General features: G+C 36.1%; 3 protein-coding genes and 1 long non-coding RNA gene across 20 annotated transcripts in view; 2 read left to right on the top strand and 2 right to left on the bottom strand.

The window, feature by feature from the left end:
- The window catches only part of LOC145956207 (uncharacterized), a 2,939-nt gene extending 1,899 nt beyond the window's left edge, over window positions 1–1,040 (top strand). The window contains exons 3-4 of the mRNA XM_083071772.1: window positions 1–98; window positions 995–1,040. The exon at window positions 1–98 is cut by the window's left edge and continues 6 nt beyond it. Of these exons, the coding sequence (XP_082927898.1) occupies window positions 1–98; window positions 995–1,040 (144 nt within the window). The remainder of the gene's footprint in view (window positions 99–994) is intronic.
- Window positions 1,041–5,904: 4,864 nt separating this feature from the next.
- Window positions 5,905–10,882, bottom strand: LOC109815519 (uncharacterized). Its single transcript, XR_002241186.3, has 4 exons — window positions 10,206–10,882; window positions 10,065–10,110; window positions 6,732–6,800; window positions 5,905–6,096 (listed from the first exon to the last, which is right to left on the bottom strand). It is a non-coding gene; the product is annotated as an uncharacterized LOC109815519 (long non-coding RNA).
- Window positions 10,883–30,569: 19,687 nt separating this feature from the next.
- LOC109815500 (methyl jasmonate esterase 1) lies at window positions 30,570–32,803 on the top strand. The gene is made up of 3 exons (XM_020380241.3): window positions 30,570–31,028; window positions 32,047–32,178; window positions 32,348–32,803. Exons 1-3 carry the CDS (start codon window positions 30,603–30,605, stop codon window positions 32,660–32,662), a joined length of 873 nt encoding a protein of 290 aa, XP_020235830.3. The 5' UTR covers window positions 30,570–30,602; the 3' UTR covers window positions 32,663–32,803.
- Window positions 32,804–36,146: 3,343 nt separating this feature from the next.
- Window positions 36,147–47,571, bottom strand: LOC109792066 (uncharacterized). Of its 17 annotated transcripts, none has more exons than XM_083070785.1 (10): window positions 47,285–47,570; window positions 47,033–47,158; window positions 46,548–46,629; window positions 45,596–45,651; window positions 45,267–45,364; window positions 43,693–43,734; window positions 43,175–43,255; window positions 38,780–42,463; window positions 38,034–38,544; window positions 36,147–37,943 (listed from the first exon to the last, which is right to left on the bottom strand). In XM_083070785.1, exon 8 carries the CDS (start codon window positions 42,458–42,460, stop codon window positions 41,294–41,296), a length of 1,167 nt encoding a protein of 388 aa, XP_082926911.1. In that variant the 5' UTR covers window positions 42,461–42,463; window positions 43,175–43,255; window positions 43,693–43,734; window positions 45,267–45,364; window positions 45,596–45,651; window positions 46,548–46,629; window positions 47,033–47,158; window positions 47,285–47,570; the 3' UTR covers window positions 36,147–37,943; window positions 38,034–38,544; window positions 38,780–41,293. The 17 variants fall into 17 exon arrangements, 10 of the variants coding, with proteins under 10 accessions (XP_082926911.1, XP_082926910.1, XP_082926908.1 ...); XM_083070784.1 differs by having other exon boundaries at window positions 47,038–47,158; window positions 47,285–47,569; XM_083070782.1 differs by lacking the exon at window positions 45,596–45,651 and having other exon boundaries at window positions 38,780–40,141; window positions 40,226–42,463; window positions 47,038–47,158; window positions 47,285–47,567.
- Window positions 47,572–72,089: the final 24,518 nt, after the last annotated feature.

The following is a 72,089-nucleotide window of genomic DNA, read 5'->3' as shown; positions in this document are numbered from 1 at the left end:
CTGAAGCAGTTGCAAGATGTTGAGCTGGTGAAACTTCTTGGTTTGTTGGGTACTGAGAAGGCTATGGGTTTTGAGCTGGGCGGAGATGGGATCTTGAGGTTCAAGGGCAGAATTTGCCTACCTCATGATGCTGAGCTGAAGAGAGCTGTGTTAGAGGAAGGCCACAAGAGCAGACTTAGCATACATCCTAGTATGACTAAGATGTACCAAGACCTAAAGAAGACTTTCTGGTGGTCTGGTATCAAGAGGGAGATAGCTGAATATGTGGCGGCCTGTCTGACGTGTCAGAAGGTGAAGGTGGAGCATTAGAAGCCGAGTGGTTTGATGCAGCAGATGGAGATTCCGGAATGGAAGTGGGATAGTATCACTATGAATTTTGTTGTGGGGTTGCCTAGGTCAGCTAGGAATAGTGATGCTATCTGGGTGATTGTTGATCGATGGACCAAGTGTGCACATTTCTTGCCTGTCAACATCAAGTGGTCCTTGGAGAAGCTGACGCAGTTGTATGTGAGGGAACTAGTACGGTTGCACGAGGTGCCTTCTAGTATTATTTCAGACAGATATCCGAGGTTCACTTCCAGATTTTGGCAGAGTCTACATCAAGCCTTAGGCACGAAGCTGAAGCTGAGTTCTGCTTATCATCCGTAGACGGATGGTCAGTCAGAGAAGACAATCTAGTCCTTGGAGGATCTGCTGAGGGCTTGTGAGTTAGACCACTTGGGAAGCTGGGAGGAGGTCCTACCGCTGGTTGTGTTCACTTACAATAATAGCTTTCATGCTAGTATTGGAATGGCGCCGTTTGAAGCCTTGTATGGCAGGAGATGTAGGACTCCTCTGTGCTAGTATCAAGATGGTGAGTCAGTGGTTGTGAGACCGGAGCTGATCCTACAGACTACTGAGAAGGTGAAGCTGATTCAGGAGAGGATGAAGACTGCTTAGAGTAGGCAGAAATCTTATGCTGATAAAAGTTGAAAGCCTTTGGAATTTTCTGAAGGGGAGCATGTGTTTCTGAAGGTGACCCTGACTTCTGGTATGGGTAGAGCGTTGAAGGCAAGAAAGTTGACACCGAGGTTTATTGGTCCCTATCAGATAATACAACGTGTGGGTCCGGTTGCTTATCGGTTGGCTTTGCCACCGTCTCTTTCAAACCTACACGATGTATTTCATGTATCCCAGCTGAGGAAGTATGTTCATGACCCTGGTCATGTGGTGGAGCTGGATGATGTGCGGGTGAAGGAGAATCTAACATTTGAAAAGTTGCCGGTAGCTGTGGTTGATCATAAGCTGAAGGAGTTGAGGGGCAATCGAGCGGTATCCATTTCTTTTCCCAAGTAAGTCTATTTTTGGGGACAAAAATTCATGTTGTTGGGGAGGTTGTGAGACCCTATTCCCTTTCGTTCCCTTTTCTCTCCCTCACTTTCACTTATACTCTTCTTCTTTCCCATTTCAGTCTCACTCACTCAAAACTCTCTCATTCACTCTCTTTGCTGGTGGATTCTCTCAAGCCCTTAACCTTGTTGCAAATTTCTTTCTCTATAGCTGAAGTCGTGAGTGATCTTGGAGGTCCTTTCTCGCAATCTTAAAGTCGTTCGGAGCTAGCCGTGTGCGAAATTCTCTTCTTCTTCTCGTTCATCCTCTTCCCGGAGGTCTAATTTTCGTACCGAGGTAAGGGAAACTAGGATTCTTGCTAGCTGTACACAACTGAGTTTAGAACTCATTGATGGTTGGATGATTTGATGATTGTTGGCTGCTTTTGAGGAAAATGGGTTTCAGGGTTTTGATAAAAATTTTGGGGTTTTCATTGATTTGAGGTTGCATGCTAGAAATGAGGTGTTTTTATTGATACTTGCTAAGAATGTGAACTTTTGGAGGGTTTGCATGTGGATTTTCTAGTTGTTTTCGCAGGTTTTGAAGAAGTTTTTGAAAGTTTGAGGGATGCTGTTGGGTATCCCGCCGGGCGCTGTTCTTCGCGCCGAGCCCGTGACCATTAGGGGGCTCCATTTAGGCAAGCCCGCCGCGCGCAAAGGTGTGTGCGCTGGGCGAGCTTGAGAATGTGAGCCTCTAGATAGCCCATGTCGGGCGTGACTTGGACCGCGCCGGGCACGTTATCAGTATTGACATGTTTTGGGTTTTCTGGTGCTGCGCTGGGCGTGACCTTGTCTCGCCTGGCATGGAGACTCCTTGGGAGTCTCTACCAAGGGGGCGTTGGGCGCAATTGGAATTGCGTCGGGCGCGAGACCTTGGGGAGGTCTCTACCTTCCCTGTGCCGGGCGCGGGTTTGGGCACGCCGGGCGCGTGAGACTCCTCAAAGTCTCTGCCTGGGTTCGCGTTGGGCGCAATTGGTATTGCATCAGGCGCGTTTGAGCCTTGGGCTCTCTGGCTGGTGCGCTAGGCGCGAGTACTCTTGTGTCGGGCGAGCTGGCCCCTGGTGCTCTCTAGTTGTGTTGCGCCTGGCGCGACCATGAGTGCGCCGGGCGCGGAGGTGATGTTTAGCTATATGCTGTTAGATGTTGTGAAATGCTGATAAATGTTGTTTTATGCTGAGTTGAGTTGTTATTGATGAATATTGGGAGCTGAACGATAATATTACTGTGTTGTGAATTATTAATGCTGAATTATGATGTATGAGCTGTGTTGTATGCTGTTAATGTTGTAAGTTGTGTTGTGTTGCATGCTGGTATAAGTTGTTGTAGGCCGTTAGGCTGAGCTGTTGTAGGAGATCTCCGAGCTGATATGCGTGACGACGCATTGTGTGTTTACTGCGGCTTATGCTGTATAGTCGATGAGTTGTATGCTGATGATATGTTGTTAGCTGTAGCTGTTTTCCATTCATGTATTCATATATATATGTATGTTTATTCTTTTCACTAGCTTACCCTTTGTTGTTTCTATGTGGTTGGACTGCGATGATCATACTTGTATGGGAGCAGAGCAGGGTTAGGTTGGTGAGTTGAGGCAGGTCTGCAGCTGGCAGATGGAGTTTTATTCTGTTGATGCTTTGATGTTTTGGCCACTAGTTTAGCTACTTTGGGCTATATTTGTTTACTCTGTTTCAGCTCCAGATTGGATCTTGTGTATATATTCTAGTTGTTTATATATATATATATATACTTGTTCTTTATGTGTGGTGCTATGGTGTTGAACAGTGTGTAGTGACCAGTTGGGTCGTTAGACCTTGAAATCCCATATAAATAAGTTGGCAATCTAAAAGCAAAATCTCCCCCGCATACATCCATTAGAAGACCCTCCTTTCCTCTCAAAGGATTGCAAGACAATGTTAAAATCGCCAATTACACACCAAGCCCCATTAATGTTAGGAGCCAGCTGACAAAAGTCTCGCCAAAGCTCAATGCGAAATTGAGGGTGACGATTAGCATAAATTATAGTCAGATTCCACATCTTCATATCACTTGAAACAAAGAAATGAATTTATTATTTTGAATAAGATAACACTTCCAGCTTCCATATTGCTGAATTCCTTAGGCACCAAATCCCACCAGCATGACCTTGAGCATCAACCAAATAATGACTATCCATATTGGTACGTTTTATTTTATTTTGTGCAGAAGACTCACTTAAATGAGTTTCCAACAAAAACAAGATACCACATCATGTTGTATAGAGTCATTAATAAGAGAACAAAGCCTTTATGACTAACTCCTCTTCAATTCCAGCTCATTATATTCATAGAAACACGAATTAAGAGTCGGGTTTCAAAACCCCATTCACAGTTGGGCTATCTTCAGCCCTCTTCATCACTTCTGCAATATTAATTATTGAAGCATCTCCCGCTTCAAAGTATTGGTGTAGCATGCTAGCAACAGCTAAAGTTTGACCATCTGGTAAAGTTACACGAGATGACATATCAGCACTTATTGATCCGCCATTAAGTGATGAAGCCACTCGTTTAATACCAGACAACACTAAATCAGAGTTACATTGTTCACGTATAGCATGATTCTTTTTCGTACATGCAAGTGTATAATTTGTATTCATTGGGCCAGGGTGGGGTCCATTTATTATCCTTTTGTTTTTGGAAGAGAAATCACTCGTGCTCTTTTTATTCGAAATTGGGGGTTTTGCAATAATTTTCTTACGTTGGTTATGGGGATTTTTACCACTTGTAGAATTACGAATTGTTAAATTATGATGCAAAATCTAGAAAAGAAAAGAGTATTCTAGAAACATAAGATAAGATGTATAAGAAAGAAATGAAAATTCTAGAAACATAAGAAAAGTTGTATAAGTCTCTAGAAAAATCTAAAAGAGTGTAAAGACTTGAAAAATTTAGAAAATTCTATATATTTCCGCCATCATCTAGAAATGGAGCATCATGCCTATAAATAAGAAAATTGGGACTTCATTGTAACAATAACAACATCAACAACAATTACCACAACTACTACTACTCTCTAAATACAAATAAGTTTTTATTATTCCTCCAACTATTCCGATGACAACTATCATATACTAACAGTGGTATCAGAGCTACGTTCGGTCATCTACTGGGCGTAGAAAAATCACCCAACTACTTCTACAATTCCCTTTTATACTTCTAAACATTTTTCTTTGATCTATGGCCTCCAATACCGTTAATTTTTCATCTTTCCCTTTACCAGTTTTTACTGGTGAAAATTTTGATCTATGGAAGCTCAAACTAAAGACATACTTTATCTCACAAAAACTGTGGGATATCGTTCAATCTGGTTATACAAAACCAGATAATACTATCACTCTGTCTAAGGAGGAGCAGAAGAAGTTAGAAGATTGTGAACAAAAGGATGCACAAGCACTGTTTGTTCTTCAACAAGTTGTGGGAGAAACTATCGCTAGAAGGATCATGGACGCCGATACTGCAAAAAAGGCATGGGATATTTTGGAAGAAGAATTTGAAGGCAATGAAAAAGTTCGCTCCGTCAAGCTACACTATCTAAGAAGAGAATTTGAGACCATTAAAATGAAGGAATCCAAGACCATTGATACTATGGAAGAATAAAAGAAATAGTTAATAAAATGAAATTATATAGAAAAAATTCTTATCACTCTCACGAAAAATATGATTCCATTGTAGCTTCCATAGAAACTTCCTCGGATCCATCTTCTCTATTGGTGAATAAATTAATTGGTCTCCTCGGAGTGCACGAAGCAAGATTAAATAGCCGTGTCGATACAAATTCAGTTGAAAATGCATTTCAATCAAAGCTTAAATTGCAGTCTAGAAATAAAGAAGATGGAGGAAAGAAAAATGTTGGAGAATATTCTAGAAACAAAGATTCTAGAAATTTCTCTGGAAACAAAAAAGATAAATACCCTTTATGTGGTATTTGCAATAAGCCGGGACATGCAGAAAATGATTGTTGGCATCGTTGTAAGCCAATATGTCACTATTGCAATAAACCCGGTCACGTGGAGAAGTACTGCCATAACAAAAATAAACATCAAGAAAATTTTGTCGAAGAGCATAATCAAGAGCAACGTCTGTTCTATGCTAACCAAGAATCTTGTGACAACGGAGATGGAAGCTGGTACTTGGATACACTACAAGAAATTTGTCATTTTGCGGCGGTTTTTTTTTTCATATTGCGGGGGTTTTCGCCCCCCTCAAAATAAGTAATGGCGTTTTATAAAAACGCCGCAGTTACGTTCGCCACTAGCATTATACGGTGATTTTTACCAACCTCCGCTACCTTTTCCATTCTGCGGCGTTTTGTTTAGCGGGGATTTTTGACCTCCTCAATTTGAATGATTTTTTTTTATTTCACAATATATTTTATTTTTTTAATCTACCTTTTCCATTCTGCGACGTTTTGTTTAGCGGGGTTTTTGACCTCCTCAATTTGAATAATATTTTTTTTTATTTCACAATATATTTTATTTTTTTAATCTAAATTACATTTAACCTGTATAAAATTGTATATCTGGAAAAAAAAATATACAATCAAGTGTGAAAGTGATAATAATCAGATAACATAAATACTATAGTTTATGGAATACATAACAATGGAAGAATACATGATCCCACTTGTTCCTCCCATAGCTCGTCCAATTCACGATCCAATTTCACCAACAGTCTCTACAGCATCATTCAGAGGATAACTATGAACAAAAAATAGGAAGTTCATATCAGATCACAATGACTACTTAAATTGACAATGATATTTTGCAGCAGTCATCTGCTGTTTTGAAGTTTCTCAAGGAAAGATAAAAGGCCTAAAACAACATATATCAAATACTCCTATAATTCCTATGTATACTTATTTATTAAAATTTATTTTGATCGCAACTTTTCAAATTTTTAAAGACGTGCATAATCAGAAACTTTAGAAGTGGTTATACTTTGTTGTTTAGATATAATTAATCATCCCTTTCAATACCATCTCTTTTGTAATTAATTTTAATAAAGTTTAAAACAAACAGCTGCACACCAAAGTTAATCTGTGTAGAATACGATTTGATATCTTGTTGATGTGAAATTGATTATAAATTACTTTAACTAACTTATAAATAAAAGTAATAATAACTTATCAAAATTAATACAATTTCTTTCTACATAACAATCCATAATTAAACACCAATCTAGAAACTTTTACACAATCAACACATTTCAAATAAATTCTAAAAAGATACCCTTTAATTTTTTTTATTATTTTTCTTCAAATTCCATTCTTCAAATTCCTCTAAAACATTATTGTTACTCTAAAAACATTATGTCAAAATGACTGTGTACTTACTTGTTTGTTACTCTAGCAATGCTATGGTGCCGATATGGGTGCAGCCATTTTGCACATGCCCAAATCCCGCTACAGCGTGAGGAATATATGTATCAGTATCACATTTCTGATAAATCATACTCCTAAGTCCTAACCAGATCACATTACCATAATATATTTACATTATATCATAATATTACATGAATACAATAAGTCCACGTCTTTTGAGTTTTGACAGAGACAAGGATATAAAACAAACAAGTGGGTATGTATGTATACCCACTACAAGAAAAATGCTGATTTCAGACGAAAATTTTTGACGAAAATAGGTAAATTTCCGACGGATTTTGCTTTTTTCGACGGATTTCCGACGGATTTCAATCCGTCGAAAAAAGTGGCGTCGGAAAAAAAATTTCGTCAAAAATAATTTTTCTGACGAAATTTTCTGACAGAAAATTCCATCAGAAATTTCTGACGGAAAAATCCATCAGAAATTTCTGACAGAAAAATCCGTGGAAATTGCTGTCAAAATTTTCGACGGAAAAATCCATCGAAAATTGCTGTCAAATTTTCCGACAGAAAAATCCGTCGGAAATTATAATTTTTTTTTAATTTTAATAAATTTATTAATGTAACAACTCTCATATTTGGCCTCTCAAGGGTTCTATTTCACAATATTTCACTGTTTAGCGTGTTTTATTCTTACTTATGCAATTTCTGGGAGACTTCCCAGAAGGTCACCCATCCCAGTACTACTCCAGGTCAAGCACGCTTAACTGTGAAGTTCTGATGAGTAAGCTATCGAAATGTCTATGTATGTTGTCAGTATAACTTGTACAAATTAATTCATTTAAGTCATCCTCAAATATACAATCTCATATTTGTACTATAATAATAATATATAATAATTTTATATTACGAATAATAATAATAATAATAATAATAATAATATATTTATCTTAAATCAAACATATAAAATTCAAATAATGTATTTATCCATGTTTTATTTTTTAATTATCAACCATTAATAAAATACTAACTTAAAATCTTATCTAATTATATCATAATATTTTCATATCAAATTTAAAACCAGTTCTTACATTTTCGACAAATATAAATTTGTCTGAAATATTCTATCAATAATATAACTTTTCTTACAAAAATTTTCTCATCAAAAATATAAATTTTTCGACAGATTTAATTTTGTTTTATAAAAAATCATCTTCGATTAATATAACATTTTGTATATATGATTTAAGAGTAAAAGATTTTCAATTTAACGGTTGAATTTACAAAATTCACATTTAATATAAAGTTATTGAGCGGTGTAACACTTAGTAAAATTTATACCATTGTAATTATAGCTCCCCTCATGTATATATATATATATATGTGTGTGTGTGTGTGTGTGTGTGTGTGTCTATATATATATATATGATTTAAGAGTAAAAAATTTTCAATTTAACGGTTGAATTTACAAAATTCACATTTAATATAAAGTTATTAAGCGGTGTAACACTTAGTAAAATTTATACCATTGTAATTATAACCCCCCTCATATATATATATATATATATATATATATATATATATATATATATATATATATTAAATGCGACTTTTACAATGTATTACATCGCTCAATAACTTTATATTAAATGTGAATTTGATAAATCCAACTGTTAGATTGAAAGTTCATATCTCTTATAGATTACATATACAAAACTTTATATTAATCCAAGATGATTTGATACTTCATTTTTATAAAACAAAATTGATGTAATATATTCATTTCAAAATACACTAAAATATGAACACTTGGATTATCTTCCAGTTGTTGTTCAATTTTAACAAAATTTGATATACACGTATAAAGTGATATGAACTTTCAATTTAACGGTTGGATTTACAAAATTCACATTTAATATAAAGTTATAGAGCGGCATAATACTTAGTAAAAGTTACACGGGTATAATTATAACCCCTTATATTATATATATATATATATATATATATATATATATATATATATACACACATACATATATATACAGCGACAGCTGCACGTTTGGAATAGTGAGGCACTTGCCCTCACTACTATTTGACATATACATAATTTTTTATCTAAAAAAATAATATATTTTAAAAAATAAAAACTATATTCTAATAAAATAAATATATAGATTCAGAAAAAATGTTTATTTATTTGATATCTGTCCAATTTTTTAAGGAAATTAATTCTCATGTGATAAAAAAAATTTCTTAATAATGAATTAATTTTTAAAAAAAGTTTAATTATAATATATATATGTATATATATATATATATGTCTTAATATTCACATATATAATGTAATATATTAAAACAAATAATTTTTTGATAAAATAAAATTTGTAGCATGCATGTTTTTCTTTTCTGTCGGAAATTTCTGACGAATTTATATTTCTGTCAGAAATTTCTGACAGAAAATTTTCGACGGAAAATTCTGTCAAAAATTTTCGACAAAAATATAAATCCGTCGGAAATTTCTGACGGATCCATATCCGTCGGAAATTTTCCGTCAGAAATTTACATTTTTCTTGTAGTGACCGTGTAATTCTTTTTTAAAGAAATTATAGGAAGTAGTTCTTGAACTCATCAGGAAACAAACCCCGCTCACTCTTAAACAGGTTGCGTGTAAAACGGGGTTCTTGGTCAATGATATATAATAAAAAACCATTTTCAAGAACCATATGCTCAAATACAATTTATTAAAATAATAAATCATATAAAGTATATAGTCTGGATGCTTCTGAATACATGCAGTGCATAAATAAAACTATATAATGAGACAAAATTAGGCTTCTCATAATAAAAATTATAGTCGCATTATGTGTTGACTGCATTTTCATCAACATCATATATAGTGATGACAAAAAGAAACATCAAAAGAGGTATAAGGACTAGATGAAGGAATATTAAAAATCAAAAGCATTCACATCCACATTCAAAAGTTGCTTTCTTCCCCTCTTTCTTAATAAATATAGTGTGGAGATGCCACTAGCAAAAGAAAAATAATGTTAGATAAGTTCAACACATTCACCAAGCAAAGTTTATATAATTAATCAACTAATCATATCCATGAAGCCAAACACAACCGAATCCTTCAGCAGCTAACACATAATTTCCAGAAGATGTCAAAGTTGTATGATACAAATTGAAACTACATGCCCTTTGAGAAGGGTATAGATAGAACCTAAATCTACATACTCGAAATTAAGGACTAAGCTTCATTGTTTATAAGTTTAGATTAATTCACACACACCAACTAACAAAACCAAAACCACAGAAATTTTAAGAATAAAAAAGTCATACCTAGCTAGCAATCAGAGTACGTAGAGCAGCTGATGAACTTCAGGCCCTTCAAGAAGAACGCAAAGTACTATTAGTTTTTGCTCTATATCATTGTTTGATGTATGCGTTTCTCTTTAAATAATTTAATGTTATGCTTTTTACCTTCTAGAAAGTGACTCCAGAGACAGCTGAAGCAATTGATCAGTTCTTGGTGAAACTGCGAGCTTGTGCAACAGGGGAATCAGCCTTCACGTTTATCTTGATGATCTTGCTAGAAACAGCTTCATTAAAAACCCATAAGGGATTACATATCTTGTTGAAGTTTTTTATAAAATGAATTAAAGTGGTTTTTATTAGAGACAAGATCATAAAGTAGAGGCCAATATATCCTCATATAAGTAAGATGACCTCATAAAGTAAAGAACAATAAACATTCAAGGATAAAATCTTCATCTCAATTTAAGCATATCCATTTGGATGTCAGGTGGTGTTGTCAACGAACAACAGTAGTGTATGTGGTTGAAAGGAATCATCATCATACTTATATTTAAGAGAGTGGACAATACAAGTGATTTTAATAGTACATGACATGAGAAAAACACGGTGGGAGATACTATATTCCAAAAGTCTTTTTTTTTTTTTAAATCCTCCAAATGCTATTTGGAGATAAGTACAAAACAAGTCATATGTGAGTTCAACAGAGATATTTAAAAATGAAGATGCACCTCCAAAAATATATAAATAACAATCTGTCAACAATATACAACTGTATACATAATAGCATATCAAAACTTTGTCTCGAAAAGAACAAATCAAAATGCAAATGCTACACGGTACATAGTTTCCGCTAGTTTTCTATTATTTCTACATATCAATACCGTCAACCTAGAATACTTCTTTTAATGACCAAGAATCAAGGAAATTTGTATAACTTATTCCAAATAAGAACAAAGTTAAACAAGCATTGTAAATGATTGTAGCCTCAATTCTCTTATATACTTTGGTACCATTTTCTAATTGCACCAATCATTTACAATAAGATTAATCATTCATAATAAGATTGCTTAACCTCATTTTTTGCTTAAAATAAGTTAAAAACCCCTTATAAATTATATATACACTCAAAATTCAAGGGCTCATTTCAAAAGGAGGGTAAAATTAAAAAGAAAACTGTATGCTTTGTACTGTAGAGTGAAAGTGAATCTAAAAAAAATGAACAGAAAGGGAAAAATGTAATGCTTTCATCTCCCTGTGACCATTGTGACTGTCAAATTATTTGACACATCAAGGCCTTTGCTATGAGATTCTCCATCATCATATTTCCTCATGGAAGTAAGCAAAGGTTGCTTAGGCAAAGGGACACAGTTTAAAAATCGAATAAAGTGCACATACTTATTAAAAGGCCTTTCGCTATGAGATTTATTTCCATTCTAAGTAATTACCAACATCAAAGACACTTACTTGTGCACATTAAAAGGTTTTTTCTCACCTAATTAATTTGACTAAGCTTCTCCAGCACGCATATATTTTATGCGTACATCCTAGAAAGTAGAAAACGTGAATTGTACTACAGTAATAAAGTGCATTTTTTAAGTTGTGCGTGTAAAAGGGGGTAACCAAAAAGTTTTCATCTGTGAGGTAAGTATCGCAATGGCTTTAACCAAAGCTGAGAAGATGCTACATAGCCTATTGAAATGAGGCCCAAACTGAGAAGATGCTACGCCCTAATGTCGTCGTCTAGGGAGGAGAACGTGGGAGGAGCAACGCACGGATGAGCGATGCTGCACGCGCGAATGAACGGAGCAGCACGGCTAAGCGGAGTGGTGGAAGTGGATGAGCCAGGCAACGCGCGCGGAGCAATACACGGATGAATGAAGCAGTGCCCTTGGATGGAGGAGCGAAGTCAGTAAAAGGTAAAGGTGGTGAAAATTGGAGGGATTAATTGGGTGAAAATAAATTGCGGGAGAAAATGGTGAAAAATTTTAAGGGAAAATTGCCTCTGAATTTAGGAGGGCATAGACCTCCTCAAAAAATAATAAAAACCGCCACTATTTTTTCAATTTTGGGCGTTCCTCCATAACGCCGCAACTCATGTTAATTTGAGGGGGTTTTTAAAACCTCCGTAAAATAACCCCCACTAAATAGCATTTTTTTTGTAGTGATAGTGGATGTAGCAATCACATGGCCAAGGACAAAAGCATCTTCAAAGACATTGATAACTCTGTCAAAGTCAAAGTTCGACTGGGAAACAGCATCATGGTGGAGTCTCAAGGCAAAGGCACTGTCGTGGTGGAGACAAAGAAAGGTACGAGACTCATCAAAGACATGTTACTTGTTCCAAATCTTAAAGAAAATCTTTTAAGCATTGGCCAAATGATGGAAAATGGGTATTCTCTTCATTTTGAAAGAGATATATGCAAAATTTACGATAGTAAAAAGGTAGAGATTGACCAAGTAAAAATGGAGAAGAGAAATAGAAGCTTTCCTTTAAGCTTCAACTATGGCACTAATCTTTCCATGAAGGTAGAAGTTGATGACTCATGGCTCTGGCATCGGAGATTTGGCCATTTCAATATCCATGCCTTAAAGCTTCTACATCAGAAATGTATGATGAGGGATCTACCCAACCTAAAGGAAAATAATGAAGCTTGTGAAGGATGTCTTCTCAGAAAGCAACACCGATTGTCGTTCTCAACAAGCAAAGCATGGAGAGCCAAGGACTTGTTGGAGCTAATTCATACAAATGTTTGTGGACCGATGAGGACACCATCACACACTAACAACAAGTATTTCATCCTCTTCATTGATGATTTTTCTAGAATGACATGGGTCTATTTTCTGAAGACAAAGTCATAAGTCTTTAGAATATTTAAGAAATTCAAGGCCCTTGTCGAAAAGCAAAGTGGAAAACAAATAAAAGTACTTAGAAGTGATCGTGGCAAGGAGTATACATCTCGCGAGTTTAACAAATTTTGCGAAGATGAAGGCATAGAGCGACAACTTACAGTCGCATATACTCCACAACAAAATGGTGTGTCAGATAGGAAGAATCGCACAGTCATGGAGATGGCGAGATCGATGTTGAAGGAGAAAGGACTGCCAAATACATTCTGGGCTGAAGCAGTCTACACTACAGTCTACCTACTTAATAGATGTCCTACTAAGACAGTTCGGGACAAGACTCCAATAGAAGCTTGGAGCGAGAAGAAGCCATCAGCTAAGCACCTAAGGGTCTTTGGATCTATCTGCTACATTCATGTCCTAGATGAAAAAGGCATAAAGTTAGAAGACAAGACCGTACGAGGCATATTCTTGGGATACAGTTCACAGACAAAAGGCTACCGAGTCTACAATCTTGAAACAAAGAAGTTAACAATTAGTAGAGATATTGAAGTAAATGAAAATGCTACTTGGAACTGGGAAGAAAAACGAATTGAGAAGAAGATTATATACATGCCCATCAATCAACCAACTACATCAAGTCTGGAAGACAACAATCAAGACATTGTTATCTCTCCAGAATCTCCAAGAATAGTTCCACAACAAGAAGAATCATCACCTGAGTCTACTCCGAGACGAGTTAGATCACTAGTAGATATATATGAAACCTGCAACTTGGCCATGCTTGAACCAGGAAGCTTTGAAGAGGCAGTAGACCAAGAAGTATGGGTCAAGTCTGTGGAAGAAGAGATTAAAATGATTGAGAAGAATAATACATGGGAGCTCGTAGATTGCCCTCATGGAAAAGATATTATTGGAGTAAAATGGGTATATAAAACAAAGCTTAATCCTGATGGAACTATACAAAAACACAAAGCAAGATTGGTTGCTAAAGGCTACTCACAACAGCCAGGAGTGAACTATAATGAGACATTTGCTCCAGTCGCACGCCTAGACACAATAAGAGCTCTAATAGCTCTTGCGACACAAAAGGGATGGAACATCTACCAATTAGATGTCAAGTCTGCATTCCTCAATGGCGTACTTGAAGAAGATATCTATGTGGAGCAACCACCAAGATTCGTGATTAAAGGCCATGAAGGCAAAGTGTTGAGATTGAAGAAAGCTTTATATTGCCTGAAGCAAGCTCCTCGAGCATGGTATAGCAAGATCGACCAGTACTTCACTGACCATGGATTCAGGAGGAGTAAGAGTGAGCCTACACTGTATATCAAGACTCAAGGTCAGCATACTCTCTTACTCTCTCTGTATGTAGATGATCTTATTTATACTGGAACCAATACAAATATGATGATGGAGTTTAACGTGTATCATTAAAAATAAGCTATAATATATTTATTGAAAAGTTAAAATTTTATAAATTAATTGATTAAATTTAAAGGATTAATTTAATAAGATTAGTTGATAAATTAATTGATTAATATAAAATAACATATTTATTTGATAATGATAGAATAAGATGTATGTGAGATGGTTTCTAAATTAAAAAGAGTAAAAAAGATTTCAAAAATTTCATGTACCCATTAACTTTTAATCATTTTTATAATTACTATATCTATTTAAACTTAATTTTGATTTATGAATAATTGAAAAAAGTTAACATAGTTATTTAATGATTTGTTCATGCAATAATTAATCAGGACAATACATGAGTGTGTACCATAATTAGGTTACGAACTTTTTATATATATATATATATATATAAGTAAACAAAAGTGATAAAACAAGATAAGGAAAAAAAAATAAAATGACCTCCCATTGTAATACTAGTTGTGATACCTTTTATTTCAATCATAAATATATAGTAAGTTGTTGAGATGCAAAGAAAGTTACACATCATTCAAATAAGAGGATAGACATGGGTTTATATATACACAGTTGTCTCTATTGGTAAAAAGGTCTTTTGAGTAATGTCCAAAAATAAAATCGTGAGGGCTTGGGCCCAAAACGGACAATATCTTACCAATATGGAGACATGTGGATGTGTGTGGTAACCCCCGGTGCACAACAAGTGGTATCAAAGTCGATGGTCTGATTAGGTGATCGGCTCGACGAGTATGATGGCTGACAGGTGGATCCAAGTTTGGGATCCTTTGTGTCGAAAGTCTTCCTAAATGGTGGAGGGTTAGGAGGCGTGTCCCCGGTGCTCAATAAGTGGTATCAGAGCCGATGGTCTGATCAGGTGACCGGCTCGACGAGTATGATGGCTGGCAGGTGAATCTGAGTTTGGGATCCCTTGTGTCGAAAGTCTTCCTAAATAGTGGAGGGTTAGGAGGCCTGTCCCGCTGTCATGAGGTCATGATGGGAGCAACGGTGCAAGCACTCAGAGTGTGAGTGAGCTCTATGGGCCACCATCGGATAATACTCATAGTTTTCGCTATAGGGCAGAGAGTAAACCGTGGTCCTTTATTTGAGGGGAGGATTGTTGTGATGCAAGCAAAGTCCCACATCATTCAAACAAGAGGATGGACATGGGTTTATATACACACAATTGTCTCTTTTGGTAGAGAGGCCTTTTGAGTGATGTCCAAAAGCAAAATCGTGAGGGCTTGGGCCCAAAGCGAACAATATCTTACCAATGTGGAGACATGTGTATGTGTGTACCCCCCGGTGCTCAACGTAAATATGATACATAATTTTTCAAGCAAGTAAAAACTTTCATAATTAAGACAATTGTTCTCATAACATAGGAATAAAGGATTCACATTCATAAGCATAATTCATAGTTCAAATGTGGAATTTACAAAGGAAATAAAACTAAGGTTTTCCAAAATGAAATAATAAAATGAAGTCCTAAGCTAGTCTTATTTATGCCCCAATGTCACATGTTCTATCAGAGGACACCTAATACCGAAGTCTAAGCTTCATCACCAACATCCTCATGTTAATGATCACTTGCAACACAATTGCAAACATACACAAAACAAACAGGGGAGTGAAAAACATCTCACTCGGGTTCAAGTGCAAAAAAAACTCACTCGGGTTCAAGTGCAAAAAAAACTCACTCGGGTTCAAGTGCAAAAACAACTGTCAGATAACACACACAAAGCAATCACAATCAAGACACACACATAGGCCATACATAAAACAATAACACATGTACTCAACTTATAAATGCATGCATGTGGCGCCAGTCACATATCTTATCACATATCATGTCGGATGTTGCTAAAGCGACACACTTGATGTATTCTAGGAGAACATGCAGGCTTAGCCGTGCACTCTCAACTAGAAGGATGTACTGCTATAGCGTCCTGTTGGGATAGCGAAGCTGCAAAAGATACGTCACATGCACACAAACGGTCAAAACTAGGCCTTTCAAACCGCGTTATCTACTAGGACTCCTCCAAGATGTTTCACACCTGGAGGGCCTTCCCTAACGATGTACTCCATATTGTATCCCGTCACATAAATGCATATGATGCATGTCACACATTCACAATGCTAAGGAATCTTCACTTTACTTGTCATAGAATTTCATGTATTATCTCAAATCATCACGTTTCACATTCTCATAGTCATAGTCATATGGTCGCACACATTAGTTTTCACATTCATAGTATTCACAATAGCACGTAATTCACATTAGTTTTACATCACACAGTCAATTAACCATTTATAAGCATATAAAACATGAACCGGGGTCGCACCCAGCGAATTAAATGTCGCACCAAAAGCAAAGCAGCACGCCTGACGCACCCCAACGCGAACCTACAAACCGAGACTTCGCAATCACGTGATTTTTCACATATAAACACATATTTACAAAATTTATTCAGTAACACCCAAAACATGAATCCATACTCAATTTCGTATAAAATACCTCAATTCTTGTCGTAAGATCACATTCCTAATTCTTTCTCATAGGGTTTTCCACATGAACCCATATAGCACTCGAAATCATATCAAAACTTATCTATTTTTGAAATTTAACACAAAATCATACGCAACATTCAACAAGGAACACAATAGAAATAACAATCATCCAAACAAAAAACTTTTACATTTAGCTTGTTCCTAGAATTATGCATCAAGCAAGGGATTGAGAGTCAATCCTGTTACCTAACAATTATTTCCATACCCTCGAGTGGGGTTTCTCACTCTCCCTTACCTTGATGAGCAGAAAATGAGGCATGAGCAAAATCTGGTTATTCCTCTTCTCTAGATTTTCCTTGTTCTTTAGAAAGCGTAAGAAGGAAATGAGTAGAAAACTAAATACGTGAAAAATGACTCTATGACTTCTGATAACTTCCCTTAACTCCCTTTTCTCAATTAATAAAATAAATAATAATAATAAAAATTAGCAAAAGACTACTACGTCCTCCCTTCCCTTCTCATAAAATAATATAATTAAAACACTTTTCCTCCTTTTTAATAAAGAACATGAGCATAATCTTTCATAAATACATTTCATAAAAATACATTCTATATCACTAATAAAAATAATAATTACAAATCATGCTTTATAATAAAATAGTACTCATATCAATAATTAAATGATACCAAAAATCCCTTAATAAATTCATTAAAATATCAAAATAATTTCTAAAATATTATTAGTGTAAAGTATGAAAAATGGGGTGTTACACTAGTGATGGTTGTTTGAAGTTCTTTTTGGATACATACATACATACATATATATATATATATATATATATATATATATATATATATATATATATATGAGAATGGTTCAAACGATGTCAGTGTAACTTTTATTAAGTATTACATCGCTTAATAATTTTATATTAAATTTGAATTTTATAAATCTAACCGTTAGGTTGAAAGTTCTTTGCTCTTAGATCATATATACAAATTTTTTATATTAATTAAAGATGATTTGATACTTCATTCTTAAAAATAAAATTGACATAATATATACATTTCAAAATATAATAAAATATGAACACTTTGATTACCTTCAAGTTGTTGTTCAACTTTAACAAAATTTGATATAAACATATAAAGTAATATGAAGTTATAATTCAACGGTTGGATTTACAAAATTCACATTTAATATAAAGTTATTAAATAGTGTAATACTTAGTAAAAGTTATATCAATGTCGTTTGAACCCTCCTTTTATATATATATATATATATATATATATATATATATATATATATATTCATAAATAAGGGCAATTATAATAAGTCAATAACACAATTACACATTAAAAATCAAGAGAGACAACAAACACACATTGCAATTACAAACAAGATTTGGATTTAATCCCTCCCACATACAAATACAATCAATGGGATTGGTGACTAATCTTGTTACCAGACCGATAACTCACACCCAAAGTAGGATTCTTGCTCTCCCTTTATTTTGATAGATGCTAAACTCTTGGTTTCGATATTAAGGTCTGACCGATAACTCACACCCAAAGTAGGATTCTTGCTCTCCCTTTATTTTGATAGATGCTAAACTCTTGGTTTCGATATTAAGGTCTTTTTCTATTGTCTCTGGCTCTCCTTCCTCTTAAAATCACGAGATGCACACATTAATAAAGTGAGAGAACTTTAACTTTACTAACGTATTCATAGAAACATCAACTCTGTTGGTCCCTACGGTTAGAATCTAGAAGGGGGGGTTGAATAGATTCTTTGTTATTTTTCCTTTTCTTCTTTGCTTTCTAAATCTTTACCAAACAAATCTTGATTTAAAACAAACCTTTAAACATAAAAGGTAATTCAGAGTTATAAATGCACAGCTTATCCAACAAGATTTGAATAACAAGATATGTAAAGATTGAATTTATCAATTACCAAGAATCTTTAAAGTTCAGTTTCTGCAGATAATGTTTTTCTTCATCAACATTAATCAAGAAACTTATACAGAATGTAAAGAGTGTAAGGGTTAAGAAAATCATGCACCAAGATATATACTGGTTCAGCCATCCAAAGGCCTACATCCAGTTTCAGATTTAGATACACCTCTAAATCCAGTCAAATCCACTATTGATATTCTTTACAAGCACCCTGCACAAGCAATATCCAATCAATGAATTTAACAAGCAAATCTTGACACCCACAAGATTAACAAACCATTTCTTGACTCCACAAGAAACATATAACCCAAGAATATTGATCCCACAATATCCTACTTGAGAAAAACCTATCTCAAGATTTCTCTTTACACAACTCTTCCAGAGATTCTCTAATCTCAAGAGTTAAAACCATCCAAACAATAAAAGATCAGAAACGAGTACACCTGTTCGTGTAGATATGATCTTCAACAACGTAAACCAGTTTAGAATGAATTTTCTATATGAACTTCATCTTCTTGAATTGATCTTGCACACTTCTTTTTCCAAAAGTTGATTTTCAGCAGATACGATCTTTCTTTCTTTTTCAGAAAAAAATTTTCTCTTTTGCAGTAATGTGTATTCAAAAAAAAACTTCTTTTCGTGTGTGAAAATTCTCTCTTTTCTCTTCTTTTTTCTTGTTAAAAAAACTTCAGTTTTAATCTTATTTAAAGACAATTTTCATGTGCAAGGAAACAGTTATTTCAGTTATATTCATAACAGAGATAATCTATTACCTGTGATGGTAATCTATTACCACGAGTTAGAATAACTGAACTAATTGTTTCAGCTCCTGTTTTAATCTATTACCTAACATGGTAATCGATTAACACGATGCCAAAATAACACAAGACTCACATTTGGAACAGAGGTAATCGATTACTTTAAAGAGATAATCGATTAACACGATCCTTTTTCCTCTTGAAATCATCAGAATCAGTTTGGTAATCTATTACCACACATGGTAATCGATTAATCCAGTATCAATCAGTTTTTCAATATGAGTCAGGTAATCTATTACCAGTTCAGGTAATCTATTCCTTAACTCAGAAAATTTCTGATGTTTTCAAGTTTTCATTTAAAGTCTCAAACACTCAGTAAATTAATACTTCATGTTCTCAACAATGAATGAAATAAGAAAAATGAGTATTATGATATTTTCACCTTCATGTTAATTACTAATTTTTAACACATAACAAACAAACACATACAAGCCTAATCTTTTAAACAATCAATACATTATCCTTTTGACATAGGCTTAAAATAAAAAGCAACATGAACAAAACAACAAAACTAAAACTTCTAGGGAACATCTTCCAGATGTAGATTCTTCAATCTTCAACAATCTCCCCCTTTTTGGTTTTGATGAGCCAAACTCTTCATGTTGACTTTCACAATCATCATGTTGTTTTGTTTCACTTGTTTGTTTGAAATTTGAACTTGAATTTGAACCTGCATATGTCTAGAACAAAAAACTTCCATACAAAGCATTATGCAGTTCTATTTCCATTTATTTCTTATACAATACATAAACAACCATATAAACATTTAATCAGTTTCTCATGAATTTCTCCCCCTGTTTGGCTTAACCAAACCAAAAAAAACAGAGTAAACAGAGAAATAACATGATACTTATGCAACAAAAACAACAAGCACTTAATAAGACTTTCATCATATAAGCATTAAAAATGTTCAGAAGCATACAAATACTACAACTATTACAAACTTTAAGTCTGAAATATAAATCAAAGTATTTATGCAGAACAAATTAAAATGCAGTGCCTAAAATGTAATGCATAACTAAAGTTCTTCAGGGTAGGGTATGTTCATCGCATCCAGTCGTTCAGATATAGATTCAAAACAAGCCTTCAGCTCTTGATAATCTCTTCTCTGAGTTTCTCTGATGTCATCTAGCTTTGCCAGAACAGATAGCTCAAAAGTAGAAAGAGGCTTGGGCTCTTCAGCACCTTCCTCTTCTTCAATTTGAACTTCAGGTTGAGACGGCTCTGTAGTCTCAGCAGTAGGAACATCTTCCTTTGCTATCCAACCAGCATCTGTTTTCACTAGCTTCATCATTTTCAGAGCTCTATCCTTGATATCATGAACATCTCTGGTGGCCTCTTTTGCTTCACCAGTTAAGGGAACTTTATAGAACACCAATACCTTGCTTATGAACACAGCATATGGACACTTGCAGTCCATTAACCGCCTTGTCTTTAGCATTATGTCTTCTACCACATATACCCAATCAACTTGAATGTTGTTCTTAAAAGCTGCGAGCAGTGCCATATCTTCTTCACTGATTTGTGCGTGATTGCTCCCCCTTGCTGCCAGAATCCAGACAATTACATAATGTAGGAGTCTATCTTCCATTCGTAGACCTCCAGCATTATATGTAATTTTCCTCTTTTCTTTTCTTTTGTATTCTTTATTAGCCTCCCAGGCTGAAACATCCCTCAGCATACTCATAAAAAACGTATCTTTATCTATTAAGAAATTTTTCATCTTTAATTCATTGAAGGTAGGTTTAATACCATTTCTGGTTAATCCACCAATCTTCAAAAATACATCAGCAGATAGAGTAACTTTTATTCCTTTAACTTCTGAAACCAAAGCACCATTTTCATCTTTTCCCAAATTTGAGTAAAAGACCCTAACAAGATCAGGGTAGTACAGTCCATTTAACCCAACAAATTTGCTAACTCCTTGACTAGATAGCAGAGTAGGAAATGTAAAACCTTGCTCTATAAGCCAAGACGAGTAGAGTACCTTTGGAGCCACAATGTCTTTGCAAGCAAAAGACTCATTGAAAGTTTCCTCTTGAGACTTCCTTGTGAACCACGAATGAGAATATTCTTCTTCAGGTTCTGGACGAGAGGACTCTTGTTTCTTCTTTTTAGATGTACCTTGACCTTGAGTAGTAGGACGAGGGTAATCTCTGTTGGCTATGTGCTTTACACGCTTTCCTTTGCCAAGACTTTCCATGAATGGGGCTTAGGGTTAGGTTTTGAAATAGATTTTGAGATAGAAAAGGGAACCAGGGGTTTCGTTCGTTTTAGTTTGAAGTAAAAATGGAGAGAGTTTTGAATTAATTTGAATTCGAAACAGATTTAAAGAGGGTTTTTGAGTACTTAAAAAAAAACAGGGGTTCGCGTCAGGTAATCGATTAACCCAGTTGGTAATCGATTATCTCGCAACTGAAACAGGGTAATTATGCAAGTGAGTGAGTGGTAATCGATTAACCCGCATGGTAATCGATTATCACAGTGGGTATGCATCAGAAATTGCATCAAAGTAGCAGAGGTAGTCGATTACTGAAAATTGATAATCGATTACTGCTGTTGATTTTTCAGCAATTTCTTCATTTCTTCCAATGGTAATCGATTAACCCGATAGGTAATCGATTATCACAGAGAAATGTGTGCAGATACAGGGCATACTGTGTTTTGTGTGATTTCCTATTATGAGTGCACATACATCAAGTTTAAACCTATAAGTGCTTAGCAATTTCATGCATATTCACACAATCATACTTTAATTATGAGATTTAGGATAGATTGGACTCACTAATGATACCAAGATTGGTTCTTAGCTTGAAAAATCTTTCCTTTGGTAGAGGCTTTGTAAAGATGTCAGCAAGTTGATCTTCTGACATTATGAATTTGATGTCACAGTCTCCTTTCTCTACATGATCTCTGATAAAGTGATGTCTAACTTCAATGTGCTTAGTTCTTGAGTGTAGAATAGGATTCCTTGAAATGTTAATTGCACTTGTGTTGTCACACTTCAGTGGTATGTGATCAATCTTCAAACCAAAGTCTTGAAGTTGATGTTTAAACCAAATTGACTGAGCACAGCAGCTTCCAGCAGCTATATACTCAGCTTCAGCAGTTGAGAGTGCTACACAAGCTTGTTTCTTGCTCTGCCACGATATGAGACATTCTCCAAACGTGTGGCACGTTCCACTTGTACTTTTCCTATCCAATTTACAACCAGCAAAATCGGAGTCAGATTAACCAGTTAAAGATGGAGAAGTACCTTTAGGATACCACAATCCAACATTGATTGTGCCTTTCAAATACTTCAGTATTTTCTTTACAGCCTTCAGATGTGATTCCTTTGGTTTTGATTGGAATCTAGCACATACACATACACTGTACATGATGTCAGGTCTGCTAGCTGTTAGATACAGAAGAGATCCAATGATCCCTCTATACATTGATTCTTCAACATCTTTTCCTGCAATATCACTATCTAGATAACAATTAGTAGACATAGGAGTATTTGATATCTTACAATTCTCCATATCAAATTTCTTTAACAGTTCTTTGCTATATTTAGTTTGATGTAGAAAAATTCCATTTTCCATTTGTTTGACTTGTAGTCCTAGGAAGAAGCTTAATTCTCCCATCATAGACATATCAAACTCCTTCTGCATATTGGAAACAAATTCTTCACAAAGAGATTGGTTAGTTGATCCAAATATTATATCATCAACATAAATCTGAATCAGCAGAATATCTTTTGATTTTCTCTTTATGAAAAGAGTTTTATCAACATTACCTCTTTGAAAGTCATGAGTTAGTAGAAACTTACTTAGCCTTTCATACCATTTCCTTGGAGCTTGTTTCAGTCCATACAAAGCTTTCTTGAGCTTGTAAACATGCTTAGGTAATTTGCAGTCAACAAAACCAGGTGGTTGATCTACATAAACTTCTTCATCAATTAAACCATTTAAAAATGCACTTTTCACATCCATTTGATATAGTTTGAAATCAAACACACAAGCAAATGCAAGTAAAAGCCTAACAGCTTCTAATCTAGCAACTGGAGCATATGTTTCACCAAAGTCTATACCTTCCTGTTGATTGTATCCTTTGGCTACTAATCTAGCTTTATTTTTAACTATAACACCTTCTTCATTTAGTTTGTTTCTGAAAACCCATTTTGTACCAATGACATTCATATTCTTATTGAAAGGAACTAAAATCCAAACATCATTTCTTTTGAATTGATTCAGTTCATCATGCATGGCCATTATCCAGAATTCATCTTTTAATGCATGTTCCACACATAATGGTTCAATTTGAGAAACAAATGCCATATCATCACTTAGAAGATTAAAAGAGTGTCTAGTAGAAACTCCCTTATTTATATCTCCAAGAATGTTATCCAGAGATAGATCTTTGGGTTTCCTCCATTCTTTGGGTAGTGATGTGTCTTCAGATGGTGTTTTCTGCTGTAGTTCCAGTTTTTCTTCTTCTTGTGTAATACTGTCACCTGTCTCATCTTCATCATTAAGAGATTTTCCTTTTTCAAGGATGTTAGTTTCATCAAAAGTAACATGTATAGATTCTTCAACAGATAAGGTACTTTTGTTAAAGACTCTATATGCTTTGCTAATTGCAGAATATCCAATAAAAACTCCTTCATCAGCCTTAGCATCAAATTTTCCAAGAGTGTCTTTTCCATTATTCAGAACAAAACACTTACAGCCAAACACTTTAAAATGTGAAATGTCAGGCTTTCTTCCTTTGTAAAGCTCATATGGTGTTTTCTTTAAAATAGGTCTAATCAAGATTCTATTTAGAACATAGCATGCAGTGTTTACTGCATCAGCCCAAAAGTATTTTGGTAAACCATTTTCATTTAACATGGCTCTTGCTAGCTCTATTAGAGATCTATTTTTCCTCTCTACAACTCCATTTTGTTGAGGAGTTCTAGGGACAGAAAAATTGTGATTAATACCATTTTCTTCACAAAAAGTTTGAAAAGATTCATTTTGAAATTCACCACCATGATCACTTCGCAAAGATTTAATTTTCAAGTCCTTTTCATTCTGAATTCTTTTTGAAATGATTCTAAAGGCTTTAAAAGCATTGTCTTTATGGGATATAAATGCAACCCATGTGAATCTGGAGTAGTCATCAATGAGAACTAAAGCATAAGTGTTTCCACCTAGACTTTTGGTTCTTGATGGTCCAAAGAGATCCATGTGCAAAAGTTCCAGCGATCTAGAGGTTGACATAACTTTCTTTGATTTAAAAGAAGCTCTAGTCTGCTTTCCCTTTTGACATGCATCACAAAGTCCTTGTTTAGAGAACTTGATCTTTGGAAGACCACTAACAAGATCTTTAGATGCAAGTCTATTTAACTGATCTGCATTTATATGTGCAATGCGTCTATGCCATAACCATGTTACATTATCATGTGATGTGAGACAAGAATTGGATGATGAATGCTCTAAGTCTAAGATGTATATGTTATTGACTCTTTTTCCTATAAGCAGGACTTCATTTGATTCCTTATCACAAACCATACAACATTGATTATTAAAAGAGATATTGTAATTTTTGTCACAAAGCTGGCTAATACTAAGCAGGTTATATTTGAGACCTTCTACATACAGGACATTTTCAATGAGAGTATTGGAATTGTTACCAACACTGCCTGAGCCTAGTATTCTGCCTTTGTTGTTATCTCCATATGTTACAGATCCTCCTTCTTTTTCCTGTAATGAGATAAATTTACTTTTATCTCCTGTCATGTGTCTTGAGCAGCCGCTGTCTAAGTACCACATTGATTGCTTTGCTCTCAAGCACACCTCATAATCTGAATTATGTTTGGTCATGAGACAGAGATTTGCTTCCTGATCCTCATCACTATCACTTGAAGTTGTTGAGGCATTCTCTTCCCATGCTATGTATGCTTTCTTTTTCTTTGATCTGAACTTTTGTTTCGTCTCCTCATTCTTTTTCAGGCTTGGACAGTCAGCTCTCATGTGTCCAGCTTTTCCACATTCAAAACATTTGAACTTTGGAGATGAGTTTTCATTCTTCTTGAAGGATTTCTTCTGACTGGAGAATCTCTTATTGTTGTTCTTCTTTCTCATGAATTTTCTGAAATTCTTCACCATTAGATTTAATTCTTCTTGTTCAGAACTTTCATTGCTGCTATCCTCTTCATCACTTGAGGATTCTTTTACCTTTAAGGCCAGACCTTTTGCCTTTTTATCTTTTTGTTCTTCATCAGCAATCCTTGACAGATCCATCTCATATTCTCTTAGCTTTCCAAATAACTCAGCACTTGTCATCTGAGCTAAGTTCTTTGACTCTGTAATTGCTGTGACAGTTGGTTGCCATCTTCTGTTTAGTGACTTCAGGATTTTGACATTTACTTCTTCTTCCACGAAGTCTTTCCCTAATCCTTTTAGGTGATTTATTATGTGAATGAACCTCTTTTGCATATCCATGACAGTTTCACCTTGATTCATTCTGAAGGTTTCATATTCCTGAATGAGTGTGTTCTTTCTAGCTCTTCTCACTTCTGGAGTTCCTTCATGTGTTACTTGAATTAAATCCCAAGCTTCCTTTGCTGTAGAACAAGCTGAAATTCTAAAAAATTCATCAGAATTTAGTGCAGAATGTATGATATTTAAAGCTTTTGCATCATTCTCTGCTCTTCTAATTTCACTTTGATCCCAGCTATCATATGGTTTCTCAATTTCTTTTCCTCCCTCTATCTTAGTGGGTATTTTGTAATCTGTGATTACAGCCTGCCAAATATTTCTATGAACAGATTCCATGAAAATTTTCATTCTAACTTTCCAAAAGGGATAGTTATCTCCACAAAACAATGGGGGTCTGTTTATAGAAGCACCTTCAGCAAACGGTAATTGATTACCAGCCATCTAACCTTTCTAAAGATCTAGTCTTGAATGTTTTACAAGATACAGCTCTGGTACCAATTGTTGGTCCCTACGGTTAGAATCTAGAAGGGGGGGTTGAATAGATTCTTTGTTATTTTTCCTTTTCTTCTTTGCTTTCTAAATCTTTACCAAACAAATCTTGATTTAAAACAAACCTTTAAACATAAAAGGTAATTCAGAGTTATAAATGCACAGCTTATCCAACAAGATTTGAATAACAAGATATGTAAAGATTGAATTTATCAATTACCAAGAATCTTTAAAGTTCAGTTTCTGCAGATAATGTTTTTCTTCATCAACATTAATCAAGAAACTTATACAGAATGTAAAGAGTGTAAGGGTTAAGAAAATCATGCACCAAGATATATACTGGTTCAGCCATCCAAAGGCCTACATCCAGTTTCAGATTTAGATACACCTCTAAATCCAGTCAAATCCACTATTGATATTCTTTACAAGCACCCTGCACAAGCAATATCCAATCAATGAATTTAACAAGCAAATCTTGACACCCACAAGATTAACAAACCATTTCTTGACTCCACAAGAAACATATAACCCAAGAATATTGATCCCACAATATCCTACTTGAGAAAAACCTATCTCAAGATTTCTCTTTACACAACTCTTCCAGAGATTCTCTAATCTCAAGAGTTAAAACCATCCAAACAATAAAAGATCAGAAACGAGTACACCTGTTCGTGTAGATATGATCTTCAACAACGTAAACCAGTTTAGAATGAATTTTCTATATGAACTTCATCTTCTTGAATTGATCTTGCACACTTCTTTTTCCAAAAGTTGATTTTCAGCAGATACGATCTTTCTTTCTTTTTCAGAAAAAAATTTTCTCTTTTGCAGTAATGTGTATTCAAAAAAAAACTTCTTTTCGTGTGTGAAAATTCTCTCTTTTCTCTTCTTTTTTCTTGTTAAAAAAACTTCAGTTTTAATCTTATTTAAAGACAATTTTCATGTGCAAGGAAACAGTTATTTCAGTTATATTCATAACAGAGATAATCTATTACCTGTGATGGTAATCTATTACCACGAGTTAGAATAACTGAACTAATTGTTTCAGCTCCTGTTTTAATCTATTACCTAACATGGTAATCGATTAACACGATGCCAAAATAACACAAGACTCACATTTGGAACAGAGGTAATCGATTACTTTAAAGAGATAATCGATTAACACGATCCTTTTTCCTCTTGAAATCATCAGAATCAGTTTGGTAATCTATTACCACACATGGTAATCGATTAATCCAGTATCAATCAGTTTTTCAATATGAGTCAGGTAATCTATTACCAGTTCAGGTAATCTATTCCTTAACTCAGAAAATTTCTGATGTTTTCAAGTTTTCATTTAAAGTCTCAAACACTCAGTAAATTAATACTTCATGTTCTCAACAATGAATGAAATAAGAAAAATGAGTATTATGATATTTTCACCTTCATGTTAATTACTAATTTTTAACACATAACAAACAAACACATACAAGCCTAATCTTTTAAACAATCAATACATTATCCTTTTGACATAGGCTTAAAATAAAAAGCAACATGAACAAAACAACAAAACTAAAACTTCTAGGGAACATCTTCCAGATGTAGATTCTTCAATCTTCAACAAACTCTTCTCCATATGTGAGTTTTCAGCAAAACCTTATTAAATTATTGTCACTATTTTAAAATAAGGAGTCCAAGTACATAATAATTACTTATAATTTTGATAAAATACTACTCAACTTATAATTATAACCCCTATTAATTAATTAATTAAAATATTTCATTTATTCATTTATGAAAAGTGGGATGTTACAAGGCCTCTTAATATTTATTTTTTAAAAATTTAAAAAAATGTGGAGTGGATAGTTATTAAAAGAGAATGACACTTACTTAAAAAAATTATTGATTTTTACATTGCTTTTAATAATAGAAGGGTAAGTTGGTTTACCAAAATTTAAGATCAAAGATGGTTGTAAAAAGAGATATTCTTTTCATATATTAATTTTTTTTTAATAATAAAAAAATATAATGGTCTACCATATATGGAGAACAAAAGGGATTACTAAAATAAATATATTTTTTAATATATTAGTGTATATTATCATCTTATAAAAAAGTATTACTAAATTCTTAATATAAATGCAAAATAGTTATAAAAAAAAAAACTTACTTTTAAGAAAATATTATAAGTCAAATTGAGTTAAATAATTCAAAATGTAACCCAAATCACTCTAAAAATGCATTGGATCCAATTTTAAAGATCATGTTGTCCAAATCTACCTCACGATTTGGTGTAGACATTTGGAAGCTAAGACATGAGTGGAACGCTAATGTGGTGCAATTCGTCCGATCGGTCAGAGATTTTCTGTAAGTTTGGCTGAAAAAACACCGACCGCGAGCATTGAGTCAAGTGTTTCACACACCCCAGCACGGCAGCACAAACAAAGGACTACACGAGTCATGCGATACTAACTACACCATGTTCATCACTTTACCTTTTAAATATTTTCATCAATTTTATTTTATTTATTCTTTTAATAAAGGTGCTTTTAAAATTTTATTTTATTTTCAATAGGTTGTTGTATAAATCGAGTGAATCAAACAATGTATTGCAGGATTTAAAATATAGAGTTTTTTTAATATTATTTGTATCAAATATTTATTGCTGCATGGATAATTATTTTTTTTTTCAGAAAATCTAGTTAGTTATTTTTTTACTTGTATCATAGCTTTTTTTTTTTGTTTTTTAATCTCTTAGACTTGAAATTGACACCTGGTTTAAGAATATTGAAACAAGTTTTATTTTTATTAATGGCTTGTTGATATTTGAAATACAGTTTAATTTATATCAATTGTTAAATTTTGTAAAGGATTTAAGATTTAAATATATTTTTAATTCATGTAAAATGTATGAGTTTTGATTTTGGTCTTTATAAAATTTTTTCTTTATTTTTTTATCTTTATAAAATTTGTAAATATTGTTTGGAGCTTGTAAAATATATATGGTCATTGTAAAATGAGTAAATTTTTATTTTGGTTTCTAAAATACTTTTTATTCATTTTCATCTCTCTAAAATTCAAAATTATTATTTTTGATTCCTATAATTAAAATTTTGAAATAAATAAATAATATTTATTTTAAGGACTTATAAAAAAATTGAAAATGTCACACTCTAATAATTGTATATAACATTTTAGATGGTCAATTAACCTATGAATAAACAAATAAGTATTTAAAAATGATTATATAATACAACGGACTAAAAGCAATCATTCTAAATTTTAGAGAGATAAAAAATAAAGAAAATTTTTTTACGAAAAGAAAAATCAAAATCCACTTATTTTATAAAGACTAGAAATATTTTTAACCAACATTTAGTAAAAAAGATATGGTAGAAAACTTTAACAAAAACGATCAACCTTGAGATTTTTTGGTGCCTAGGTGATTTGAAAAAATAATGTCCTCATAAATATTTGAATATAACCCCAATTCTCAAACCTAAAAGGTGTAAATGCAAATAATTAAACACACATTTGTATAAAAAAAAATACTAAATTTGTGATATATTTCTATGAGATTATGAATTATTGTTAGAGATTATTATGTAATGAAAAATGGATAAATAATTATAACACATCCCAAAGAAGCTTGTAATGAAAAGGTGCAAGTTTATAGTTAAATGTCAAAATGTTATCGAAGTAAGATAAATCATAATTATTTTAAAAAATTAAATATAAAAGAAAAAATAAAAAATAACTCTTATCTATGATTTTACTTTAACAAATAATAAAAGTTCATACACACAAAAAATTCAAAATAAGTTAATAATATATGACAACTTATTCCTTTTTACATCAATATTACCGATTTATTTTTTAAAATTATTGATAAATTTTTATTGACTAATAAAAAAATTGATTATTGATTATTGATTATTGTTTAATTGTTTTTAATTATTTCAAAGAAAAACAACGTTATATATGAGTAGAACAATTCATCAGAGAGGACCAACACTCGGTTTAGCAAAAGTCATCAATGAATTAAGGAAAGAAAGACAAGGCCAACATTATATATGAAGATGCTTCAACAGGAGAGGTACTTTGTGGTGATCCTTCTTTTATTATTTCACTGTTTATGTGTTAATGGAAAGCACTTTGTGTTGGTCCATGGAGCCCTTCATGGTGCATGGTGTTGGTATAAGGTTGCCACTCACTTGAAATCAAGTGGTCATGATGTGACAACACTAGACATGGCTGCTTCTGGTATCAATCCAAGGAAGATGGAAGATGTTGATTCAGTTGCAAAGTACCATGAGCCTTTGATCACATTCATGGCCTCTCTTCCTCCAAATGAAAAGGTCATTTTGGTTGGTCACAGTCTTGGTGGGTTATCAGTTTCTATTGCCATGGAAGAGTATCCTCAGAAAATATCTGTTGCAGTTTTCATCACTGCCACTGTTGTCTCTCGTAACCTCACCTTCACAGCTTTTTCTCAAGAGGTACTTTTCTGACTGGTTGCAGAATCTACTGTTGAATCATCACTTACAGATTTTTGCTGATGTTTATCACGAGTTGGTCGTCTTTAACGGTTAAAGATCACTTACTTTGTGTATTGGAATCTTAATTTTTTTTGAATCCCTAAGGAAAGAGAAAAGGTGTTCATAATCTAATCTTAGTCTCAATTTTTTAACGAGATAGAACTTTTTAGAAATATCAAAATAAGTCTATAGTCAAGAATCAAGATTAAGGAGTAAGGATAACTTTAACTCTCTTTTTAGTACTAATGTTCTAACTATAAGTCAATTAGTATTATCAAAGTTATCATATTTAAAGTATTATTCGTTCTGATGTTCGATTGATCGTCATGATTTTTCTCTTGAAAAAAGCATGTTGATGAATGAAGCAAAAAAAATATTTATAAATTTATTTAATTTATAAATGATATGAAACTTTTCAGGTATACCAAATCATGCTACCTATTAAGAAATTTAGGTAGTTTAGATTTTAATTTTCTATACTGAAAATATCCATATTGACCGGTTATTGGAATTTCTATATATTTCTGTATGTCCACGTTTGCAAAATAAATTTTTTTAGTAGGGTCTATATGAATTTTCTAAATCCTAAGTAGGTCAAAGTTAAAATTTATAAAATTAATGTACTAAAAGTTAAATAGTGAAAGTTAATGCACTGGAAATAGAAAATAATTTTCGGCCATAAATTCATGAAATTACAGTATTCGTTATATACTATTGTCCTTTGTGTGGATTATATTAATTTGAAAAGTAAACATACATTAAGACGCATAAGTTTTTCAATTTCAGTTAATATTGCTTCCACTTGAACCTACGTTTACAAAGAAGATGAGAAACTAGTTTCCAGATTCTTAACTACTTGTCAATTCACGTTAACAAAGCTTTACTTTCCTTTTATGTATTAATATAAAAATTCATTAAAACATTATTAAATTACTATTATGAAACCAGACAATCTGAGAAGTGTTGTTTATTTATATAGATAAGGAGAAGATGCGGACGCCGTTCGGAAAAAGATTATTTCATTTGGGATGGGCCAAACAAAGCCCCGATCCTTTCATCTTTTGGAGTCGAATTATTAACATCCAGGGCGTACCAATTATCACCAGCTGAGGTAAAATTTTTCAAATGAATTTAAATCTTTAGTCTTTGTATAGTAAAAGTAAAAATTGTTTTGATTTTGATAAACTGTATCTTAGTTATGTATGTACAATAGAGTTCCCCAAATATTAAAAATGTGGTATATTTAATATTGAAGACAAACTCAATTACTTACTATGCAGGATTTGACTCTTGCTATATCTTTGGTGAGGCCCTTACCTCCCTTCATGAACGATGTTAAATTATTGACTGAACAAACTGCTGTAACCAAGAATAAGAATGGAAGGGTATCTAAAGTCTATATCATATCTGAAAAAGATAATTCGCTAACAGAGGACATTCAGAGGTGGATAATCGAAAGCACTGGTCCATATGCTGAGGTGATAGTGATTAAAGATTCAGATCACATGGTTATGTTCTCCAAACCAGAAAAGCTTAGCTCTGAACTGCTAAAGATTGCTGCTGTAAAAGAAGAATCTACTAAAGATTGCTTATAAATATTAATGTTACTTTCAAATTTAAATGTGAATGTACTGTGAATCACAAAAGGGACATGTTTAGGGACTGGGTATCATAAATAAGTACCTAGCTATAACCTTTTAATCACTTTTATAATTACCATATCTATTTAAGCTTAATTTTGATTTATGGATATAATGAAAAAAAGTTGATGTATTTATTTAATGATTTGTTGCTGCAATAATTAATTAGGATGCATGAGGTTGACAATACATGAGAGCAAGGTTGTCAAACTCAAGAGTCTACACAAACTCGTGGAGCTCTGATAGACTCGACTCGTAGACTCGTAAGAGTCTACCTAATATTAAAATATATTAAAAAACATGAACACACACAATATGATATCACTATTTCAACATTCTAAGTCTGAAATAAGTCAAATAACAACAATAAAATGTCATAATACAAATCTTAACCATCTCTTTTTGTATGTCATCTTCCTCATCAATATCAACCAATCTCTTTTTCCTCATTGATGCCTCTTTAGCCTCCACAACAATTTTCATCATTAGAATTTTAACTTCTTCCGGTACCATTGCACATGGTTCAGAATCTTCTCTAGTACCAGCAAGGTGACGCTTAAATCTGAAAATCCCCCCACTGATAGTTTTTGTGCAATAGTTGCACTTCACCTTTTTGCCATTGCCTAGAACATCTGTCCCATGCTTCCAACCCATGTCAGTCCTATTTCCAGGGGCATTTTTCCTTGCTCTGGAAGAAGAAACTGCATTGCTTGAAGACTTTGGCCACCACCGGTTTCAGACATCTTGCAATTATAGGAGTGAGAACTGAGAAGTAACACTCACGAATTTACGATGACGCTGGAAGCTGCAATGAGGCGTTCGTATGCGGCAGAAGCTGCAATGAGGCGTTCGTATACGGCGGTGTTCGATTGCGGCACCATTCGCAGCGGCGGAGACGTGCGGTCGCAGCAGCAGAGACGTGCGTTCGCAGCGGCGGAGACGTGCGTTTGCAGCGGCGGAGACGTGCGTTCGCAGCGGCGGAGACGTGCGTTCGCAGCGGCGGAGATGCGCGTTCGTTGAGGCGGAGCTGTGCGTTCGTTGAGGCGGAGATGCGCGTTCGTTGAGGCGGAGATGCGCGTTCGTTGAGGCGAAGATGGGTGTTCCAATGGTGCGGAGGGAGACTAAAAAACGTGAGAATGGTGGAGGAAGCTCGCGCGCAGGGAAACTGGTGTTCTTACTAACTAACCCTAGGCAAAAACGACGTCGTTTTGGGCCATTTAGGGGTCAAAAAAAATGTAACCAGACTTGTGGACTCGGGCTCAGACTCGCGATTCTGACCGAGTCTACCCGAGTCTACCCAAAAACGATTCTACAAGCGAGTTAACCAGTTTTGCTCCTCTAGAATCGTAAACTCGTCCGAGTCTACGGGTTGACTCGCGAGTTTGACAAGCATGCATGAGAGTATGTTTACTAAAACTACTTTATAAATTGATTGAAAATTTATTAGCTAAGATAACAGTTAAAAAGTAGAAAGTTTAGAAGTTAATTGGTTGAATTGAATGTGTTAATTTGATAAAATTACCTGATAAATGAACTGATTAATATAAAATAATATGTGTGTATGTGTGTGTGCATGCATGTGTGTGTGTGAGTTAAACTTTCATTTGTCCATATTTCATGGAATTTAAGATGTGTTTAGTTCTATCTCTTTTGCAGTCTCCCCCAATCTGATTTCGAGTTAATCGAAATCTAGGGGGTGTCCCGATTTTAAAAACGATCCCTACGGGGTGTTTTTACTAGTCCAAATCATGAGTTTTTTGTTTTTATGGGTCAAAGTACCTGTGTGTGAGAGAGTTAAACTTCCTTTTGTCCATATTTTGTGAAATTTAGGTCATGTTTAGCTCTATCTATTTTGCGGTCTCCCCCAATCCAATTTCGAGTTAATCAAAATTTGGGTGTGTCCCGATTTTAAAACCGGTCCTTACGGGGTGTTTTTACTAGCCCAAATCGTGAGTTTTTTGCTTTTATAGGTCAAAGTACTTGTGTGTGTGCGTGTGTGTCTGTGTCTGTGTTTATACTTTATAAATTCTTATTTCTCTACTTGTTCTAATGATGATGTGAAACATTATTTATATTCCAACAAAAAGTTTATAAATTAACTAATTGAATTGAAAGTATTTTTTTGGTATATTAATGAATAGAAATAAACAAAGAGAACTACATGAAATCTAAATCAACTTCATGCAAAATGAAATTAGGAGGACTCCTCCATTTAATAAATGCCAAACAAAATCTGGCTCCCTATCTGGCCAACCCATGAGTAACAACATTGCTCTCTTTAGGAATACTATCACAATACATATGCCAATCACGAGTCAAGAACTCTCTAATATTGACAATAATATATGCATGCTTATGTCGAGAAAAGTCATATTACGGGTACTCATAAATGATGAAGATAATAGTTACACAATCTAACTCACAAATAAGAAATCTAAACCCCTCTTTCCAACTTAAACGCAACCTCACCTCTAAAGCAAGAAGTTCTGCACGTAAGGTGTCTCCTCCTTCGAACGAGTTTGCAAATCCCTCTTTTCATCTACCTACAACATCCCTCACCACTCCACCAATCCCATCACTCGAGAATTCTCTAGCCAAGTTCCATCAACATTTAACTTGACAAAGGAATCATTTGGTGGGCTTCATTTGTCACGTTGTTGCAAAGAGGCTTAGACCTCACCCATTTGTCACGTTGTTGCAAAGAGGCTTAGACCTCACGTAGAGTGCATTATGTGATATATCTAATGTTATCTTAGCACAACATAGTTTATAGTCCATGACCGACCTGTCTCAAAGACTATATGGTTCCAAAAACGCCAAATCCACCATGCCCCAATTGCTAACCTCGCTACATCTGCATGATTAACCAAGTTCTTGAGCCACAATAGACAACTTGTAATAGAGGAAAAATAGGATGGAATATTCCTTAACCACATCCAAATTTCTCTTGATTGAGAACAGTCATGCATAGCATGTAGTATAGATTCCATCCCATGTGAACATCTCATGCAAGCTCTATAGGATTTATCTCTTAGCTAACCAAAAAATTCCTTGTTATCTTAAACAAAATTGTTATCCTAACAGAATTGTTAATAGTCTAACAGAATTCAGTTAGAGATTAACTCTATTTATTGATGTATCGGTACTCATTTGAAATAGATTTGAAAACATTCAATTATACTGTTTCTACATTGATGGAGCTACTTGGAGAAGATTGATGAATCTTCAAGTCCTCCATTCCAAGACCGAATAACTCTTGAGGTTTCCTTGAAAGAGAAGCTTGAATCTCCTTGAAGCAACCTTCAATGGAGGAGAAGCATTGAAGAGGTTCGGTTACTCCTAGCTTGTTGTAGAAGCTTGAGGAACCAAGGCAAAGTTTGAAGAACTTTGATAGAAACCTTAGAGAGAAAATTCTCTACAGTTTTTAGGGACTCTTGAGTGAGAGAAATCTAAAGTTTTATTTCTCATAATGTTCAAAAGTGAATACAAGAGAAGAGATTACAAATATATAGGGAGAGGTAGCTTAGGAAGCAAGCTAACCTTAACCATGGTTCACTAGGAACCATAATGAGGTTAGGCTTGACTGTCCATGGTTTGTAAAGCTTGTAGGAAAAGCTAACCTTGACCATGGTTCACTTAAGAACCATGGTAAGGTCGGCTAAACCTCCAAGGTTTAGAAACTTGGATGACAAGCTACTAAACTTGAAGAAGGTGACTTGAAATCCGACCAAAGAAAGACAAGGAAGCTAGGCAGCCAAGAACTCAATTTGCTCAGTTGATTTAATTCAAAAATATTTGATTTGGTTTAGTTAGGTTCATCATATGATGATGAGACCTAGTTAAATCAAATCTATGAAAAATTAGGAGCAAAATGAGTCCAATATGTAAAATTTTTCCTAGGCCCAGTCCTGGCCCAATTACTAGTCACACCCTCAAGCATTGCTAAATACTACCTCTTTTTTCCTACTGAAAAAATATAAAATGAATGTATCAACTAAGGGGGTTAAATGGAGTTAAACTCTCCAAGTAGCCTACCCTAAAATCAATATAGAAACACTAGAAAAGCAAGTAAAAATCGCCTACTGGACACTATGGGGATGACTTACCTACATTCATTAGGCGATTTTCAAGCGACCAAAGATCTAAGTAAAAATCCATATGTGAGTTATGTATTTTCGTAGGTAAGTCATCCGTACATAAAATCTGTAGGTAAGTCATCCATATAATTTTATGTTTTCATATTATGTTTTCATGTTGATGAGTTCTTTTTAAAGCAATAATACAGAAAACATAACTCACATATTTGAGTTATGTATTTGAATAAAGCGACCAATGATTAAAATTAAAAAGAATAAAGAAATAATACAGAAAACATAACTCGCATATGTTCACTTAGATCTTTGGTCGACAAAATCGCCTGTAACCTTCCGTACATGAGTTTGGTGGAACAACTCATCAACATGTGGAAGGCGACCCAACTCTTGTGACTATAATTGTATAAATAGTTAATCATCATATTTCTAAAATTATGTTCAATAAAATATAGTAGTTTTGTAATGTAATTACCATTCGGATAGCATGCTCGTGAGGGGTGATGGAGCCACCTGTGTGCAGACTTCCACCTTTCTCAGATGCTCTATTTTTTTGAGGTTGGATACTCTTTGTTTTAAATTCTGGGGCCATCCACTGGGCAATCAAACTTTGCCAAACTGTATCAAACATCCAATCAGGCTTCTTATTTATTTTACGAGCGTCCTTGAACATTTCAGAAAGCCTATGAGATGCTTTTGTGTGAAATATCTTTTTTATCTTCTCTTCATGTTCAGGTCTGCATGAAACTTTTTTCTGCATTAACAGAATAAGGAAGTAGTTAAAGCAAACCAAGTGCAACAATTGAACACAATAATTTCAATATACAATATGCAATCAGACCAAGTGTAACAACAAAATAGATTGAAACTGATGAAGTAAAAAGTGTACCAATGTCAATAGGGATCATTTTGTGGAATATATTGGTGTTTAATAATAAAACTTTAGTGTCTTGTTGGGGAAGTATAAACTAAATTAATTATATTATATAGTGGTCCCTTCATCCATGTAAAAGTGTTCCTTAAAACGCTGAAAGAAGATATCTTTTTGTTATTCCGTCATTGCACCCCAAGTCATCCATGGCTCAACAAATTGTTGCTTGATAGTCAATGTGATTTCTTTAGATGCTACTCTGCTTGGATAAAACCTAATTAAATTGGAAAAACAAAATTGTTAAATCAATTCAATGATGGGGAAGAAAAAATAGGATTTAGAAAGCAAAAATTATAAGTTTTACCCATCATTACAAGGCTTAATCATTGGAAGAACAGACCCAACTGGTGGATCTTCATTGTTGAATGGTGATGTATCATTGTTGGACACTTGCTCTTCATCTCCAGTAGGAATTTCAACATGCCCTGAGGGTACTGACGTTGATGATGCATTGCTGCTAGGTTCACAGTGTGAAGCTCTAGAAGAAGGTAACTGATTTTGTTGTTGGGAGCATGTGGGTTCATCATTTTTCCTTTGGGGTAATGGGGATGTATCAATTTAGGTGTTAGGAGGTATGGTTGCAACATTTTGGGTTTGGGGAGGTGTGCTCGTAGCAACTTCTATTTGGTGAGGCATGGGTGCAGGGATTTTAGTTTGGGGAGTTATGGGCTGTAAACCTACAAGTGGTTGGGTTGTTTGTTTAGGTAATCTAAGAACATACCTTGGTTTTTTCCCCTTTGTTGTCCCCTTTTTCCTTTGTTTCCACCGGGTGAAGGACATTGGGGAAACTTATCAGCACCTCCTGATGCCTCTATCTGCAAAAATCAATTTAACAAATTGTGGTGATTCAATATTTAAACATTTCACAATACATAATTAAACATGATTATGTTACCTAATGGTTTTTAAAACATTATAATTAAATTCTATGTAGCAATTAAAACAATGAAAATATCAAGTGATTACTACAAGAAACAATATATATTGATTTTTATATAAATATTAATTAAACATTGATGTTACAATTGAACATGATATTTGCCTACTCACAATTTCTATAATAGTTATAATCTTAGACAGACGAATAAGAAATCTCATTATCCATCTCCATTTCTTCATTGTCGTCTTCTGAATCTTAGTCTTCAAATTCTCCTTCTTCATCATCATAATGTTTCTCCAAATCATTGTCTTCAAATTCCCCTTGTCGACTAAGTTCTTCCAAATGAACTAGCTGTATCTCGAATGGTTCATCTTCTTCTTCAACAAGAATTTATGAATCTTGGAAGCCTAAAATAGGTTCTACTTCTATGACTTCATTGACGTGTGACACTTGGTCTACTTGGTATGGTACATCGTCCTCCACATCACATTCTATACGACCTCTAGGCTTTGTTTTGATTGGCACACACCAACCGCGTTTATCTATTCGTGATGTTGGATATGGGACATAATAAACTTGCCTTACATTATGAGCAATAATAAATGGATCATATGTCACATATCTTCTGTCCATGCGAATATTGATAACATTATATTTGGGATCTACTCTTGTACCTCTTCGTGATGGATCATACCAGTCACAATAAAATAGCATGACTTTCTTGGGAGAACTTGAACTATTGTACTCTAGTTCATATATGTGTTGGATGACCCCATAGAAGTCATCATCACCTCCTTCAGTAAGCCCTTTGACATAAACTCCACTGTTTATTGTCTTTTTACCTTGACTCCATTCATGGTTATGAAATTTATACCCATTCACATATAGTGTGTGCCATTCTTTAACCTCAATCAATGGACCAAGCGATAATTCTCTCAAGTGTTGGTTTCTAACGCTTATAGGTTCATTTTAAACCTACAATATTCAACAAAGTATTTGTTATGTTTTATTCAATAAGTAATGTTAAAGTAAAACAACATTTGTGCTACGTACATGATCCTTAAACCACTTGGGGAAATCATCATGTATGCGAGAAGAAGCTATTGATTCACTTATTTGTTCTAATTGTAGGAATGAACTCTCAAAAAATATGAATGAGGTGTCAGTTCAAAAAGAAAGTTTGATTTACTATACTACAAAATCAATTGTTGGAAAATACTGACTCAAGGTATGGTTTAACTTCTGTACAATTGATCAAAACATGAACATGGGCTGACTCCCATTGTTGCCGGCTTAACCAATGAGATTTTTGCTTCCCAGAATGACGAGTTGGTTGATTAAATATGGACAACGATGATGGAAACCTATCACTTTCAGTTTCCAATTCATTTCTATAACTTTGCGATGACAACATGGAGTTGTGGAAATAATGAGAACAAAAATGAGTTGTTTCGCGGTGTATGTAAGATGCACATATCGATCCTTCAACCCTTGCCTTATTTTTCACTGATCGCTTAGAATCTCCCATAAATCTATAAAATTATATGAATAGGTTAGGGTTCATAAACATTGAACAATACTAGTTGTTATATACAAAAATATGATAATTGTAGTACCTTTCAAATGGATACATCCACCTATATTGAACTGGACCACCAAGTCGTGCTTCGTATGCAAGGTGAATAGGTAGATGTTTCATTGAATCAAAGAATGCGGGGGGGGGGGGGGGAATACTCTCTCCAATTTTCAAAGAATAATTGGAATGTTTAGTTCCATCCTATCTAGATCATCAACCATCAATGTGGTAGAGCACAAGTCTTTGAAGAAATGACTTATTTCAGTTAGTGGATTTAAAGCATGCACTGGCAATGAACTGAATGAAAACATGGCAGTCATGGCTTTTCATGCCATGCATCCTTCCCTTTTCGACATCATCACATCTTGCCAAGTTGGATGAATAACCATCCGGAACTCGAAGTTCTTTTATCCAACGAAAAATTATCTTTGATTCCTCTATAGGTAAAGTGTAATTTTCTTTTGGATTTAACATTTTCCCATTCGGGTGCAATTTCATTTCCAAGTCAGGTCGACTACAATACAAAGCTAGGTCCATCTGTGCCTTCTCATTGTCTTTCGTTTTACCACTAACATTCATAACAGTGTTCAATATGTTGTCAAAGAAATTCTTCTCAATGTGCATCACATCGAGATTGTGTATCAAAATATTATCTTTCAATTAAGGAAGTTCCCAAAATATATTTCTTTTCCTCCAATTATGTGACTCCCCGTATCCTTGTAACCTAGGCAAGCTAGGATTTTCTATTACTAAAGGTAAATCCCTAACTCTTTGCCAAACTTGATCGGGTGTCAATGTAGGTGGTGGCACATCAGTTTCAACTTTGCCTTTTATAAACGCTTTTTTGTTCTTCCTGAATGCATGATTGGTGGGTAAAAACCTTTGGTGTGAGTCAAACCAACAATTTTTACCACCATTCTGTAATGTAAAGGCTTTAGAATGCTCCATGCAATGCGGACATTCCAATTTACCTTGAGTTCCCCAACCAGACAACATGCCATATGCAGGGAAGTCATTAATAGTCCACATTAATGTTGCCTTCATCATAAAATTTTGCTTCTTTGAAATGTCATAGGTTTGGACACCAATCCACAGCTTTTTAAGATCGTCAATCAATGGTTCTAGAAAACATAAATGGTTTTGTCATGCACATTTCAGGGGGAAGATTGTATGGGGTCACAATTACCGGCCAACAAGAATAAGGTGGAGTTGTTGATTGAATGTATGGATTAAACCCATCTGAGCATAAACCAAGTCGCACATTGCGAGGATCGGCTGCAAAATCTGGATGCACACGATCAAAGTGCTTCCAAACTTCACCATCTGAGGGATGACGTAAAACACCAGAGGTACTTCTATTTTGATAATGCCAACACATATGCCCAGCTGTTTGCACTGATGCAAATAGTCGTTGTAACCTAGGAATTATTGGCAAATAAAACATCGTCTTCACTGGAACTAGTTTTTTTGTGCTTGATCCAGTGTTGCGATCACGATATCTTGGCATATTACAAAACTTGCACTGTAATAATGCACCATCATTTTTTCCATAATCATTGTCATAAAACAACATGCAACCTTGTACACAACAATCTATCCTTCTAGCACTCAGTCCCAATTTTGACACTAATCTTTTAGCGTCATAGTAATTTTTGGACAAACATCTATTCACAGGAGTCACATCCAACAACATTTTTGTTATAAAATCGACGCATTCATCAGGAACATTCCAATTGGACTTGCATGCTAAAAGTCTTACACACATTGAAAACTTAGACTCTGATGATCCCTCATACAATGGACAATTTGCCTTAGATAAAAGATTGTAAAATCTTTGTGCTTCTTCATTCGGAGGCTCTTCCACGTTACTATTTTCCAGTATGTCAAATGCCCCATGTTTCCTAAGAGCATCACACACCATATCATGCATTGAGTTAGAGGTTTCACATTCGGTCGCATTTATACCAATACTTGAAGCACCTATGAGATTGTTGTCAACATTCGCCATCTCTACACCATGATCAGTCCAAATGTAATAGTTTGACATGAACCCATACTTGAAAAGGTGAAGCCTCATAGTATGAACACCATCAATCTTTGTGGACTGACATTTAGTACATGGACATCTAAGTTTCCCTTCATTAACATAGCTTTGTTGTTGACAAGCTATTGTTATAAACTTTTCAACCCCGTGTACAAAAGATTCCTTTAAACCTCTTCTCCCCGTATACATTCTATCATACATCCATCGACGACTTGCTGGAATAGAATTCATGTTCTGTGTATTTATAACAAATATATTAGAACATGGAAAGACAAAGGTGTTGGAATGGAATTCATCTTCTGTATATTTATAACATTCAAATATATTGTCATATGCCCTTTGCATACTAGCGTTATATTCAAATCTGCTGGGGTAAACTGGTTTTTAACCAGTTTAAAGTCATTTAGAACCATGTGCCTATGCAAATGGCCAATGATAAGTGTCATTGCTACTAATTCATGAACCTGAAAATCGTTATTGCTCATTCGAATCAGGCTGTTCACAAGCTAGCTATATTATTGGTAGTAGTAGAATCTAAGAAGTACTTATTTATATAACAGTTCATTTACTACATATTCTTTTTAAATAGGAAAAGGACCAAGGTTAAACAAGGCATAAATAAAACAAAGACAAAGAATCAATAAGTTAGTTTACTTTGTTTCATTTGTATTCTATTATGTTAGAATTACTAGGATTGATTAAGGAATCTAAGTGTTATTAGGTTCTAAAGACAAAGACAATGTAACCAATTAAAATTTCTTTCATAAAAAACCCCAATTAATACACATATAGTGACAAAAAAAATCAATAAGTTAGTTTCATATAACCCTAATTACATACTCAAATAGGAATCAAATAGTTATTTATATTTAAATAAAACATAAAGCTAAAGAAATAACTTCAACAAATTAAGAAGCATAAGAATATATATTTTCACTGGAGTACCTAATAAGCACGCAACAAGCTAACTAGGTAGTAGGTAGGTACACAACAATATGACTGGGCAGTAGGTATGCACACAATCCCCTACAAGCAACAACAACATAAATATACATGTGACAAAAACTAATCATAACAAAAAATTAAAACTAATTTTGCATGTGATTCGGAAGAAAAGAATTAAAACCACTATAACATATTTCAAATCAAAATATTATTATCAACTATAAAGAGAAAAAATATTTTGTATCTCTGTTTAATTACTCTTGTCAATAAATAATGTGCAATTATTATAAACTAAAAAACTTTTATAATATTTATTTAATTTTTTTATTTTTATTTAAAAAGTTAAAGTTATCTTATAAGTGTAAATTAATTTAATTATCGTAATATTATTGGAAGAATGCATTATATATAGTGACTACTATTTTTCCATGTAAGGATGCAGCTCAACTACCTAATCTCCCAATCCCATCAAATACATAAAACTTTTAAATGTGCAAAAAAAATGCTAATTTACAAACCTTCCAAACTTCTTAGTTGTTACAGACTGACCTTCTAGTGTTCTGCAAAAATGAGACACAAGAAAAGCTCCAGTTAGAATCACTGACATGCTAAACTGAATATATTAAACACAAGATTTATAGAAAGAAAGAAAAAAGGAATAATCATGAGCTGAATTTCTCTCGGTCTTCTTTCTCTCTGAGTTCAAGTAGTTTAAACCTTAATTTTGACATTAATGAAACTTGAAGGCCAATGCTTCTCAGTTTGATCCGCTAATTTCGTGCATTTATAGTTGTAATGAAATTCCTTTTTATCCAATAGAATAGGAAAAAGAATGGCCTAGTGGTTTAGGATAAAATATACCGATAATGACAGAATTGGATGATGAAATATCTTATTTAAGTTAATTTTATGTGTTTGTACTAGCAATTGTTTCTATTTATTTTTTATATGCGGATTTTCACCATCACATTACTTTTGAACTAGGGACCTTAGGACTCTAGTGGCTTTTGTATTCATTAAGTTTTGCTGTGCAGGGAAAGGAATCTATTCTTTTGGGAAAATCCAGATTTTGAAAACCAAATTGGACCAATCAGCTAACGCATCACCCAATTCAATGCCCTGTTTGGTTTAGATCTTAAACCTGCTAAAGCAGCCAACCAATCACAACCAGATTTAATGGATAGACCCATGCACATGTATTAAGCTTGAAGTATGGAAAACTGATAATTTTATAATATAGAATGTGAAAGAGGTTTTCATTAGAACAAGGGAAATAATGGAAGACTGCTCAAATCCTAGCCAGTAGCCACTAATGCAATCAAATAATTAGCATATTTAACTAAAAAAGTGTGATTAAAATAACACTTATATTTATTTTTGAAGAGGAGCAATTGTATAAGGATGCTCGTGAACTCTTTCACAGTTTCACTACGTGTTTATTTTTTATCATGACATCATGTGCCAGCCAATCAGAATAACAAATAATATTTCATCTCTTTATGCCTTTTCCAAGTTTCAAAAATATTAAACTTAGAAAGACTCTAACCAATTGTTTTAACAAAGTACTAAAGGTACCTACTTTTCTCATTCAAGACTCAGGTTTGAATCGTTTCCAAAGCATATGGTAGGGACAAACCAAGGAACCGCATGCAAAATAGTGAAATTAACTGTTAATCTCTCTTGACCTCATAGCAAATTAGTAGTCAATACTACACTAGTGACAATGTGGAACAGCCTTGGGCCACCAAACAATAACTACACTCCAATGAAACTAAACAATAACTGCCACGTACACAGCTAGACTAAATGCAGTTCCTAAAATAAAATTCAACTTTATCACTCAACATTTAAATATAATGATCAAAATGAATGAGGATATAACAAATGAAAATGCATTGTTCCTATGATCAATTAGCTAATACTATTATGCTTTACTTTGGAGACTCAGAATGATAATGAAATATAGCAATCAAAAATAAAACTTCATCAACACATTACATCTAAAAGTAAAAATAAATAATAGGAATAGATGCATAATTTCCTGTTCATTTAATTTCTGTTTTAGTAGGGTTGGGGAAGGCAAAGATTTTACCTGTCATAGGTTGAAGAGCAGATGGCTCTCTCACCCAATGAGCTTCAGTAATGAGCTTCAGCAATGATAAGATAGCTCAATATTAAGAAAGGAATTATCTGCAAATGTCACCATACAAACTGCAGTGAGTAAAATAATACTGGACCAGAGATAGAAGAAAATGATAAAACAGAAATGATATGCTTATTTAATTATATATGTGGCTGCATGTCAAGTTTTGATATAAAAAACCTACTTAGCATTCAGAGACGTGCAAATAAAAAAGAAAAAAGAAAATGACAATTAAATACATGTGAAATACAAAGGCCTTTCAATCTGCAATCAGTCACCTGCTGGAAAATGGCTTACAGGGAGTTTTAGTCTTTGCAGCCACTTCACCCTCTATCTAATCAATAAATATTTTTAATTAGTTTTATTTTTACACAATGTAACAAGTGTTTGATGATTAGAATATACAATTCAATGTCCACCATCACGAACCCAAATTATAAATCACTTTGTGGAAAAACTCTTGTCATCACATTTTACAAATATAAGTGATCAAGTAACCATAAAAGGGATTAAATTATAACCATAAAGTTGCTCAATCACAGGGTTCATGTTTGTGTTCAAGAATACCAAATATTGGTGATGAATCTGTTTAGAGATATAAAAAAAATTCCTCAGCCCCTGTGTCTAGATACAACTAGTTATGCATATTCATACTCAGACAAATTGCATACATTTAAGGGTCATTAGTTCCTGAACTGAATTGGCAATTATTGTGGGACAATATGACGATATTGAAGAGAAAAAAACATCAATGGCTCTGTAGGTTGTACACAATATGCCTAAACATAAGAATATATCAAACCTTTTATAGTCTTACTAGATCTAAACTACAAAACAACGTTTCAAAATGAATGACTAGACTATGTGATGAAAACATAATACTACAGATGATATTAAAAAAAGAAAAAATTAACTAGAAATTACACCATATATCATAGACCTTAGCATGTGAAGAATTCCAAATTACAAATTCTGCGAGTCTACACATTATGAATAGAAAAAATTAAGACCATTGTATGCATTTCACGGAAAGAGTAAATGGATGAAAAGAAAACCAAAACAGGAACAAAATCAAAGTACATTTGAAATGCAGAAAGAAGTGTCAATAGCCATCAAAGTGAAGAGATTTTTCATAACATTAGACAGTGATATATCCAAAACAGAACAGTATCAGAGGCATAAATGGCTTATCAAAATGGGAAAATGTTATGCGAAACAGGCAGTGCACACCTGGCCAAGCTTAATTTCTCCCCTGTTAGGATTGTATAGCACATGAATGTTACAAACCACAACTTTACTAGAGCCTGTCAAGCTGCAGAATGTTAAATTTATGTTATACTGAGAATGCAAAAATATCACATAGTAAAAAAATGAATAAAGATTAAAAAATTAAAAGAAAACACTTAAGAGGCGTTTGATACTCGGAAAGTTTTTGCACCCCCTGGAATTGAATATCTATATAATCCACCTCTATTAAAAATTAAAATTAGCTATTTTATTTTAAAATTAATTAAAGCGCATCATTGAAGAAAAATCAATGATTAAAAGAGAGGGAGGGAATAGTGCGTGTTAGTTTTCATTTCAACTGCGCAACATAAAACACTAACTCCAAAACCCTAAGCACAGGCAGAGTAGGCAGTGTTGGGTTAAAACCATCTTCTTCTTCATACCATAGAAACCAAACAGAAGAATAAGAATTATGGGCGTATTTGAACCTTACAGAGCAATCGGATGCATCACAAGCAGCGTCCCTTTCTCTGTTCAGAGACTCGGCACTGAAACTTTCGTTACTGTCAGCGTTGGAAAGGCTTTTCAGATTTATAATGTAATTTATCACCCTCCTGCAAAGGACTTCTATTAGTTTCTTATTTTTTTATTTGTTAAATTCACTAATATTAACTTATTCACTTCATTGAGAAAGTTGTGGTCTGAAAATTTAAAGGTAGAAATATGAAAGAGGAACATACCACTAAATCGTCGCTCTTGGAGATTTAAAGGACCTTCGCTCCTAGACCAGTGCGTCTCGTCGGAGCAGGCAAATCGCAACCCCGGTATAGCGTCGTCCACTGCAGTGATCGAATGGCTAAGGGTTTTGTGATGAATCGCACGAATCTGGGCAAAGGGTTCTCACTGTGTCGTTGCTCCTCCAAGAATCGTCGCTCCTGGACCAGTCCGTTTCGTCAGAGCGGAAAATCACAACCCTAATTCTAAATAATACAAAACCTCAATGTCTTCAGCAACCCCTAACTCAATGCAGTTTAAACGCCGCGTTTCTTCTGTTTAGTTACCTACGTAATTTTTTCCTTAGATAACTAAACTTTACCTACGGAAAAAATTCCGTAGGTAATACTCTGAAGATAACTAAAAATTACCTACGAAAAAAATTCCGTAGGTAATATTCCGTAGATAACTAAAAATTACCTACGAAAAAAATTTCGTAGGTAATATTCCATAGATATTAACAGTTTTTCTTGTAGTGTAAGGTGCATGTTCCTAAGTTACACTTAGAACTCCTTAGTCTATAGAGATAAATACACTATGGTACATTTGACTCTATAAGCTCTGTCTCTGGTTTCATTGCTTCATGAAATTGATATCACTCTTTGCCAACCTTTCTAGGTTTGAAGTTATGACATATATATAGTCTTGTAAAATTTGTCCGTTACAAGTGTCCGTTGAAGCAGGATGTAGTCTTTCATGACTAGTTTGATCTTTCATTTAATGCATTAGATCTTGCATTAAATGTTTCTTCCTATTTATAGATATTGCGTGAAGTCTTCTACATTTGTTAGCAACAGTGTCTGACTTTAGCTGAAACCTAGGATCTTTTTGTCCTTTTTCGGTCGCGTAGTTGTAGAGGCGTTGTCTTTATCTAAAATGATGTACTTTTTTCTGACACAGGCATGCTTTTACTTTTGCACTTGTATTTCTTCTTTTTCTTTTCTTCCTTTCATCGCGCGATCATGTTGAGAGCTTTTGTATGATTGTAGACGATTCCTAAATTGTCCCTTGAGACTTGATTTTTCAAATGCTTGCTTGGCAGTCTTCGTCTGCGTTTGATAGTCCATGTGCATCTCAAGTCTTGATCTTTGTCTAAGCATTTTTCATTAATGCTTTGACTTTCTTTGGTCTGGTCAACACTGTAGATGGACAGACTTTATTTTTGTCTAGAATACTTTTCAATATGTGTTGTCCTTCGTCTAATATTTAGTTGACTTTCTTCTGATCTTTGACCAACCTTCATTTGAGTTCTTATGTTGCGCTCTAGGTTGTCCTTGACACACCTTCGTCTCATATTTGATTTATCATTGTCTGGCACACATTTCATATTCCACCTATCATTTGACTTGCTTTGTCTAATCCTCGTGTTGTGCTTTGCTTTGATTAGTATTCGTCTGGCACTTAAAGCTTTTACCCTTTATCTTGGTTATGGTGTAGGAAGTGGCACATGCTCTATTCTTCAACTTGCCTGTACTTATGTTTTTCTGAAACACTAACTCACTTGTTAGTAATAACAACATGTATTATATTTGTTTCATTTAAAACCTTGCTAGGAATTGCTTCATCTGACTTAACACACACCCGTGTCAATGCATCACATGTCCAACACCATGTCATGCACACGCTCGAGCCGATGCATCACACATCCAACTCTGTGTCACCCACATGCTCGTGCCGATTGAGGGCTAATCTTGCTACTCAACATTTATTCCTGCACCCTAAGCGAGGTTTCTTCCTCCCCCTTATCTTGATTAATCGAAGGCGAAGGGTGAGCAATCTCTTGATGACCTTCCCCTCTTTGTTCTCCCGAGTCTTCAGATCACGAAGCGTACGTAAGAGGAAACATAAGGCAGAAGTGAGAAGCGTAAAACATAACTCTAAAGTCATTTTTACTTAAAAAAAATAATAACAAAATTACTATTACGACCTCCCTTTCACCCTTTTATAAAATAATTAAAATAATCAAAATATACTTCCTCCTTTTAATTAAAATAACATATTCTTAACCTTAAATAAAATATATTTCCATAAGAATCTATCTTATATCAAACAATTGAAATACTTATCATAATAGCATGTCTTATATCAAAATAGAACTCACATAAAATAGTTAAAATTATTAAAATTCTTCCAATAATTACATTTAAATATTAAAATAATTATTAAAATATTCTTAATTTTTTATTTATGAAAATTGAGGTGTTAGAGGAGGTGGAAGTAAGGAACTATTATTAAAAGTCATTGGTTAAAATTTTTTGAGTGGATTTTTTTTGCTGATTTTCTCTCACGTGCAAACTCTGTTCTTTAGATTTTTTTTCTCTCTTCCTCACAAGCCCTTAAAGATCAATGAAATTCTTGATATCATGTTAAAAATGAAAATTGATAAATAGGAAGAAAGAAGAGCAAATGAAAAAAGATAGCTTGTACAGTGAAGATTCAAAATATAAAAAAATTCTATGAAATATTCATTTAAATTGAGTCTATTTTAAAAGTAAAAAATGACCGATTTTAAAAGTGTTTTTTTACTAGTGCCAATCTTCTCCTTCTCTGCAACGCTTTACATAAAAGTTCCTCAAATTGTATAGTATCACAGTAGTAATTTAATAAAATTTAACGCATTTATATCGATATATAAAAGACATTTTCTTAATTAATATATAGCCAACAAAAAGGACAAAAGGAGCTCACAAAAAAAACAAATTGATAAAGAAACTATGGGCAAAGCAATGGTAACCGAACAAATCATGCACAAGATCAAGCCGCAAATTCAAAAGCATCTAATGTGACCAAATCAAAAACATGCATAAGATGACAATGTTATATTTCTCCTAACTGCACCAATGATCAACACTTGAGAAATGAACAAAATGTGTTACTCTTGGAAAAATAATGTTTCTACATGTACTGTGTAACACCGCATTTTTCTTATTTCAATTTTATTTTATTTTAATTGAGGGTATTTTGGTAATTTTATAAAGGTGATAGGGGTGATTTAGTAGCTTGGAACGGGCTGTTCCGGAATTGGAACGGGCCGTTCCAAACTACCAGTGAAAGTGTGAATTAGTAGCCTAGAACGAGCCGTTCTCAAGTTGGAACGTCATTCCAGACTATTAATTTTGCCTTTAACCCTAAATGGGAACAGGCTTGGAACGGGGCGTTCTTAAAATTATGGCCGTTGCGAGTAATTAATGCACACCAGAACGGGCCATTCTGGTTTTGGAACGGGCCGTTTTGGATGTGATTTTTAGCCATGGTTTAAGAGTCCGGAACGGGCCGTTCCGGATTTGGAACGGGCCGTTCCGGCGTAAAAAGCCTATAAATAGAGTTGTTTGCCACTCCCAAAAAGCACACCTCTCATTCCTGATTTCTTTTCTTCTGCTCTCTTTCTTCTTTCCTCTACTTTCTGCTTCAGACCGAGGGGAACCCAGCGAGGGAGATCAACCAGATCTAGTGTAGATATGATTTTGAAAACAATTTGTAAATTTTCAAGTTTTATTTTCAATTATTATGTTGGTTATTAATAAATGAATATGAAGGTTTTATGTGAACCCTTTTACCAACGTTAAAAATTTTATTCTTTAGTTTATTTATATGATTAATATTTATATATGCGTTGGGGTAGTAAGATTGTCACATTTAGTGATATCAAAGCAGGTCGATCTAATCGGCCGTGAGTTATGAGTCTACTATGCTTATTTGGTAGATGAATGATGAAATGAATTGTGGAACTTATTGATGTGCTAATGATGAACGACTATGTTTGTTGTTTATTTAATTGTGTGTACTCTAATAATGTTTTGCTTTATGGTGAAGATAATGATAATGATGATGATGTTTCACTTGCGTTGTTAGTGTTGTGCTTGCACTTATATTGTTTTCTCATAGTTTGGCTAAAAGACATGATATAGCTTAGTTGATGCTAGTCATGATTGCTTATTTGTTTTGATACTTCTTGCTTACGTAAGAAGTAGTTGTTGAGTGGTATTGCTCGTGTTGCGAGCATATGTGCCAGTAGTAGTGGACGAAGCCTTGTGCTAGCCAACTAGAACTATTAGAACCTTGGATGTGGGTAAGACATTCATTTGTCGAGTGTATTAAGAGTTTTCGATTGGTGGAGTTTCCGAAAGCCATAGTTGTAGTGATTGAATCCAAGAGGGTATGTGTTGAGCATTAGAGCTTTGAGCGTTCTTGATGAAAGGTCAAAGTTTTGGTGATTTCCTTAAGTTTTAGTGCTTGCATATTAACCTAGTTAGGGGTTAGGTTGCATGAGGATTTTACTTTAGATATAAGTCTTTTGTGTGGAATATGTGAGTTGTTTTGGTTTAGGATTGTAGTAGAAAGCTTGAATATGAAGTTGAGGAGTGAGTTTGGAATGGTTGAGGTATTTTGTGGAATGTTAGTACACTATCGCTGTATGGTATAAGGGATATTTTCGCTGCAATTTCGTTGTGCCAATATGAGTATCGTATTGACAGAATTACATTTTGTGGTCTTCATGAAAGTGGTGGCTTTGGATATTATATTTTCAATGGAACTGTATTAAGATACAACAGAGGTCTAGAACCTCAGTTATAACTGCTTTGATGATCAAAAGTCTAGTTGTAAGCGTTGAATATATTTGTTATGGTTTTGAATTTTTAGCTACGAAGATGAATTTTTTTTTATAGTCTTATGACTTCATAAGAGTTATAACTTATTCCCTTAGATTTCTTTTGATATAGGTTTGAGATCATTTTGATGAGTATAACTCTTTGTGTGTCAATTGCTTTGACATCGTTGAAGGGAGGTATATGTTGTCATGATGTTTTGAGTTATTAGGCATAGCAAGGATAGAAACTGATTTGGATATGATGTTCTCTGAGGTGTTGTCATTGAGAGGTTGTTTAAGGTGATATGATGCCATGTGGTAAGGTTGATTCATGCTTTATGGTGTAAACGATGATTGATTCGTATATGCTTAGGGATGGTATATATGAAGGTTTAAAGTAGGTATTCTAATATGATTTGATATGCATGTATGTTGATATGAGGATAGATGACTTTATGGATCAATTAGTGGATGTTTGTGTATTAATGAGATTGATCTTAGATCGGGGTACCATCAGATTAGAGTTAAGGGTGAGGATGTACCTAAGACAGCATTTAGGACTCGTTATGGACATTATGAGTATCTAGTAATGCCTTTTGGTGTGACGAATGCTCCTGTAATTTTTATGGATTACATGAACCGAATTTTTCATCGGTACTTGGATAAATTTGTAGTTGTCTTCATAGATGACATACTAGTTTATTCCAAGACTAAAGAGGAACATGAGGAACACTTAAAGGTAGTACTTCAAACCCTCAGGGAGAGACAACTTTATGCCAAGTTGTCTAAGTGTGACTTTTGGCTAGAGGAGGTGAGTTTCTTAGGACATGTGATTTCGAGTGGGGGTATAGCAGTAGATCCATATAAAGTTGAGGCAGTGCTTAAGTGGGAAACACCTAAGTCAGTTAGTGAGATTAGGAGCTTCCTTGGATTGGCTGGATACTATAAAAGGTTCATAGAGGGATTCTCTAAATCAGCATTACCCTTGACAAATTTAACTAGGAAAGGAGTTGTATTTGTATGGGATAGTAAATGTGAGAATAGTTTCCGAACTCTTAAGGAGTGTAGACCCCTAAAATTGTCCGGGTCGGAAATAAAACTCGAAGACCCTCAAAGATCGAAGGAAAAGTCAGCCAGAAGGACTCCTAGAAGACCATAGGATGGCTATCTATAGATTTAGAGGTCTTAGAGTAGCTTAAAATAAGGAAGTGGAGGGAATGAAGCCCAATACGGCCGTACTACACTTAATACGGCCGTATTGGAGCTTCAACATGGCCGCAGTGAACTCAATACGGCATATTGAAGTTTCTGAAACTTCAATACGGCCGTACTGAAATCAATACGGCCGTATTGAAGCTTCAATACAGCCGCAGTGAACTCAATACGGGCGCATTGAAATTTCTGAATTTCAATACGGCCGTATTGAACTTCAATACGACCGTATTGAAGTTCAAAAATTTCAATACGGCCGTATTGATTCTGTAGACCGTATTGCGCCTATTCCCTATAAATATGACGTCAATTGGACGTCATTCCACACTTTCACACTCAGTTTTGACTCCCTCCTTGAGTATTCTGGGGTTTTTGAGCAGTGTTCTGCCCTAGAAATCTCTCTGGGAGTCGATCCGGCGAAGTTCTGGAATTCCGAGCACTTAGCTTGGAGATTCGAACCTAGTCGAAGGGAAATCCTCCGGATTTCCATAGTCCAAATTTTATAGGAGGGAGCGAGCGGGCTTGTAGAGCGAGGGAACGCCAAAAAGCTTCCCAGTTTTACGAAATATAAAAGCACACTTCAAAGGTTTCTTCTTAAAATCCTTCCTTTTACTGCTTTCTGTGTGCATATTTAATTGTCATCATGTAGATATTTAAAGTATAATCGCTTATAATAAATAGGGGTAATTTAGTAATTTTACACTGTTATTTTAGAAATAATCTGTCATAGGGAACCCGAAAGGGGCGCTGTGGGGTGCTAACACCTTCCCCACGCGTAACCGACTCCCTTACCCAACTCTGGTTGTAATGGCCAAAGTTGATTTATAAAATCAATTGCCTTATCCCTTTTTCCAATGTTTTGAGTAAAACATTGGTGGCGACTCCACGAACCCTTTTACTACGAAAACCACTAATCCATGGAGGGTCCCGCTTGGGATTAACATGGATTGGTGAGACATTTAATAAATAAATTGGATAAGATCGACAAGGTCTCAGTTTGAGAACAAGTCGTTCTAATAATCCAATACATTTTCAAAACTAAAATAAAAGCGAGCTCGACCGTCTTCGCGACCGCCGAGGCCCGTTTGGGCCGGTGGCGACAGATGGCGACTCCACTGGGGAAGCTTCGAGAGTCAGTCCCATTTAGTGACAGATTGTTTTTAACAAATAATAGTTAAAATTACTTCATTACCCCTTACTTGTATGATAACATGTTTATCTATTTGGCTTTAATAACTGTTGTATGTTTAAATTCCGCAATTGTTTGAAATACAAACTGTACACAAACCTTTGCACACAACAGTTCCCTCTATACCCGGGGGCATGAGTGATTAACCATAGGGAGTGGATGTTAGTACGGCCGGTTGTCGAATGGGTCTATAGGTGCCCGTAGACCGTTGTCGGAAAACATCACTCAAGGTGATAACCATGAACTTGAGTCCGACGGTGCGTTGGAGCTTTCCATCGACCTACGATGAGAGGAATTGGGTCCCTATAATGGGGGCACCTTGGGGGCCTTGGACTGGTGAGAACAGTTAGAACCTACCTTGAATATGCACCTTTCTGCAGGATACCCCTACCTCGTGATTCGCTCGTGACTGTTCGTGGATGAGTGAATTGTTTGTGTAAATGCTTATGTGCAATTGTTTGTGCATTAATAATAAACCTCTTGATAAGGTCTAAAGAATAATACCCATGCATGAAAATACCATGACATGAGAGGAAAAACCATGTGTGAAAATATAATAAAAGGAGCATAGGCATCATTATCAATAATACCTCATGCATCCTCATCATTATTTATAGGTTCACTAATACCCTCTCGATGTGAGTGAAAGAGACCCGTGACTATTGAGATTCTCCGTTGTGGAGAAATCATAGGCTAGGGAGGGTGATAAACTTTCATCTTAAAAAGGCAGCGCCTTAAAGATGAAAGATTATCAAGCTCACATCGAGAGTGTATTCATATCATAAATAAGCTAATTAGAATAAACATTCATTTTAGAAAGTGGCTGGTCATCTCTCTGTCCTCACACGCGCAAAGAAGATCAAGAAAATGGAAGCATTGGAGGAGCAAAACAAAAAGCTCACAACCGAGCTTTCACAACTTAAAGACCAAATGGCGCAAATGATGGAACTCATGCGTCATCACAACATCCATGGATCTCATCACAGTGATCATGGGTCCCATCATGAGGGAGAGGAGGAAGAGCATGAAAAAGATCCTCCACACGCTGTACCCCTTGGGGATGGAATTATGATTAAAGAGCCCGAAGTATCAAAGGAACAATTCCACGCCCTCGAGGATCGGCTAAGGGCTATGGAGGGGCATGATTTTGACATCAAAGATGCCGCCGACATGTGTTTAGTGAGGGACATCCAATTCCCTCCTAAATTTAAAGTGCCGGATTTCCCAAAGTACGTGGGATCAACTTGCCCCAAAAGTCATCTCACCATGTACTGTCGCAAGATGGCCGCATATGCCACAAATGAAAAGCTCTTGATCCACTGCTTTCAAGAGAGCTTAGCTGAAACTGCACTCAACTGGTATATGCAGCTAGATGGAAATCTAGTACATACATGGAGGCAGTTGGCCGACGCCTTTCTCAAGCGCTATAAATACAACATCGACCTAACACCCGATAGGTCTGATCTTCAAGCCTTGAGTAAAAAGAACGATGAATCCTTCAAGGCGTACGCCCAACGTTGGAGGGAGTTGGCGGCACAGATAGAGCCCCCGCTGTCGGATAAGGAGACGGTGTCCTTATTCATCAACTCGTTGACTGGTCCCTATTACGATAAAATGATAGGGAACACAACGACACTCTTCTCGGACATCATCACCATTGGAGAAAGGGTGGAACAAGGACTTAAAAGTGGGAAGCTGGCTAAGCCTTCCCAACCATATGAAGCTAAGAAGGCCTTCGGGAAGAAGAAAGAAGGAGGAGTCAACGCTGTAACCATTTCTCCATCTTCTTCCGCTTCGAAGTCAGGCAAATCGCAAAACAACTCTGTGAAGAAGTTTGATAAACTTCCGACCACTTATAGCGATCTCCTGCCGAAGCTAGTGGAGGCACGTCTTATAGCTTACATTCCACCAAAGAAAGTGAATCCACCTTACCCCGATTGGTACAATCCACAAGACAAATGTCTATACCATTCGGGGGCACCGGGGCATTCAACGGAGAACTGCAGAGCTCTCAAGTATAAGGTCCAAGACCTTATCGATGCTGGGTGGGTCACTTTCGATTCGACGGCGCCCGACGTGAGCAAGAATCCTCTACCGCAGCAGGAGTAGAGAGAAGGGCAAGCCATGATAGGGCCCCTCCACATTTTTTCTTTTAGGGACTCATGATCAGTACCCGAGATCATGAGGACCTTTTCATGTAAATAAAGGGTTTTGTACAGTTTTACATACATATATCAATAAAGAGGCATTTTTCACACATTATTCTCTCATTTTGTTCTATTCTCTCTCTCTCATTAATATTAATAAACTCTAAACCTAAACAGAACCAATAAATAATTATGTCTGTGATTGCTCGCTCTGACCGGGATCCGAAAGCCGAGGATGAATGGGTTGAGTTGGACAGTGATGAGGAGACCATCTCTCCGGATCTGCAAAGACTGCTAGATCAAGAAGCTCGCCTACTCCAACCATATCAAGAGAAATTGGAAACCGTAAATTTGGGGCAGGGTCAAGAATTGAAAGAGGTCAACATTGGGACCCATATCAGTGATGGAATAAAAAAGCAATTGATTCAATTGTTGAGGGAATACAAGGACGTATTTGCATGGTCGTACCATGATATGCCCGGTTTGGACTCCAACATCGTCGAACACAAGTTGCCATTAAAAGAGGGGTTTCGACCCATTAAGCAAAAGCTTCGACGAATCAAGCCCGAATGGTCCTTAAAGATTAAGGAGGAGGTAGAAAAACAATTGGACGCGGGATTCTTGGTTGTATCCCAGTATCCCGAATGGCTGGCTAACATTGTGCCAGTCATCAAAAAGAATGGGAAGGTTAGAGTGTGTGTTGATTATAGGGATTTGAATCGTGCCAGTCCAAAGGACGATTTTCCCTTGCCCCACATCGATACACTTGTGGATCACACCGCCACAAACACACTCTATTCCTTTATGGATGGATACTCGGGGTATAATCAAATCAAGATGAATATAGAAGACCGCGAGAAAACTTCTTTCATTACACCCTGGGGCACTTTCTGCTACAGGGTGATGCCTTTTGGACTTAAAAATGCGGGTGCCACCTACCAACGAGCGATGGTGACGCTATTCCACGATATGATCCACAAAGAAATTGAAGTATACGTGGATGACATGATCGCAAAGTCAAAAGACGAGATGGACCACATCCAATATTTGAGAAAATTATTCAATCGGCTTCGTAAGTATCAGCTTAAGCTAAACCCGGCTAAGTGTACTTTCGGAGTTCGGTCGGGTAAGCTTCTCGGGTTCATCGTCAGTGAAAAAGGCATAGAGGTGGACCCCGATAAAGTAAAGGCAATAATGGAAATGCCTCCTCCTAAAACTGAGAAAGAAATTAGAGGATTCCTCGGCAGGGTGAACTACATCGCAAGGTTCATCGCACAGTTGACTGACACGTGCAAACCAATATTCAAGCTGTTGCGCAAGAATCATTCCGAAGTTTGGGATGAGAATTGTCAACAAGCTTTCGATAAGATCAAACAGTGCTTGGCCAATCCACCAGTGTTAGTGCCACCTGTCGAGGGAAGACCATTAATCCTCTATCTAACGGTGCTTGATGAGTCCATGGGAGCTGTGCTAGGACAACAAGATGAAACAAAGAAGAAAGAACAAGCCATCTACTACCTGAGCAAAAAGTTCCTTGATTATGAAACCCGCTACACGCCACTAGAAAAGACGTGCTGTGCGTTAGCATGGGCAACACAACGGCTCAGACAGTATATGATTAGGCATACTACTTGGTTGGTTTCCAAAATGGACCCAATTAAGTACGTGTTCGACAAACCGATAATCACTGGGAAGATTGCCCGATGGCAAGTGCAATTATCAGAATTTGACATCATACATGTCACACAAAAGGCCATCAAGGGTAGTACCCTAGCTGATTACCTAGCACACGGGCCGACCAATGACTATCAATCCCTTCAGGATGATTTCCCCGATGAGGATATAATGCATTTACAACATGAAGATCCTAAGGATGATACGTGGACCATGTATTTCGATGGAGCCTCCAACATGCTTGGACAGGGGATTGGAACAGTATTAATATCCCCACAAGGAAAGCATATCCCCTTAACGGCAAGACTCAACTTCGACTGTACAAATAACATGGCCGAATACGAGGCTTGCGCGTTAGGAATCCAAGCAGCAATCAACAATGGTATCCTAAAGCTCAAAGTATTTGGAGATTCGGCTTTAGTCATCCACCAACTGCGAGGTGAATGGGAAGTCCGAAATCCTAAGCTGATACCATATGTTGAGCATATCAAAGACCTGATACAATTCTTTCAAAATGTCGTCTTTGAATATATCCCAAGGGAGGAAAATCAGTTCGCTGACGCCCTTGCCACACTATCATCGATGTTCGCCTTGGATAAGGAGCATGAAATGCCCATCATCAATATCCGGCGGCACGATAAGCAAGCGTTCTGCCTACTGATAGATGAAGCTGTTGACGATCATCCATGGTTCCATGACATCAAACAATATCTGTCAAAAGGGGAATATCCTGATATGGCTAGCGATAATGATAAAAAGCATATCCGAAGAAGGGCCATGGGATTTCTGTTGATTGGAGAAACCCTCTACAAAAAGAATTATGACTCGGTCTTGTTGAGGTGCATAGACCAAGTCGAAGCTCAAAATGTAATCAAAGAAGTACATGAGGGGGTTTTCGGTACCCATATTCCCGGGCCTGCAATGGCTAAGAAAATCCTCAGAGCAGGATATTATTGGTCGACCATTGAAAGGGATTGTTACCAATACGTCCGGAAATGCCACAAGTGTCAAGCATACGCCGACAACATTCATGTCCCACCAACGCCACTCAATGTGTTGGCTTCACCATGGCCATTCGCAATGTGGGGCATGGATGTCATTGGACCCATCGAGCCAAAGGCATCCAATGGACATAGGTTCATCCTTGTGGCCATTGACTATTTCACCAAATGGGTAGAAGCGGCATCGTATGCTCATGTGACCCGAAAGGTGGTAACATCCTTCATCAGAAAGAATATCATATGCAGATACGGTATTCCCGACAAAATCATCACTGATAATGGATCCAATTTGAACAATAAGATGGTGGAAGAACTGTGCAAAGAGTTCAAAATTCAGCACCACAACTCTTCCCCATATCGACCAAAGATGAATGGGGCAGTCGAGGCAGCCAATAAGAATATCAAGAAGATAGTACAAAAGATGGTTGTCTCATTCAAAGACTGGCATGAGATGCTACCCTTCGCTCTCCATGGTTATAGGACTTCAGTACGTACATCCACAGGAGCTACTCCATTCTCCCTTGTTTATGGAATGGAGGCAGTTCTGCCGGTTGAAGTCGAGATACCGTCTCTGAGAGTAATCATGGAAGCAAAACTTTCCGAGGCAGAATGGGTTCAAAGTCGATACAACCAATTGAACCTTATCGAAGAAAAACGACTGAACGCCATATGCCATGGTCAAGCCTACCAAAGGAAGATCAAAAAGGCTTTTGACAAGAAAGTCCATCCTCGAATCTACCATGAGGGAGAGCTGGTGATGAAGAAATTGCTACCAGCTCAAAAGGACAAAATCGGAAAGTGGGCCCCAAATTACGAAGGACCATACGTGGTGAAGCGAGCCTTCTCCGGAGGAGCATTGATTCTCACAGACATGGACGGAGAAGAACTTCAATACCCAGTCAACGCTGACGTGGTAAAGAAGTATTATGCTTGAAGACGTTGCTGGTATCAGCCCGCTAGGATGAAAACCCAAAAAGGGCATCCTAGGCAAAAGTTAGGGCAAAACGAAAAGCCCGCCAGTACAAGGGTACTAGGCAAAACAAAGGCAAAATTATCCCCGCTAGGACATGTCCTAGGCAAAAATTAGGGGCAAAAGAATAAGATGTAAAAAGTAAAGCAAGCAACGATCACGTGAATCGAAAACCGAAAGGCGGTTCAAGTGATAATCTTCTAGAAGCAAGCGTCTTGCAGCATCTACACTCCTGGCTCAGGCATCTCACCCGAAGTAACTAGGGAACGGGAGGGACAGCAATCACAGATGTAATTGTTTAAGCCAAAAATGTACAGCCTACCCTGGCCAGCCATTCTTCAGAAGATCCCTTTGTAAATCTTTCTGTATAAACATTTGAATATCAATAAAAATATCCATTTGTTTCTTTTCTTTCTTGACCATGTGATTATGCCTCTGAATTGGTTTTTCATAAAAATTGTACGAAATCCTATTAATAATCGGTCAATAAAAGAAAATTGGAGGGGTTCCTGTAAAATCCATAATCTCCTGCATAAAGGCTCACAAAAATACTCCCTCGCGTCAATGACAGAAAGTCCTCCAAGAAGAAGAGGATAGGGAAAGCCACTCACTTTTCTAAATAAATGAACAAAAAAAAAAAAATAAAAAAAAAAAAAATAAAAAAAAAAAAAATTGTATTGCATTTGTGCATCACACACACATTAGTCGCACATTCAAAGACCTTATCATGAGGCCCGCATAAAATAGAAAAATAGAAAATTGCTTGTGTATGACAGCAGCAAGCAAAAAGCAAAGATTCAGAAAATCAACAGCATCATACAGAATAATTGAGCCTGGAGAGGCTTGCCGAAACAATACTCCCACAGAATAATTGAGCCTGGAGAGGCTTGCCGAAATAATACTCCTACAAAATAACTGAGCCTGGAGAGGCTTGCCGAAATAATACTCTCTCATAATAACTGAATTTAATTTCTTTAGCACTTTTAATTTTTGTACAGCGAAAGCCAAAAACATAAAAAAGGCAAAATACAGAAAAAGCCAAATCAGAAGAAAAGGCAAAATACAGAAAAAAGCCGAAAATGAAAAAAGGCAAGGATATATAAAATTCAACAAACAGTTTGTACAGAATAACTGAGCCTGGAGAGGCTTGCAGAAATAATACTCCCCCAACTGTACAGAGTAATTGAGCCTGGAGAGGCTCGCAGAAATAATACTCCCCAGAGGGAACCTCAGCTCAAGCTCACGGAAAAATCCCCAGCGAGAGCTATCAAGCAAAATCGACGCAATCCCCAATGGAAGTGTGACCATCCAAGCAGTATATTCAAGTCAAAGGACTTTAAAACTTCCTCAGTGAAGATAGCTCTTCAACTCAGGTGTTGAGTGAGGCTAAGCCTGCAGAGGCTTCCTAAAAAATACTCTGGGATACATAAGATCCCCAAATCCCCAATCGCCTACATAAGAGGCACTCCTTCAAAAGAAAAAAAATCGAAAAGATCAATAATCATTCCCCAAGTGGAATCTGGCTCTCAGCCAATCATTGAACATCAAGGTGATATGCCTAACAGAAGAGGCTAATCAAAATCAACGACAAAATCCCCCAGTGGATAACAGCCTACACAGAGGCAGCAAAATCAGAAAACCAAAAAGAGACACCCGAACAAGGATAACCGGGATACTCCACCAACGTCGAAAGGACGTCAGCCAATCATAAGGCACCGCTCACATCAGAAAGAGCATCTTTGTGTCTGCACCCCTAAGGAATCAGAAATTCCCCAGTGGGCACCAACTACGCAATGGAAAGTTGGGACACAAGAACCTATGAGTAACTGCACATCCCCTAGACGGATCCCTGCGTTATCCAGCCCTCAGTGGCACAAAAATCAAAAAACAACCGTTGAAGCAGCATCGTGGACTGTGGAGACAAAATCATCACAAAGCCTGGAGAGGCGAAACTCACACTGCTCACCGTCGTCGCAAAGGTGCTTAGTTTCCGACTCGAACAAAGAGCGAGACTAAGCCTGGAGAGGCGAAACTCACACTGCTCACCGTCGTCGCAAAGGTGCTTAGTTTCCGGCTCGAACAAAGAGCGAGACTAAGCCTGGAGAGGCGAAACTCACACTGCTCACCGTCGTCACAAAGGTGCTTAGTTTCCGGCTCGAACAAAGAGCGAGACTAAGCCTGGAGAGGCGAAACTCACACTGCTACCGTTGTCACAAGGGTACTTAGCTTCCGGCTCGAACAAAGAGTGAAGCTAAGCCTGGAGAGGCGGTACTCACAGCTTCCAGCTTGGGCAGCAAGCAAAGCAAAACCTGGAGAGGCTACTCGACAATTTTCCACCGGAAGACGCTACAAGTCAGAAGGTCGGCGCATCACCCGGACAATTGGGTCAACTCCTTTACTTGTCAGCCGGTACACCAAAAGGCCGTCCGACTAAGTAAAGGGGGGGCAGCTGTAGACCCCTAAAATTGTCCGGGTCGGAAATAAAACTCGAAGACCCTCAAAGATCGAAGGAAAAGTCAGCCAGAAGGACTCCTAGAAGACCATAAGATGGCTATCTGTAGATTTAGAGGTCTTAGAGTAGCTTAAAATAAGGAAGTGGAGGGAATGAAGCCCAATACGGCCGTACTACACTTAATACGACCGTATTGGAGCTTCAACATGGCCGCAGTGAACTCAATACGGCATATTGAAGTTTCTGAAACTTCAATACGGCCGTATTGAAGCTTCAATACAGCCGCAGTGAACTCAATACGGGCGCATTGAAATTTCTGAATTTCAATACGGCCGTATTGAACTTCAATACGACCGTATTGAAGTTCAAAAATTTCAATACGGCCGTATTGATTCTGTAGACCGTATTGCGCCTATTCCCTATAAATATGACGTCAATTGGACGTCATTCCACACTTTCACACTCAGTTTTGACTCCCTCCTTGAGTATTCTGGGGATTTTGAGCAGTGTTCTGCCCTAGAAATCTCTCTGGGAGTCGATCCGGCGAAGTTCTGGAATTCCGAGCACTTAGCTTGGAGATTCAAACCTAGTCGAAGGGAAATCCTCCGGATTTCCATAGTCCAAATTTTATAGGAGGGAGCGAGCGGGCTTGTAGAGCGAGGGAACGCCAAAAAGCTTCCCAGTTTTACGAAATATAAAAGCACGCTTCAAAGGTTTCTTCTTAAAATCCTTCCTTTTACTGCTTTCTGTGTGCATATTTAATTGTCATCATGTAGATATTTAAAGTATAATCGCTTATAATAAATAGGGGTAATTTAGTAATTTTACACTGTTATTTTAGAAATAATCTGTCATAGGGAACCCGAAAGGGGCGCTGTGGGGTGCTAACACCTTCCCCACGCGTAACCGACTCCCTTACCCAACTCTGGTTGTAATGGCCAAAGTTGATTTATAAAATCAATTGCCTTATCCCTTTTTCCAATGTTTTGAGTAAAACATTGGTGGCGACTCCACGAACCCTTTTACTACGAAAACCACTAATCCATGGAGGGTCCCGCTTGGGATTAACATGGATTGGTGAGACATTTAATAAATAAATTGGATAAGATCGACAAGGTCTCAGTTTGAGAACAAGTCGTTCTAATAATCCAATACATTTTCAAAACTAAAATAAAAGCGAGCTCGACCGTCTTCGCGACCGCCGAGGCCCGTTTGGGCCGGTGGCGACAAGGAGAAGTTGACTAGTGCACCTGTTTTAGTGTTACCTGACCTTAGTAAGACTTTTGTGGTTTATTGTGACGCTTCTAAGATGGGTTTGGGTGGAGTGTTAATGCAAGAAGGAAAGGTCGTATCTTATGCATCTAGGCAATTGAAAATACATGAGAAGAATTACCCCACCCATGATCTTGAATTAGCAGCTGTGGTATTCACACTTAAGATTTGGAGACATTATTTGTATGGTTCAAAATTTAAGGTGTTTAGTGATCATAAGAGTCTTAGGTATTTATTTGACCAAAAGGAATTAAATATGAGGCAAAGGAGATGGTTAGAGTTCCTTAAAGACTATGATTTTAATCTTAGTTGTCATCCGGGCAAAGCCAATGTGGTGGCTGATGCTTTGAGTAGGAAATCTTTGCATTTGTCTTCTCTTATGATTAGAGAGATGGATCTTTTGGCTCAATTTAGAGACTTGAGTTTGACTTATGAGGTGACCCCTAGAAGTGTGAGATTAGGTATGACTCGGGTGACTAGTGAGTTGTTGAGGGAAATTGGAGAAGCACAGTTAGTGGATTCATTTCTAGTGACTAGACGTGATGCTATAGGACAAGGTGTTGGAGGAGAATTTACCTTGGGTGTAGATGGAGTGTTAAGATTTAAAGACCGAGTGTGCGTGCCTAGTGACCCTACACTTAAACATTTGATCCTAGAGGAAGGTCATAGGAGCAAGCTTAGTTTTCACCCAGGAGCAACTAAGATGTATCAAGACCTTAGGAAGATATTTTGGTGGCCTAGGATGAAGAAAGATATAGCTGAATTTGTGAGTGCCTGTTTAGTGTGTCAGAAGGCTAAGATAGAACATCAGAAACCTTCAGGACTACTTCAGCCTTTGAGTATACCCGAGTGGAAGTGGGATAGCATTTCTATGGATTTTGTAGTTGCTTTGCCTAGGACTAGGAGAGGGCATGATTCCATTTGGGTTATAGTTGATAGGTTGACTAAGAGTGCACATTTCTTACCCATTAACATTAGGTATTCTCTAGAGAGATTGGCTGGACTGTATATTGATGAGATTGTTAGATTGCATGGGATACCATCTAGCATAGTTTCAGACAGAGACCCTAGATTCACCTCTAGGTTTTGGGAGAGCCTACAACGAGCTTTGGGGACCCAACTTAGACTTAGTTCAGCTTACCACCCTCAAACTGATGGTCAGACTGAGAGGACTATTCAATCTTTAGAGGATTTGCTTAGAGCCTGTGTGTTAGACCAAGGGGGTAGTTGGGATAGTCTTTTACCTTTGATAGAGTTTACCTATAATAATAGTTATCACTCTAGTATAGGTATGGCACCTTATGAAGCCTTGTATGGTAGGAGATGTAGGACCCCTTTGTGTTGGTGCGAGCCTGGTGATACTGTTATCTTAGGACCTAAGATTGTGCAACAAACCACTGATAAGGTTAGATTGATACAAGAGAGGATGAGAACAGCTCAGAGTAGACAGAAAATTTATGCTGACAGGAGAAGAAAGGACTTGGAATTTCAAGAAGGTGACCATGTGTTCTTGAAAGTCACTCCGTGGACTAGGGTTGGCAGGGCATTGAAATCCAGAAAACTTACTCCTCGATTTATTGGTCCTTTCCAAATTCTAAAAAGAGTCGGTAGTGTTGCCTACCAAATTGCTTTGCCTCCTAATCTGTCAAATCTCCATGATGTCTTCCACATTTCCCAACTTCGGAAATACATCTATGATCCTTCGCATGTGATTGAGTTGGATCATCTTGAGGTTAAGGAGAACCTAATTGTGGAAGCTACCTCGGTGAGAGTCGAGGATCGAATGGTGAAGCAACTTAGGGGTAAGGAAATTCCTTTGGTGAAAGTTATTTGGGGAGGAGCTACACCTGAAAGTGCTACTTGGGAGCTAGAGGAGAAGATGAAAGCATCATATCCATTTTTATTTGCTTCAGGTAATTTCGAGGACGAAATTTCTTAAAGGAGGGGAGAATTATAACACCCCATTTTTCTTATTTCAATTTTATTTTATTTTAATTGAGGGAATTTTGGTAATTTTATAAATGTGATAGGGGTGATTTAGTAGCTTGGAACGGGTTGTTCCGAAATTGGAACGGACCGTTCCAAACTACCAAAACGTATGTGATTTAGTAGCTTAGAACGGGCTATTCCGGAATTGGAACGGACCGTTCCAAACTACCAGTGAAAGTGTGAATTAGTAGCCTAGAACGGGTCGTTCTCAAGTTGGAACGGGCTGTTCCGGACTATTAATTTTGCCTTTAACCCTAAATGGGAACGGGTTAGGAACGGGGCGTTCTTAAAATTATGGCCGTTGCGAGTAATTAATGCACACCAGAACGGGCCATTCTGGTTTTGGAACGGGCCATTCTGGATGTGATTTTTAGCCATGGTTTAAGGGTCTGGAACGGGCTGTTCCGGCGTAAAAAGCCTATAAATAGAGCTGTTTGCCACTCCCAAAAAGCACACCTCTCATTCCTGATTTCTTTTCTTCTGCTCTCTTTCTTCTTTCCTCTACTTTCTGCTTCAGACCGAGGGGAACCCAGCGAGGGAGATCAACCAGATCTAGAGTAGATTCAGCTTCTACATATCTAGATTCAGCGTCTACATATCCAGGTACGGGGGAAAAGGGGATTATTTATATGTGGAGTTACGTGAGGGAATTGGGTAGAAGAAGAGCCCTTAGGATTATGAGTAATTTTATAATTATTTCTGTTTGAAAAATTATTGGCATTATTTGATTCTATAAATATTTAGGACAACAAATATATGATTTGTTTGTAAAAATGATGCTCTAGGAAAGAGAACGAAATTATAGAAAAGTAAAGTGCCTGTAAGTTAGGTTTTGGAAAAATTGGATTAATTCTGTTTGAGAAATTGATGATCCCAATAGATTCTGTATGTGTTGAGGATTAGAAATATATATTTAAATTGTAAGAATGATGATCTGAGAGGGAGAACGAAACTGTAGAAAAGTGCCTGTGAGCTAGATTTTGGAACAATTGGGGGTTTTACCGTTATGTTGAAATTATATTAATTTATGAATGTTATTGTTATATTATTTGATAATAAAATTGATGAGTTAGATATGAATTGTTTGATGTGTATGAAACCCATTATTTTGGACTTATTTGATGTGTGTATGGATTTGAGCTATGAGATGAGACGTTATATGGATATGAATATGATTATTATTGTGGTTCCTTACATCAATGACTAGGGATGGCATGGCCCCTGGGTAAGTGATGCTACAGGGAGGGCGTGACCCTAGCATGGTGTGGGATAAGTAAGACAGTTAACACATATCACTTATGTCAAATATGGCAGCCCTGACATAAGGTTAATTGCAAGAGATTGGGTGGATTGTGATGTGATTGTGGTTCCTCATATCAATGACCAGGGATGGCACGGCCCCTGGGTAAGTGACGCTACAGGGAGGGCGTGACCTTGGCGTGGTGTGGGATGAGTGAGGCAATTAACCCGTATCACTTATGTCAGTTGTGGCGTGGCCTTGGCATAGTGTTAATTGTAAGATTTGTGTGGATGGTGATGGATTGATGTAATTGAGATGTGAAAATGATGCATGATTGATAGAGTTATGATATATAGAAATGCTTGTAAATATTTCATTATGTAATGAGATTACATTGTTGTGTATGTGCTTTACATATGGATGTTTTCTTTTCTCACCGTACAAATTGTGGATGTTTTAGGTGAGGAAGATCCGGCTTCGAGTGGCATCTAGAATGCCAACAGTTGAATAGTGGGGATGCTCTGATATTGTGACATCGGGGCAGAGGATTTTTTTAGAACATGTGTTTTTATTTGGATTTGGAATTGGAATTGTAAATGTTATTTTTGAAAACAATTTATAAACTCTTGCGTTTCATTTTTATTATTGTGGTTATTGAAGGATAATTTTGAAGATTCTCATGTGAACCCTTTTACCAAAATTAAAAAATTTATTTTTTAAGTTTTCATTATTACAATATATGTGTTGGGGTAGTAAGAGTGTCACATACTGTTCGAAGGGAGTAAGTGGGGTATTGTATTCATTTTCATACCCATATTTAAAGAATAATAACTTGTATTTGGCCTAGTACATGCATGCATGTTCAAATACCAATTCCAAAATTCATTTCTATACTTTTCTTTTTTGAGTACATTTATATTTATACTCACATTACTTAACTATAAAATCAATAAAAAAATATTAATTAAAAACTTGTTACAATTAAATTAAAAAATCATTCTTAATTATCAAAACATATCTTATATATAACATTAATTATAACATAATTATCATTGTAAGTTGGCACAAATGATATAAGATCTAGTTTGAACTTGTGTTTCCTATTATGTAAATTTGACACCTTCATGACTATTAAAATCCTATTTTGATAAACATACTTATTTAAGGAAGTCTCTTGATGCTAAAGGTGAAATTCCTTTTATAAGTCTCTGATAATTCTTAGTTCGACAAGTGAAATCTTGGGTCAATTTGAACACCATTAAACTTCGATTGACTACTAAGTGGACAGTAATTATTGGCCTGAAGATTCACAACATGTCATTGGGTTCTTTGCCTAGTAATCATGGGATGTTATCACCTATCTACTATTTTATGTAAAAAAATAAATTTAAAATATAAATTATTTTGTAAAATCATACTTTTAAATGCAATGCTCTAATTATTTAAGAACAACTAATTTTAAAATTTAACACCATGTATTAGTTTAGGTAATATGTATGAAAATTAACATTTTATCTATTTAAATACATTAAATTAACAAGTTTTCCATACATTTCATAAGTCTTTATAAATCTAAATAAAAAAATATAAAGTGTAAATATATTTTTAGTCCATAAAAAAATGAGTGTTTTAATTTAGATTCTTTTAAAATTTTCATTTATTTTCTATTATTCTAAATTTAAAAATCACTACTTTTTGCTTCCACTATTATGTGACTCCTCATTAACTTTTCTTATGTATTGAATGATTGGTCAAATGACTATTTTAGATTGCACATATTTAGAGCTGTCAAAAAGTGGACTCAGTCCGGTGAGCCAACCCGGCCCACCACGAGTTTGAGCCGAGTTGGGCCAAAAAAAGGTGGCGCAAATCTCGGACTGGGCCTTCATGGCGAAGGCGAACTCACGCTTGAGGCCAGAGTGAACCCTAGAGAGCAAGACGAACTCGTCGGAATCGGTGCCTTTGGCCATTGATTTGACGAAATCACGGAAGGTTGGAGAAGGGAGGGTCGAGGGTTAGGGTTTGCGGAGGGTGGAAGATTTGAGATTTGGGGAAAAGATGGGTTTGGTTGAAGACGAGAGAAAGGGAAGAGTGTTGAGAGGCGCTAAAGGCACTGTGTTAGCGCGTGCGGAGATTGCTCATCCCTTCTACATCGGTTAAAAGGAAACCCGATGTAGAATACTTCATTTCTGCATCGGTGTTACGAAGAACCGATGTAAATTTTCTTATATTTTCTACTTAATTACAAGTTTGCCACCGCATATGTTTTTTACATCGTTTCTTAGACAACCGATGTAAATATAGCGACGTAAAATAGTATTTTCCTAGTAGTGCAAATTCGGCATGACTTGTGATTAAAAGTCCAAATGAAATCAGTGCAAGGGGCACCCCCCTTTAATGAAGGAATGAAAGATGATCACAAATGTTGCAAAGACAAAAGCCTTGCAAGAAACCCATTGAGAGGGCAACGCAAAGATTAGGGCAAGGTCCTCTAGGAGACCCACAAACAAAAAGGGTAGCCTCGGCAAAAGCAAGGATAAAAAAAAATGTTCGCTAGGCAACACACCTCAAGTAACCTAGGCAAAAGTTATGACAAAGCAGCATCTCGAGCTGAAAACTGAAAGGCAGCTCGGGAAAATCATTTAATCAATATGCAATCCCAAGTCATCGCTTAACTTTGAAGGAAATAATAAGCCAACGCAAAAAATGATTTCCTTACTTTGAATGTGCTTGTTCATCAGCCTAAACCACTAGCCTACCTCGGCCAACCATTCTTCTAAAAACCATTTTTGAAAAAAATCCTTTCTAAAAAAACTTCTGAAAAAAATATATGTATATATTCCCTTCCTTTCTTTCCTCTTGACCTATATGGAATTAAGATAAATTTGAGAGATACACGGAGTATGCACAGTGAACACTCACAAGGAGAAGATGGAGGTGTCCTAGAACAGAGTCTAGGTACACGTGATCTAAGGGCTAACATATCATATTCGGTACAAGCGAGAGGGCCGAACTACACAAACCTCAGGTTCAAGAAGAAACACTAAATTCGACACGGCTAAAGGCTAACAATCCATGTCATTGATCAATGCGCATAAGATGGAGGTGTCCTAGAACATAGTCTACGTACACTTGATCTAAGGGTTAACATATCATATTCGGTACAAGCGAGAGGGCCGAACTACACAAACCTCAGGTTCAAGAAGCAACACTAAATTTGACATGGCTAAAGGCTAACAATCCATGTTATTAATCGATGCACATAGATTAATTTCTTGAAAGTAAAATCAATCTGCATTTAAGCATTAGCATAGAGGCATCATTGCATAGCATGCATAGGTCACAAGTGTGTACAAAAGGGTATAACTTCACTTAAAAAAAATAATAATAAAAAATAAATAAAATAAATATAATAAAAAAATCCAATCCATTCATGTATTGCATTTTCATGTGCATCCATGCATCCATACTCACCATGGGGCATCCACAACCATCCATCAACAATCAAACAATCAATCATCAATGAATCAAAAGGACTCCGCAACAAGTGCCTGGAGAGACATCACAATACTCACGTGGCAGGGGCAACACTGGAATCCCTGCTAGCCATCCACTTCTTTGCCCACCAACACAGGGGCACATCAAACATCTCCTGCCCATCCAACTAGGGGCAGTCTTTCATCCCATAACACCAACAAGAAAAGCCAAAAAGGAAATTAGAGGCATCACGACACACCTCCTGCCCAACATCCTTGGGGCAATATCTACCATAAGTCAAGCAAACCAATGAGGGCACCGACAGTTTCCTCAAAATACAACAAAGGTCTGGAGAGACTATACTCACATCTCAATCTGGTATACGACAAAGACGTGAGGGAAAGGTCTGGAGAGACTATACTCGCATCTCAATCCGATATATGACAAAGTCGTGAGGGAAAGGTCTGGAGAGACTGTACTCGCATCCCAATCCGGTATACGACAAAGCCATGAAGGAAAGGTCTGAAGAGACTGTACTTGCATCCCAATCCGGTATACGACAAAGCCGTGAGGGAAAGGTCTGGAGAGACTGTACTCAAATCCCAATCCGGTATACGACAAAGCCGTGAGGGAAAGGTCTGGAGCGACTGTACTCGCATCCCAATCCAGTATACGATAAAGCCATGAGGGAAAGGTCTGAAGAGACTTTACTCGCATCCCAATCTGGTATACGACAAATCCGTGAGGGAAAGGTCTGGAGAGACTGCACTCGTATCCCAATCCGGTATACGACAAAGTCGTGAGGGAAAGGTCTGGAGAGACTGCACTCGCATACGACAAAGCCGTGAGGGAAAGGTCTGGAGAGACTGTACTCACCTCCCAATCCGGTATACGACAAAGCCATGAGGGAAAGGTCTGGAGAGACTGTACTCACCTCCCAATCCGGTATACGACAAAGTCGTGAGGGAAGTTGAGCTACAAAAATACTCCCTCTTCAACAAGCTATAAGTAAAAGAATGCACTATCACAAGAGAAAAAATGGAGCATCTACTTGAAGACCAAAGGTCATGTGTATAGTTCGTCAGCCTTGTTACCCAATAGAGTACGCAACCAACACTCAACTGCTCTAAAGGGCGAAGATACGAGCAAATACACCCATCTAAGAAAAGCAATGTAGAAGCACCAACACAAAGAGACAGAGAGAAGACCCGGACGAAATGTCTACGTCTTTACTTGCCTTTGAAAAAGCAACACATAGCTATTCCAAAGGAAAAGTAAAGAGGGGCAGCTGTAGACACCCAATTTTGTCCGGGCTCACAAAAGCAATGAAATAGACGTCTATTATCAAGGAAAGGAGCTCTCGAAGCATGGAAACAATAGGACATGACATCAGAAGACCTAAAGCCGAAATAAGTTGGTTTTGATAGCCTAGAACGGCCTGTTCCAAGACCGGAACGAGCTATTCCCAAAACGGAACGGCCCGTTCCAAAATAGGTTGTTATAAGCAAGATTTGAACCCATAACGGGCCATTCCACTTTAGGAATGGGCTGTTCCAGATT

Source organism: Cajanus cajan, chromosome 3 (assembly GCF_000230855.2).
Source record: "Cajanus cajan strain Asha chromosome 3, NIPB_CcT2T_4, whole genome shotgun sequence".
Classification (NCBI taxonomy): Eukaryota; Viridiplantae; Streptophyta; class Magnoliopsida; order Fabales; family Fabaceae; genus Cajanus; species Cajanus cajan.
The sequence above is the reverse complement of the archived record's forward strand: the minus strand, read 5'-3'. Positions and strand labels throughout refer to the sequence as shown.

Coding starts and splice junctions, on each gene's coding strand:
- LOC109815500 (XM_020380241.3), top strand. CDS start 30,603: ATGAAGATGCTTCAACAGGAGAGGTACTTTGTGGTGATCCTTCTTTTA. Junction 31,029..32,046: donor TCACAGCTTTTTCTCAAGAG/GTACTTTTCTGA, acceptor TTATTTATATAG/ATAAGGAGAAGATGCGGACG. Junction 32,179..32,347: donor ACCAATTATCACCAGCTGAG/GTAAAATTTTTC, acceptor CTTACTATGCAG/GATTTGACTCTTGCTATATC.
- LOC109792066 (XM_083070787.1), bottom strand. CDS start 42,460: ATGAATTCTATTCCAGCAAGTCGTCGATGGATGTATGATAGAATGTAT.